This window comes from Musa acuminata, chromosome BXJ2-9 (genome assembly GCF_036884655.1).
Source record: "Musa acuminata AAA Group cultivar baxijiao chromosome BXJ2-9, Cavendish_Baxijiao_AAA, whole genome shotgun sequence".
Taxonomy (NCBI): Eukaryota; Viridiplantae; Streptophyta; class Magnoliopsida; order Zingiberales; family Musaceae; genus Musa; species Musa acuminata.
In genome coordinates, this window is record NC_088346.1 from 33,561,502 (window position 1) to 33,633,590 (window position 72,089).

A 72,089-nucleotide genomic window follows, 5' to 3' on the forward strand; every position below is an offset into this window, starting at 1 on the left:
TATGGAACCAAACAAGACTATTGGAGACATGTACACATGTTTTACGGATATCATCAACAATCTAAAAACTCTTAGTAAAAGTTTTTCAAATCTTAAACTTGTAAATAAAGTTTTATGATCACTTTCTAAAAATTGGGATTCGAAAGTAATGGCAATACAAGAATCAAAGAACTTGAACCACTTTGTTCTCGAAGAACTTATCGAGTTGTTAACGACATATGAGATAACTTGAAATACTCATGAAGAGCTTGAGAATAACCTTCCAAAGAACAGGAAGGATTTGGCACTTAGAACAATTGAAGACCACTCGAGTGAAAGCTCAAGTGATGATGACTTTAAACTCTTGACTATAAAGCTTAAAAAATTCTTAAAATAAGAATTAAAGAACAAAAATAAGCTACAAAAGAAGAAGAAAACACTCAAGGTGGCTTAGGACGAATCGAGTACATCCGAAGATGAAAAAAAACTAACAAAGGTGAAGTGGCAAACTACGCCTTAACGACTTTCGACGACAAGGTAATCAAAATCTCCTTAGTTTATTTTGAAATAACTTGATGTTTATCATGAGTTGTTTTTAAATTAGTTAGTAGTAAAATAAAATAAAAAGGCAAAAAATATCATGCTCCTCGTTCTAGTGTTTTTGAAAAATAAAAAAAAATGATCATGACAATTGCATCTCTTTATGATAAAGGAACAAAATATTATATTTAAATTTAATGCTTGTACACCTAATAAGATTAATCCTATGCATGCTTTTAAGAAGCAAAAATGTGTATCTTGATGATTTCCGTATTGCTTTTTTATTTTAATTGAAGATGCTTTATGTTCAATGAAAACATGCTTGATGATTTATTGATGTAATAATATAGTGATGATTTGAAGTAATGATGGTTTGAAATCATGCTTGATGAGCTTATAATTTGAAATTATGTATGATTTATGGCTTATTGATCTTTGTCATAATGAAAGTTGATTTTTCAATTTTAAATGATGATGTATATTTTTGTTTGGCATAAAAGACAAAAGTATGTTTGTATGAAATCAAACCACTTAAATTGAAACAAAAAGAAAAGAATGCATGTTTCTAGAAAATACCTCTAAAGCTTTTCGATTTTTTTTTCCACAAGTGATTCTAAGAGATGAATCTTTTTTATGAATTAAGAAGAGTGATTTTGATGATAAGTAATAATATGACAATTTGAATTTGAACGAGTCTTATCTATAACATGATCTTGAATTCTAGGAATTATAACTTGAAACTCTTTGATATATGAATCATATCTTGACAACTTGAGAATTCTTATGCATGAATCGAGATCATTTATTATTTATTCTCCTACAATTCTTTTGTTGTTTACCAAAGAGAATATCTATCTAGAAATTCAGGACTTAAAACTTCTTTTGAAATTCTTTTACTATTTGATCTCATAAGATTTTCTTTTGATTATTTAAGAGGAATTTGTCAAAATGAATCATGGCTTTTAGCATTCACATGATATTTATCTTTCATGACATGATGTGAAATTCCTTTGTATTTGTGGTTGTAAACCTTATGTTATAAGTAGAGTATGTTGAATCTCGAATTTTAATGATGAAATCAATTAATAGTGTTTATGATTTGACCTGTGTTTTGAGTGACACAGGAAACTTCGATTAGGGAGAGACAATTAAAGCAGGAAGAATCATGTTGGGCCGGAGTAAAATATGTTAGAAGATTGGACGTCAAGCTAGAGGATTGGTCGACGTATCGGCATAAGGCTTCGAGCCATGAGTTAAGGCATTGGACCAAGAAGAGCGAAAACTACGCCAAGGATATCGGAGTTACAGAGGTCAACTGGTCGATTGGGTAATAGGTCGCAAAAGAGAATGATGCGCCAAATATTCGGATGAAGCATCAATGAACCAATGACATGCCGGACAACATTTGATTTGCTTTATAATAATTATCTAAATCAAAGTAGGTTTTAAGTGTACAGAATTAACTACGATAGTGATAAAGGCATAAAGCAAAATGAAGTCTCAAAGTCAAGAATGAGATTTTGTTGGGAGTTTGAGAGTTCGTCGGAAGTCCGGACATTCGTCGGAAGTTCTACCGAAATTGACCGAGAAGTCCAGGAGCTTATCAAAGAAGCTCGTCAGAACATACCAAGAAGATCATCATGAAGTCTAGGAGCTTGCTGGGAGTCCGTTGGAACATTGTTAAGAGATCGTCGAAAGTTAGCCGAAAGATCGCCGGAAGAAACCTAGACTAACCGAACTCAATTTGCTTAGTGTATGCCATAAAATTCATAGTTAGCACATAATTTGGTTAAAATTGGCCCAACTCAATTAGGGGTCAATTGGGCCAAAGTTTGGGCTATATTGGGCCAAGTGAAAAGGCCCAAACAATGACCAAATAGGTGGAACCATCGTGGCACAGTCTCCGAGACTGTGTCAAGTGGTGGTACCGCTAGTCTGAGCAGTAGTACCGCCCAGACACAGTATCCGAGAGACTATCAAGCGATGGTACCACCAGATAGGGCGGTGGTATCGCCTAGTGGTAGGGTGTCAAGCGGTGGTACCGCTAGATTGGGCGGTGATACCGCCCAGTGTTAGTGCTGCAGGCGATGGTACCATCCAGCATAGGTAGTGGTACCGCCGAGACCTGGGATGAGATAATTTTATGCTCCAAGTTTGAATTCACTTGAGGCCTATAAGTACCCTTCTTATCCTTGGTTAATATACACAAGCACAAAGAGCTTAAAAGTGGAAAAACGCTATAACAATTACTTGAGAGATCCCTCCTCTAGTTCTAAGTTTAGAATTCTGGTTAGAGAGGAGTGAGTGCTTGTAAAAGATTGACTCCTAAACCTGTGAAAATGAGAAGAGGGGTGTAAAAGGGTAGTTGATCTTCACCCATTGAAAGAAGATTGTTAGTGGATGCCAGTGGCCTCGACGGAAGAGGAATCAGTGGAGTGGATGTAGGTCACAACGATCGAACCACTATAAAACTGTTTACATTTATATTTGAGCAATTTACCTTTATTGCAAACTACTTTACTTGCCTACTGCTTTCACTACATATATGAATGAGATTTCAAGTTATCTTTCTTAGATCGGTTTTTATCGTACGTTGAAATTTTGAACCGACGTATTTTATCCGCTGCGCTAATTCACCCCCCCTCTTATTACTGACTCGTTCCTAACAGTTGGTATCAGAGCCACGTTATTTCTCGCTTGGTTTAACACTCAAGAGAAATGACTCTTTTCAGCTTTCAAGAGGGCTTTTCTATCGTTTGTCCTCTCATGTTCAATGGGACGGACTACACTTATTAAAAAACTCGGATGAGAGTTTTCTTGCTTTCGTTGAATCTCGATTTATGGAATATAGTCGAATTTGGTTTTCAAAAGTCTTCTACTCTAATGGACAAATGGAATGATTTGGAGAAGAAAATGTTTTCTTTAAATGCTAGAGCTATGAATGCTTTATTTTGCACCTTAGACAAAAATGAATTCAATCGGGTTTCTATTTACGAAACGGCTTTTGACATTTGGCATACACTCGAAATCACACAAAGGCACTAGTAGAGTTAAAGACTCTAAAATAAATATTTTAATGTATGATTTTGAATTATTTTTATATGGAACCAAGCGAGACTATTGGAGACATGTACACCCGTTTTACGGATGTCATCAATAGTTTAAAAGCTCTTGGTAAAAGTTTTTTGAATCTTGAACTTGTGAATAAAGTTTTACGATCACTTTCTAAAAATTGGGATTTGAAAGTAACGGCAATACAAGAATCAAAGAACTTGAACCACTTTCCGATTGAAGAACTTATCAGGTCTTTAATGACCTATAAAATGAGTTGTATGGCATATGATAAACATGATGAACATGAGAACCATCTTCCAAAGAACAGGAAGGATTTGGCACTTCGAACAATTGAATACCACTTGAGTAATGACTCAAGTGATGATGATGATGACCTTGAACTCCTCACATTAAAGCTTAAAAAATTCTTAAAATAAAAATCAAAAAACAAAAATAAACTTAAAAAGAAGAAGCTGTAACATCCCCCATTTTTGAAAATTTAGTAAAATATTTGTTTGTAAAAATAAGGATTATTTAATAATTATTTTATATTAAATAATATTATATTAAAGTTTATGGCTAAGGACCTAAGAGTAAATATTAAAATATTGATATGATTTATAGAATATTCAGAATTGAGTAAATAAAAATAAAATAAAATAAAAATTAGTGGACATGTGTCACTAGCTAGCCTAATGGTGCCACCTAAGTTTGCTCTAAGGATGACACCTAGCACTTTTCATGCATGCTTGCCACCTTGAAACTTTGCAACTCTTGTGTTAACAAAAAGTAATTAAGTAAGAGATTAAAGGAGAAACTAAATGTAACTTTCAGATGCTGCATCCAACGTGAGTTTAAGAAGAGAAGAGAAGGGAAGAAGAAGAAGAAGAGGAATTGAAGAAGAAGATTTGATTGAGGTTTTGCATCAACTCCCCCTATTTGGGAATCAAATTTGTTTAAGGCAAGTGTTCTAATCTCTTCCTACAGAATTCCTAATCTTTGTTTTCCTTTTAATTCTTCATAATGCAAAAGATTTCAGCTTAGTACCAAACCGTTCTTTCCTTTTGATACAAATCCATGAATCTGAAATTTTTCGGTAATCTGACCTCTACTCAATGTTTCGGTCATAACATTTTGTAATAAACTCTGATTTAGACAAAACCTATTCCATTTGAAAGTAGACTCAAATATCTTTATTTTGACACTAAGATTGAATGATTCGGAGTTTAAATGACTACTAAGACTTCTGTTTCAATTAACCCTACAGATTCTGCAAAATAGAGACTGAAATTTCTGACCTCTTGTTGCTTAACTACTTATAACTTTCTGCTGTGAATTCAGATTCATACAAAGTATGATTTATTCGAAGATAGACTCAAAATTATTTCTTTATACACCTGATTTGAAATTTTTGGAGTATAATTGCTAACTAAAACATCTACTTTCATCGACCCAATGGATTCAGTAAAACAGAGCAAATATTTTCAGACCTTTGGCTACGAAATTATCTGTAACTCCCTGTTGTAAATTCCAATTCTTGTCAAACTTAATTTGCCTAAAATTAGATTGATAAAGCTTTCTAATGACACATATTTTGCATAAATTGGAGCATAATTGGTTATCGAAATAGTTCATACAATGTCCCTATCAAATTCTGCCAGAATCGAGCTTTGGTCGATTTCGGCTCTTCTTGTTTCTTCTCTTTGGAAATCGATTTCGGCAAACACTCTTTAGTTAAGCTTTACATTATTACCTTAAATTCCTGTATACTTTTGTCATTTATTTATTTGTCTGCAGCTATCATCTAAAGTTCATGTTTTCAGCGTAATGATTCGGCACATGCATCCCATTGTTCCGCATTTGCTTTCGATATGTGCCTCTTCCAGTTTCATTTCTTTGGACATTGAATTCATCTAACTTTCTTATTTCAATTGAGCCATATGTGATTTCTTGAAATCCTTGTATACTCCTGCTTTTGTTTCCTTTTAAATCTGAATACATTTGTGAAAGATTATGTTTGTATCGTATTGACTCGAAAGGCATATGTACATTTCGTTGTTCCGCATGTGCTTCTGATATGTGTCAATGTTATTGTTCATACTACCCTTTTGTACTCTGGTGTATTGTGGGATATTGTGAACCTTTGCCAGAAATGGTAAAGGGAGTTATGCTTAGAGCCCGCGATTGCTCTGCCGGCCCCATTGACTTCACTCAGACGTGGGTGGATGGAGCTCCCAGACGTGGGAGACTTATGCTTGGTGGTCATCCAGAAATGGATGAATCACATTATGTATGTGGTCCCACAGCGCCATCTATGTTTATTGATATGATATCCAAAGCTTTGTTTATGAGTTCATATTATGCTTTGGATAAAAATGGAATGCATGCTACATCAAAATGACATACAAGCTTGTGTTTATTACTCGGTTCACTTGTTATACCTTGAAGTGTTTCGTATGTCATTGTTATGCTCTCAAACACTCTTATGCCTTTGATATGTACCTAAATGCTTCATGTGCCATTTGATACATGCCTAAATGTTTCTTTTGCCAATGAAATGCTCCAATTTCCTTTCTCCTATTGTTATGTCTAATGCCTGTTTTTGAACGAGGTCAACCTTTGTGATTTTATATCAAATGAGATGACTTCAAATGAAGACTTGTATTTCTACTTTTGTATCTTGATACTAAGCTTGCTTGAACTTCTCCTATCGCCATGGATATGTTAGACGCTTGCTGAGCTCTTTATGCTCACCCCGTTGCTATATAAAATTTTCAGGGTAGCTTGTTACGCACTAAAAAGCTAAAATTGGGTTAAAGCAATGAAAGGCTAGAAGATTTTTGAGCTAATCTTTGTTGGATGATGGTTTTTGTTGTATAGTAAACTTTACTTCTGATGTAATGTTAAGGATCTATTGATACTTATGTGTTGTAAAATGTCAAAGGACCGCTCATGTGTATGGAATGATAAGTTTAATATGTGTAAGGATAAGAACTCATGGTAAATAATTATCTTTTTGTGATTGTATATACTTCTATGATTATGGATTTGTGGTGTGGTTGATGTTTAGTTGAGTTGTCTTTGGATTTTGTAAATCTCTGAGTGAAGTGGATTATAATTATGTAATGTACAGGTTTATGAATTGTGAATAGAGATTTTTGAATGATTCTTAGTATCCTCAAATTGTTAGATTGGATCCTGGATTGAATTGATTGATGAATTATAATATTATTGATTTTTAGACAGGGTCACACTTTCTGAATGTGATAATTCAGGGGGGGCGTGACAGAAGCTGCCAAAGAACAAGAAAGCACTCAATGTGACTTGGGACGAAACGAGTACATCCAAAGACAAGGAGCAAACCGATGAAGACGAAGTGGCGAACTAAGCTTTGGTGACTCTCGACAATGAGGTAAACAACTCAAACGAAACTTCTTTACTTTATTTTGAAATTACATGATGCTATTTCACGAGTTGTTTTTAAATTAGTTTTAAAAAAATTATATGTAAATTGTTAATAAAATAATAAAATATAAAAAAAAATTAGGATCATGCTAGTAATTTTGAAATTGATAATGATAATTGCATGTTATATGAAAATATAACAAAATATTAAATATAAATCTAATGCTTGTACACCTAATAAAATTAATCTTATGTATGTTTTTAAGAAGCAATAGTGTGTATCATGTTGATTTCCGTATTGCTTTTTAATTTTGATTAAAGATGTCTTATGTTTAATGAAATCATGCTTAATGAGTTTATATTTCGAAATTATGTATGATGACTTTTGTGATTTATAGCTTATTGATCTTTGTCGTAATGAAAGTTACTTTTTCGATTTTAAACAAGATGAATGGTTTTCATATGAAAAACTTGAGCATACTTATATAAAATCAATCACATAAAATGAAACACATAAAAAAAAAATATATTATCATTAGAATTAAAATGATAAATCAAATCTCTTGTTTAAAAGAAGCCTTATGTTTAATGTGATTGGTCATGATGATTTTGATGATAAAATTTATGTTTCGGTTTTAATCAATGATGAATGGATTTGGCATAAAAGAAAATGGCATCAATCACTTAAATTGAAACAACTAAAAAGATGAAAGTATTTTTCTTTAAAAAAAAATTTTCTCTGTCTTATCGATTTTTCACTAAGAGATTGATGAAGTTATTTATGCCATTTTGAATCTCTTGAAAGTAATTTTGATAATTTGTTGATTTGACAAATTGAATGAGTTGAAAATGAATGATGATATTTCTCTTGATTATAACTTGTAATATTTTTTATATGAATTATCATCTAGATTTCTTGATATTTGATACATGATATTTTTCTATCTTGTTTTGAACTCCCATGTTTCTTTTTGCTAATTACTAAAAAGGAGAATTATTTAGATGAATCATTCACAATTGATCTTTCTTGATCTTTCATCTTTCATGTCATGATTTTCATATGACACCTTTGTATTTATGTGATGCTTAGAGCATTGATATAAGAAAGAAATGAATTACACCATTATAAAATTCTCCTCTTCTTCTTTCTTGTTTAAAATAAAAAAGGGGAGAAAGAAAATCACTAGCATCTCAAGAGATTGATAAATCTATTTATGTCAATTTGAATCTCTTGATAATGATTTTAATGATTAGATGATTTGAATCTAAATGAGATTTTTCAATAACCTTCTCTTGATTTCTTAACTTGAGATTTTCTTGTATTCTCGTATTCTTGCATTTTGAGAAAATTTTCTATATGAATCATGTCTTTTGTTATTCAAAGAATCTTTGATATTATATCTTTCATGTCATGATTTATTTATGATACTCCCTTATATTCATAAATTGTATACCTCATCACATTTGATTTAAATTTATCTTTGTCATGATGTGAAAATTGATGTAAAGGAAAAAGAATTATAAAATTATATTCTTTCCTTCTTTTTGACAATGACAAAAGGGGAGAAAGAACTCACTAGCTTGCATGTTCTAAAATGATGTAAAATTTGCTAGCTTGCTTGATGTAAAACTAGCTATCTTGCTAGCTTGCTATCTTGCATTCTTTTTCAAAAACTTACTAGCCTTCATGCTTCAAAGAGAAGTAACACTTGCCAAATTGCTAGCTTGCATATTATAAAATGATGTAAAATTTTGCTAGCTTGCGCTTTGCAAAGGACGCAAAAAACTTGCAAAATTTATAATCTTGCACATCTTTAAAATTAATGATGATTTGGTGATAATGCATGTTGTAAAGTGATAAAAAATTTGCTAGCTTGTATGTTGTACTTGCATATCTCAAAAACTAGCTAGATGCACTTCTCCTTTTTGTTCATGACAAAGGGGGAGAAATTATGATGGCAATCATACATGGAATGATATATTGAAATTTTGATTATGCATTATTTTATGATGAGTGTTGCAAATGTTCATATGGTATATTGATAGGGGGAGTTAAGATTAACTCCGTCATCAATTGGTTGTCATCATCAAAAAAGAGGAGATTGTTGAATCTCATATTTTGATGATGAAACCAATTGATGGTGTTTATAATTTGATCTACATTTTAAGTGACGTAAGAAGCTTCGATCAGGGAGAGACAATTAAAGCAGGAAGAATCATGTTGTGCCGGAGTAGAACATGTCAAAAGATTGGACGTCGAGTCGGAGGATTGGTCGATGTATCGACATAAGGCTTCGAGTCATGAGTTTGGGCATCAAGCTAAGAAGAGCAAAAATTGCGCCAAGGATATCGGAGTTGTGGAGGTCAACTGGCCGATTGGGCAATAGGTCGCAAGAAAGAACGATGCGCCGAAGATTCGGATGAAGCGCCGATGAACTAATGACATGTCGGACAACATTTGATTTGCTTTATAATAATCGTCTAGATCAAAGTAGGTTTTAAGTGTATAGGATTAACTACGATAGCGATAAAGGCATAAAGCAAAATGAAGGCCCGAAGTCAAGAATAAGATTTCGTTGAGAGTTTGTGAGTTCGTCAGAAGTCCGGACGTTCATCGGAAGTTCTGCCAGAATTGACCGAGAAGTCCAGGAGCTTGCCAAAGAAGCTCGTCGGAACTCACCAAGAAGATCATCGTGAAGTCTAGGAGCTTGCTGGGAGTTCGCTGGAACATTACCGAGAGATCGTCGGAAGTTCGCTGGAAGATCGTCGAAAGCTCGCCGAAAGAAACCTAGACTAACCGGACTTGATTTGCTTAGTGTATGCCTTAAAATTCGTAGTTAACACATAATTGAGTTGGAATTGGGCCAACTCAATTAGGATCCAATTTGGCCCAAGTTTGGGCTGTGTTGGGCTAAGTGAAAAGGCCCAAATAATGACCAAACCGTCGTGGCACAATCTACGAAACTATGTTAGGCGATGGTACCGCCCAGACACTGTTGAGAGATTGTCAAGCAGTGGTACCACCCAGTGGCAGGGTGTCAAGCAGTGATACTACCAGACTAAGCGATGGTACCGTCAGACTGGGCGGTGGTACCACCCAGTGTCAGTGCTACAGGCGGTGGTACCGCCTAGCAAAGCAGTGGTACTGCCAAGACCCGGGAAACCCAGGATGAGACCTTTATAGGCTCTAAGTTTGAATCCACTTGAGACCTATAAATACCCCTCTCATCCCTGGTTAACATACACAAGCACAAAGAGCTTAAAAGTGTGAAAACACTGTAACAATTACTTGAGAGATCTCTCCTCTAGATCTAAGTTTAGAATTCTGTTTATGGAGAAATGAGTGCTTGTAAAAGATTAACTCCTAAACCTGTGAAAATAAGAAGAGTGGTGTAAAAGGGTAGTTAATTTTCACCCGTTGAAAAATCGTTAGTGGATGTCGGTGGCCTCGGCGGAAGAGCAATCGGTGGAGTAGATGTAAGTCACAACGACCGAACCACTATAAAATGGTTTGCATTTATATTTGAGCAATTTACCTTTACTACAAACTACTTTACTTGTCTACTGCTTTCACTACATATACGAACGAGATTTCAAGTTATCTTTCTAAGATCGGATTTTATCGTACGAAGAAATTTTGAACCGACATGTTTTATCCGTTGCACTAATTCACCCCCCCTCTTAGTGTCAACTCATTCCTAACAAAGTATTGGTGTAAAAAGGAGTACCATTGTATTCTTCCACTCTACTTCTTCCTTGTTTACAATGACAAAGGGGAGAAAGAAAATTGCTAGCATATCAAGAGAACCAAAATTGCTAGTTTGAATTTAGGCAAACTGTTAAATCTTCCAAATACATAAACTCTTCTTATACATTTTTCGGATCATGATCTTAATTTCTTGATTTTTATGACTTAAGTATTCTTTTTAAATTAAGATCGTTTCCTCTATCATTCCTTCTATTTACAAAAGAAAAAAATTTGTCAAAAATGATACATCATCTTTTTGGTATTATCTTTTATTTTTTATGATTGAAACATTTATGTAAATCTATCCTTGTTATTTATCTTTGTCATAATTTAAAAATTGATATAAAGTGAAAATAATTACAACGTTGTATTCTTCCCTTCTTTTTGATAATGACAAAGGGGGAGAAAAACTTACTAAGAAGTAAGAAGTGCTATCTTGCAAATCTCAAGAGAAGCAATATTTTCTAAGTTACACATTTCAAGAAGATGCAAAAATAGGCTATCTTACACGTCTCAAAAGACGTAAAATTTTGTTAACTTTCATATGTGTAAAATTTGCTGACTTGCATGCTCTAAAATGATATAAAATTTGCTAGCTTGCATGTTCTAATATGATGTAAAATTCGTCGAAAGTTCTGCCGGAATTGACCGAGAAGTCTAGGAGCTTGCCGGGAGTCCGTTGGAACATTACCGAGAGATCGTCGGAAGTTTGCCAGAAGATCGCCGAAAGCTCGTTGGAAGAAACCTAAACTTACCAGACTTATTTAGCTTAGTGTATGCCTTAAAATTCGTAGTTAGCATATAATTGGGTTGGAATTGGGCCAACTAAATTAAGGGGCCAATTGAGCCCAAGTTTGGGTTGTGCTGGGCCAAGTGAAAAGGCTCAAACAATGACCCAACAGGTGGAACCGTCATGGCACAGTCTTCGAGATTATGTCAGGCGATGGTACTGCTAGTCTAGGCGGTGGTACCACCCAGGCACAGTCTTCTACGCGATGGTACCACCAGACTGAGTGATGGTATCGCCCAATATTAGGCTGCAAGAGATGGTATCGCCCAATGTCAGGCTGCAGGCAATGGTACCGCTCGTACCCCGAAATCTCGGGGATTTGAATTTTGGATTCAAATTTTGAAGTCATTTGGGGTCTATAAATACTCCAGCTATTCCTACATAGAGTAGCAAGAAAGTTGAGCAAAACTCTATGATTCTAAAGTTGTAAACCTTATTAAAAAGTTAAGTTCCCTCCTCCTAAAACTTAGAGAGAGTTCTAAGGGAGGTGTGTGAGGAATACCTTGTAAAAGAAGGTTGTAAAATGTTATCTCATAAACTTGTGAAAAGGAGAAGAGGGATATAAAAGGATAGTTGAACTTCGCCCATTGAAAGAAAATCGTTAGTGGATGCCGATGGCCTCGACGGAAGGAGAATCGGTGGTGGAGTGAATGTAGGTCACAATGACCGAACCACTATAAAAATCTGGTTTACATTTTTGTTATACAATTTACCTTTACTGCTTACTTGCTTTACTTCCATTACACTCTTCCGTATGCTTTCAAGTTAAACTCATATTTCCAAAAATCAGTTTTTATTGTACGAAGATTTTCAAACCAACATATTTTTATCGCTGCACTAATTCAACCTCCCCCCCTCCCCCTCTTAGTGCCAACATGATCCTAACAATCACAATATATACAACAGATAATATATACAACATGATCCTTTTGCTTGAGAAGATGTTATCACCCACCCTCTTTACAATCCTGATGATTACATATCACCTCTTTTGCTTGTTCTCTCCTTTTGCTTGAGAAGATGTTATCACCCACCCTCTGTCCCTCCCAATATATTAAAGATGTCCTCCGCAACAAATGAACACAAGTTTCATCGTTTATGCTCAGATGTCAGTCCTACATTTGCTAAGTATTCATGTTCCATCAAGTGCATTCCGTGGTGAAAGAATAACAACTTTCAAGCTTTAACACTTTCAAGCTAAAAAATTACTCGCTATCAGTACTTACTTTTGCCCAATTGAAGAGAGAGCATGTCAATTCTAAATAGTTTACTCAATCCTAAGCTACTTCAAAGCGAGATCAGAAAAGGACGTAGAGGAGTAGATGGCTGCAAAGTTGTCAATTCAGTCGTACTTGTCGACAGAGTTCATATGAAACTCATGGTTATAGTTTAAATGGACCTTTGAGAGTAAGGATATCAGCTAGGATGCATAGTGAGAACCAAATGATGAAAAATGCTGGCAAATAAATGTACATACAAAGTTGTGTTTTGTAATACAACTCTGACTGCTAACCAGAGGTGTATCAAACAATTGGTATTGTGCATGTATGTAGTCTCAATAGCATGAAGCTCAACAATAATTTGTAACAATGTGACATTTCACAATGGTTTGCTAATAGCAAGCTATTCAGAATAATATTGAAAACAGGAGTAAATCATGTACCAAACAAAAATGAAAAATTGCTGGATACAAGAAGCAATGACTGCATTTTGGAAGAGGACTGCTTTTCATAATTCTGAACTGCAACCTTCATCCTGACTTACTCAACAAGTAGCGAGACCAACAATTAAAATGAAAGAAACCTAAAGAGAACTACTATAACAACCATGGAACATTTGAAGAACATCACCAATTCCATCTACCATGGAATAAAGAGAAAGCATGAAAGCAAATGGATATTACTAGAAAACACACATTGTAGGCTAAGAACAATGCAAAAGGAAGTAGTTGTTTACTACCAGGGACAACTTTGGAAAAGGTGACAGATGATTTAAAAGACTAAGTGTAACTTCCATCACATCCTTCTCACCTCAACTTCTTTAACAAGGAAAAAAATCATTGAACCCACAAAGAAAGCAGCAGACAGATCAGCCAGAAACAGTTGTATTCAGAATGGACTATATGCCACTATACCACAGTTGCTGACACCATCCCAAGCCACTGTCCCTCTAATGCATAACTCTATAAATCCTATGATTTTAATGAATAATTATAATGCACAATTCCATGAATCAATGACTATGGCAACGGACCTAACGCAGGGATCCCATGATTTTAATAAAATTGCTCAGTTGAACTGTAGCCAGACTTTGTAAGTTGCATAAAAGAAAATCAAAAGGAAAAAAGGGCTATCACTGTTGAAGAGGTTTAAAAAATCATTAATTTTCCTCAACTGGCGTACATAAAGATGCACATAACTACCACCGTAGAACTACAGTCAACTATTGTCGCTAGACAAATTCAGTACAAGCTTGTAACTTTTTATCAGATATTTCACATGCTTAAACTCGACTACCCTGATCATCAAAATAAAAAATTGCCTGGTAGCAGTTGCTCAAGCATGGCAGGCTGGTCGGTGTAATAACTGGTCATAAATTGCTGCCATACATATGGACCAAACAAATAATTCTAGCACACATGCTCACGTAGTCCAACACACTAGCACATACAAGCAGGCTTAAAGGCAGCAAACCATGATCATAAGTTCAGATGTTAAATTATCCCAGAAGTTCTTTTTCATAGTGGAACAAAAATATAGAAAAAACAAAAACATCAGAAATCTAAGATAACTTGAAGAGAATAAATGAATGATATCCAAAAGCAATATAAATCCAGAAAAAATATGAAGTCAAAACCAATTGATTTTACATCTTGAATCACGGGTTTGTAAAATCATAGCTTCTCATTTAAGCTATGTTTTCTTCAAATCTAAGTAAGGCCTTCTGTCCTTTTCTGAAACCACCAACCTTGATGCTCATTCATTTTTCTGCATATGATCCTGCTTATTTGTCCTATTGGTCCCTTCACATCCCTCCAATCATAATCTCCATCTACTACATTCAAATTGATTAACCAACGGTCAGATAGTACATGTTTATAAGTTGCAATTAGTAACAAACAATGACAGATGTGGTCAAATACAGGCAACATTTTTAAAGATAAACTAATAGCTTGAGGATATTTATCATTTCAGTTCTGGGGTTGCAATCTTTTTTTTTATTTGCCCATGCAACATGACTTTGACAGAAACTTAAAAGTCCACGGAACCACAGAAAAATTGCTGTGACCAAGATAAATGAATCATACCATTTTGTCTGCAGGAACAAACAAGCACTAGGAAATGCATGTTTATGGAGCAATAGAACACCCATCCCTGGGAAACTAGAGCAACAAACAACAAGAGAGAATATACCTCCTCCGCTTTGTAATCTTATCTTAGTGTGAACAAGATACCTCCTCCACTTTGCAATCTATCTTAGTTTAAACTATGCAACAACAATGAACGAAAGTCAAATTACCTGAACAGAGAGGTTATATATAAAGTCATCTGTGCATGTTCCCAGCGCCTTCTAATAACCTTTTACAGTTTTGACAGCAATCATTATGTCATTATCAACACATTTGTCAAAGGAACTCTACTCAACATAACAAAAAAAAAACTAGCTTTTGCACAATGTCAAACACTAAATTGCAGCATTGTATCAGCAAAATTTGGCTGTTGGTAACATTTACTAAGCATGAATTGTCAAGAAGCTACAATCTTAAAGGACTAACAGATTTCCACATCCTCAAATCTAAGAGCAATAAGCTAAAAAGGACTAACGGATTTCCCCATCCTCTCCAAGTTCTCCATCTTCAAGTTCCTCGTAACCACCATTTCTCCGAGATCCATCTCTATCTCTCTTATGCCTCTTGTGCCGATTTTCAGCATCAGAATCAGAAGCATAAGCATGCTGCAAAATTACCAAGTTAGCCTTTCCAATGTTATTAAATTTACATGTGCAACATTACTTTTCAGTAAATAAAGCATGATAAAAATGTATACATATTACATCTTTTGGCACCTTTCTAGATTTCTTGCGATCACCACTATGTCTCCTGGACTTCTTAGACTCCTCTTTCTCATCCTTATCGGAGCTTAAGTCATCTGCTGTGCTATGATGACGTTTCCGGTGTTTCCTTTCTTTATCCTTGTCTCGCTTCCTGTCCTTCGAAACATGGCCATCGATCAGATCAACATTATCACTCTCAGTTTCATCCTTTCTTACTCGATCCTTCCCCTTTTCTTTTTCACGTTCTCTCTCTTTTTCCTTTCTCTCTTTCTCCTTCCTTTTCTCTTTATCTTCTCTTTCTTTCTCTTTTTTTGCCTGTAATGCAATCATAAGTGATCAAGATCAATATTTCAGATAAGGAAAAGTAATTCACAAGTTCCTGAAACATAAACATTCCAAGTACTAGCCATCAACAGCTGTTCAGAATTCACAACTGACAAGATAGCACAAGTGGAACTTATTGATGAATATGAACAGATGTAGAGAAAAGTTTTAGGGCATTGCATAAACTAAGTTTCATGTTTGACCTGTTAATGCATATAACAAACTAAAGAAAACTGGAACAAAATTAACCCTATTTGTTTTAACCTTGGCAAACTTTGACATCAATGGTAAAAGATACTGCAATTGTGGCATCAGATTTGTCATGCTCAATCCGTTTTGTTTTCTTGTTTCATGGAATGATAGCAACCATAACTAAAATATATTGTTTGTTCCAAACATGGAAATGAAAAGGTAATACTAATTCAATTACAAAATAAATAAACTACAGTTACATTTTGGTCCTAATGATATCTAATCAACAAAGCATTAAATGTCGGATACCAGCAGCATGACATCCAACATAATGGTCTTAAGCAATAACGTGAATATAGATTAATGTGGCAGTTGATCATATGACAAATAAATGTCCGCTATTACAAGATACATTGACAAAAGGTGAGCATGCTAAATGCCCATAGCAGAGAGAACTCAAAAACCACTTAATTTGAGCTATAATAAAGTATAATAAAATTATTTAATACCCAACAATTCCATCATGCACATAATAACACAATATATATCAGTTGTCTTGAAAATGAAATTGATCATTGATTAGGTAAATAAGCTGTAACCAACAGTTCAGAAAAAACATTGAACATATATTAATCACAAGATAACTTGCTACCTTTTCTTCTTCCCTCTTGCGTTCTTTTTCTTTCAATTTCTCTTGCAAATGAGCAACATAGCCCTCAAAAATCTCTTTTCCGAAAGTGTCATCATCAATCGACCTTAAAACAAAAGTCACCAGATATTCATAATAACAGATACTTAACAATTAGATATAACACATGAACAAAGAGGATAGTCTGAATACCTATACTCTTGGCTGTCTTCAAAGAGTAGTTTGCACTCCTCCCACTTTGATGATGCAGTTATTTCCTTCAATAAAACAAGAAACTAAATTTGGACATGGTGTCAAAGTAAAACATCAACACGTTGATAGACACATGAAACACTTAAAATCTGTCCTGAACTTGGTGACTAGTACCTTAATCGAGTACAACAAATCAGAGAAATTATCTGCAAGACGTTGGCGCTTTTTAGCCTCTTTTTCTTCCTTCTCACGAAGCCTTTCCAGTAACTCATCAAACACAAGCTACAAACATTGAAAAGCCTCACATCAAGTCCATACCATAAGGCATCCAAAGTTGCTGATATTCAAGATGCACTCGTGCACCAAGGTATCTTTAAAACTAGGACAAGGTACCTTAGAAAAATATAAATGTAGAAAGATGTAATCACCAGTCACTAATATTGAGGAACCCAGAAAAGAAAAAAAAATGGCTCGTTGAGTTCAAAGGCTGGAGTGTTATGTCAATTGTAAAATGCATTAATACAAATGCATGAGAAAGAAGAGGAAGAAATCAGCAGAAATAGTAAACAACAATCATAGTGGAAAATAGGAGTAACAAAAAAAAGGGAACAAAGACAATGAGGACAATGAATTGATATGTCAAAGCCGACTTGATCAGTTTCTTTTCCTTTCTGATAAAGAAACATCATCTTTATTGCCAGGCCTTTCTCCTTTTCCCAAAGAGAACTTTGGTCTTTTTCTATAAATACTCCTACTATGATGCCTTGCATCACATGGAAACCAGAGCTAGCAATAAAGATCCAGGCCATCTACAAATGCCTTTTAAACACTAAGCAACTTGAAAAAACTCACCGCACAAGCCTCTTACCATGGATTTTAAACATGAGCAACTCGAAAAAGCCTAGAGTGCATGTGGACAATGTAAGTTCAATGAGGTTTATGCACCAAAAATGAGACTACGGCTCAAAACTGGTGCACCTTAATTTGTCCCAAGCATGCCTTTTATATAACAATGAAGACAGAAAAACAGAACAAAAAGGAGTATACAACCACCCTAGTCACAGTGTGAAACTTTGATGCCAGAAAAAACATACGCTGGATTTGAGAACAGCGAATAGGCTATTAGCAGATCTTACATAATGAATAGGATCACCAGATAAAAAAGAAATTTTCATAAGATAGTTTGTAAGAACAATATAAGAAATGTATTTTATTAAGGTAGTTTAAAAATAATATCCATGGGTTAAATAAAAAATGAGGTACTTGTCAAACTTCAGATCACTTGAGCCCTAGATATGATTGATACAAATGTGTACAATAAAGAGCACACCTCAGTCGAACATTCAGACATGTCCAAAGCAAGAGCAAAATATAATGTAATGACTCAAAGAACAAGCTTTTTTCCAGATATTATGCCTGATAAAAAACATAAACATTTACCCAAGAGTTTTGCGAAAGATTATAGAAAAATAAACAATATTCAATATTCCCCTAGACGAGAAGCATATACCAAACATGATTTCAATAGAAATCAATTTACTCATTTGCACAACTAGGACAATCGTAAGCATGTCATACCAGTTAGCAGCCAAATATAAGAACTGATTACCGACATTACTGGCTGAAAACACTTGAAATTGCAATTCCCTTTAGCTTTGCCATCATGCACCACTTTGTGGAAAGCTGAATCAGGCCATCTAAAATTTCTAAAATTTCATAGATTTCCAGACCGAGACATGAAATCATTTGTAGCTCTACGCCACCTCACCTTCAATTGAAGGTAACTCAACTGCTAGTCTAAATCCATATGAAGCAAAGAAGTATCTTTGGCAAGGAGGACATGTTATAAAATGGCATTTTCATTTGCAATCTTCTTTGTTATTTTTAGCATGTTACTGAGGTGAAAGACCATCATAAAGACACCTCATAGAGTTTATGCAATAAACTTTAGAGTACTAAGAAAGCCTTTGACCTAGGACAAGCTTGAGCAAAATATAATGCAATGACTCAAAGAACAAGCTTTTTTCCAGATATTATGCCTGATAAAAAACATAAACATTTACCCAAGAGTTTTGCGAAAGATTATAGAAAAATAAACAATATTCAATATTCCCCTAGACGAGAAGCATACCAAACATGATTTCAATAGAAATCAATTTACTCATTTGCACAACTAGGACAATCGTAAGCATGTCATACCAGTTAGCAGCCAAATATAAGAACTGATTACCGACATTACTGGCTGAAAACACTTGAAATTGCAATTCCTTTTAGCTTTGCCATCATGCACCACTTTGTGGAAAACTGAATCAGGCCATCTAAAATTTCTAAAATTTCATAGATTTCCAGACCGAGACATGAAATCATTTGTAGCTCTACGCCACCTCACCTTCAATTGAAGGTAACTCAACTGCTAGTCTAAATCCATATGAAGCAAAGAAGTATCTTTAGCAAGGAGGACATGTTATAAAATGGCATTTTCATTTGCAATCTTCTTTGTTATTTTTAGCATGTTACTGAGGTGAAAGACCATCATAAAGACACCTCATAGAGTTTATGCAATAAACTTTAGAGTACTAAGAAAGCCTTTGACCTAGGACTAACAAATAGTCCACAAATAAAGAAAGGGCATGCCTACAATTAAGAATAAGAATATGTATATGTTATATTTATGCTTTTCTCCTCCTGTCTAAGTAGGAACCTAAGGATAAAAACAAGGTTCTGCTACAGAATAATAAATTAACATCCTATCATATGAATAGGGCTTTCCCGTAGTCAGAAGGTAGCAGGAACCTGTTGGTGCTGAAGGATCTACAGTATAAGAACAATGCTTTGTTGAATAAATATTAACTCGTTAGCTACAGAAGTACATGTGACCCAAAAGAAGGTAGTATGATGTTTGTTGATAACAAAATACATCTTTGACAACTAACCACTCAGAAAATATGAGATAGTAAAAACACAACAGAGGAGAAGTTACCTTCAAGTTTATCTCAGATATTCCTTTCAGGCTATCAATACCTGCAACAGAAGCTTTGAAGTCCTCAAATGTCCATGATGAAGCCAAACTAATCTGGAAGAAGGTATTCATAATGTTAGGGGCCTGAACTGGATCAGAACATTCTGAATTTAAATACCAATAGATTACTTTTCCAATCTTCATGGCATCTTTAATTTGAGTCTTGTCTTCATGGTACTGCAATATAAAATAAGAGAGAGATAAGTTCAACATCAATAGGTTCTTAAGAATTAAAACGTTAACAACATTGGCATTGCCGAATAATGTCATCACAATTTAATAATTGTACCTAGCACTAAGCCTATTGCTTTTATTAGTACTGGAGTCCCTTTTTTGTTTATAAATGCACACCACGGCTGGCCTTTTTAACTTTTTCTCTTTTTTTTCTACTACCTACACCTCCTCCTCCTTTCCGTCTCTTTCTCCTCCTCCAGCTCCACCTCATCCTCCTCCAGACAGTTGTACACAATGATACCAGTACTATGATGATCCATTCATTGAGCAATATTGCTACCAGTCCATGATTGCATTAACAATCATGGAGATACAGTATGGGGCAAACGTTATTATCAATTTGTTCAGTTTTCTGTTTGGATATATTATCTAATAACACATAGGCTTTGATTGCCAAACATTAACTGACAAACATTGTTTTCCTCAAACATTCAGGTTATTTCTTTTGTTGTTTTACCAATCCCCGAACTAGACTGTTGCACAATGTTTACCTACTGATGTGTAAAGCTCTTCAACAACAGCAAAAATCCAGAATATGATTTTATTACAAAAATTATGGCAATCTTTTATAACATAAATCGTGTGCCTTCAAAGATAAAATCTAATTTTATTGCAACATCTCAAATAGATAATTAGCAAAAAATAGGCTTACATAGTAGGTAAAATAAGGAAGAAAAGAAATACCTGCTTCTGAAGTTCCTCAGCAACATCTTCAAAGAGATCTTTGGGTGTTGAACCTGATGCGTTTGATGCTACTGCTAAGTAAGGTGGCAAATCTTTGACCTGCAAGGAGCAGTTGCAATGTAAACAAGAAGATACGAGGATAAATATGTTTCCAATGAAATCTTATATAGCAAAAGTGACAAAAATCACCAAGTACCTGGATGCAATAATCACGCCAGTGAGTTTTAGCTGTAAGAATTCCTTCAGCAACATGTTCCTCCATCAACTTACGGAACTCATCACGATTTTTACGCTCTGCACGTCGTAATTGTTCCTGAAAGCCCAAAAAAAAAGATATTAGTATATTGCAAGTCAATACAAAATTTACAATTATATTAGGATTCTGATGCACCTTTTGTATCTTCCTCTGTTCCTCCTCTTCTTTCTCTAAATCATGAATATATTCCTGTAATACAATGAGTGAGCAATAGAGCCTCTCATCATCAACAAAAATGAACAAATAACCTGGAAAATCTCCAATCGGTCAATCTTTTCAAGTCGAGAACATCTTTCATCATCCTCCAGACGATCTTGGACTTTTCTCCATTGACTGTTTGCCTGAAGTAGAGAAAGAATACAGAAGTCAACAAAACATCACAAACTTAACTATCTCATCATGGCCAAAAACAGTTGAGTAATGCCTTGCCTTGATGAAGTCACAGGATTCAAGAAAAGCTCTATATTCCAAAATGTATTTTTTATGATCCTCAGCAGCCTTTGCTCGTTCCTGCACCAAGATCCATATGACAGCAATTAATTGGAAGGCCCACAAATAAGTTGTACGAATAAGAAACATAAAGCTAGTAAGTGTGAGAATAATGCAGTCATCAGAAAAGCCATGAAAAGATGATTCTAAACTTTTAAAACAGGGCAGTATCATAAATTTCACATTATACAATGTAGTTTGATGAAATGTAGCATACCACGGCACAGAATCACATTGTACTATTCTACTAAATCATCCTGTCCCAACTTATTTCTACAGCAACAATGAGTGCAGAAGCAACAAGGCACAACTGAATGCTCATCAACAATAAATATGTTTCTTTAATAAATTAATATTCTCATTAAGAGTGCCAATGCATTAGCATAATGATTGGACCATTATCATGCATGCCCATAGAAAACATAACACCAGGTCCTAGTGTCTCTTTGTAAAACAGGGAGGCACATGCACAATGCAAAGAATTTTGAATTTTATAACTGTCATACTGAATTGGGCTATGATATGCAAAAATATATTTTGCATAAGTGTAGCATGGGCTTTTTGAGGTGGGAATAAACAAGTAGTTTTAGCAAAAGAGAAATAGTGACAAGAAAGAGGAAAAAGGTATTTTTGAATCTAAAGAATGCTCATATCTTATCTTCAAATTACAAAATCAGTGCTTCCACCTGGTAAAATAAGGTAACTGGTCACTATATGAACCGCAGGATAGCAATCCCACATTTGCATTTGGTAATAACACCTTCCTATGGGAGGGGGAGAGATAGAGAGAGAGAGAGAGTCACATGCACCAAACTAAATGCCAAAAATTTTAGTTAAATGTCATGGTCCTTTGAAGTACACAATTATGGGAGCACTTTCAGGCACCAAACTGACAGTTCAGGAACTAAAGATCAAGGTGAATGACAATAAGAGAAAGGAAAGGCAGTGCATAACTTATAGCCTTTGATTCTGGAAGTATGTTATATATTTCAGGTGATGAAAAATGAGAATAGGAGTCAAAAGGTTGCCAAAAATAATCTTCAACTAATTGAACTCCCTGCAAATGTGTCAGTTATTGATCTCAAACACATGCATGATTGATTTCAGTCATTTTTATTTATTACTTATAATCCAACATTACACTTTCTTAAGTTAAAGACAGACAATATCAATTGCCCAAGCAGAAGTACTATAACATTAACTATTCAAAATGTAAGTTTGACACAGCATTCACTCAACCTGGAGGTTTAATAAAATTATAAAGCTGCATAATTTCATAAGAAAAATCACTACTGCATGAACATAAGATTCTGCTAATTAAAATTTCTTCATATTTCAACCTTCTTCTGCAGCTCCACTAAATAACTTTCAAAAAGATCCTCGCGCTCTCTTGGCCGTTCAACAGCACTGAATCGTTCATCATCCTCGAACATGGTTATAGCTTTACTGCAAAACAGAATTGTCATTTTAAGTATTAACTATGAACAAAATCCACAGAAAACATATCACAAGCTTTACTGAAACAAAAAACTAGATTCTGCATACGAAAACCCGGTAACCTAAAAACCACTCGATTCCACTAACATCATATTAATAGTCAAGAGCAAACCTCCATCTAGTTGTCGATGTGAGTTCCTTGCATTCCTGCATAATAAACCAAATTATATCATTAAAAGCATGTTATTTGTGGACCATGTATAGAAAAAAAATTGAAACTTACTTCTAACATTCTAGTAAAGTCTTCCCGTGCTTTCTTCTGTTTAATACGTCTCTCCTCAGCTTCTTGTTTTTTCCTTTGGCCCAGGTACTAAGACAAGAGAGAACTTTGATGAGCACTTAAACAAATTATTAAATGACATGGTTTAAGCACGTACTAGGGAAACTAAAAACCAAGCTAGCATTTTTACAGTACATCTGAAATTTTTCTCATGAGCTCACCTCATTAAAAGCCTGTTTTCTTTCTCCAAGTGTTTTCAAGGCACCATACCTTTTATCATTGATGATAACCCTCATTGTCTAAGAAATTTCAAGCAAGAAAATCACACAGAAAGCAGCATTAACAGACTCCAAGAAGTAAAGCTTCTGCATATCCTTTTCCCTAAAAGAAGAGGAACAGAAATTCAAGAAAAAAAGAAACATACCTGCTCCCAAGTCCAATCAGACTCAACATTGGAAGATTCCAGTAAAGACTTAAAAGCATTTTTTGCCTCCTAAAAACAAACATGATTCACAAACTTCAATAAAACAAAGAAATTATCAACATTATGGACCACATTATATTACCAGCTTATTAGCATAAACCAATGGTTCTTCATCAACCGTTTTCTCTTCTACTGCAGTAACACTAATTTTCCCAGCAACCGGCATAGCCTTTTTGACTTCCTAAAGCATCAACATAGACACATCACAGTTTATCCAATTTTTTTTAAACAAAGTGCTTAAGTGAATAACACACATTTTAGAACTATCTTCCAAAAAATACAGGCAACAGAAAACAATCCAGGGTGGGATACTTTTTGACGATATCAAGTTCTCAACTATAGAAATCAACACCCATCCAGGGTAAGATGGCAACTCACCCAAAGAGCCTAAAGCAGGTACTTTTGGAACTCATAAATCAAACAAGTCCACAAAATAGACTAAAGTGGTCAAAAATTGTTATGGTTGACTTTAAATTGTGTGGGTTGTTACAAACTCATCTTCCAGAAGTAGATGAATCACGACTGCCTGGCTCAATACGTAGAAAGAACAGCAAATCATGGTTATCAAAAAAAAAAAAAAAAACCCAGCAATAGACCTACCATATAGATCAAATATCGCCAATATACCAAGGCAGTATCCTAGCTAACAATGTTAAAAGTCACCATCATTTTTAGAATCAGTAGATAGATAAGTGAATTCTCATATTATTGTTCAAAAACTAACATGTCTCAGTACATCAAACTTTGAAGTAGCGGAATTATAATATTCTAGAAAATTCAATAATAATTAAATATAATAAGTTGTATAAGCAACTTGGCTCGGAAAAAAAAGAATGTATGAACTTATCTTGAATCAATCAACTTATACTGAATATCTGGCACTCGTATTTTACCATACTATAACTTGAATATATGCTTCAATAATACGGATACTTTTGATTGTATATGTTATATACTGAATTTCTAGGACTCATATTTTATACTTGGTTATATGCTTCCATAAGACTGATACTTATGATTGTAGATGTGCATACATAGTGATCCAGGCAAGTTAAGAATTCTCTCTCATTTCCACCACCCTCATCATCCTGATCTGCCCCATGGACCTGAGCACAACATCCACTCATTTGTGGGTGGCAACTTTCTATTTATATTAAGCCATGGGTAATACAGAGGTGATTTTTTAAATTATTTAATAACAAAAATTGTTTATATAAAAGTATACATATATTTCCATCTTTATCCATCTAGTTTCCATTTGCTAATCCAGTGATTTAAAAAGCATTAGACGTCAAAAGGCGCCAAGGTCCAAAAATGCTTGAGGCGCTAGGCGCTCGCCCGAGCGAAGCGAGGCACTAAAATATAAAAATATATAATATAATTAATAAATATAATTATTTAAAATTTTAAATTAAAATATGTTATTAAATTAAGAAAATCTATTAACAGTATTGAAAATTAATAATTTCAAATAAACCTAACAATATTAACAGTATACAGTATACTGTTAACAGTATACTATATACTGTTAACAGAAGGAGAAGAAGGAAGTGTAAGGGGGTGCTGAGCCTGCTGACTGAGAAAAGAGGAAGCGACAGCGGCAGCGAAGTGTAAGGAGGCAGCGGCAGCGGCGAGCGGCGACAGCGGTAGCAAAAGCGACGAGTAGTAGGAGCGGGAGCGGGAGCGGCGAGCAGCGGGAGGCGCGAGCGGCGACAGCGGCAGCGGCAGCGTTTGCGAGTAGCGACAACGGCGAGCAGCGGGAGGCGCGAGCGGCAACAGCGGCAGCGTTTGCGAGCAGCGATAGCGGCGAGCGGCAGCATTTGCGAGCAGCGACAACGGCGAGCAACGGGATCGGGATCGGGAGCGGCAGCGTCGTGGGTTAGGGTTCGGTTGTCACTTATAGCAGTTTTAGTTGGTTCGATTGAACCAACTAACCATCGGAGACCGAACCAAGACCGAACCAGAGCTAAAATCCTGGTTCGGTCGCCTTGGTTAACCCAGGCGCTCACCCGAAGCGCCCAGCGCCTTGGCTCGGGCGAGCGCCCAGGCGACGCCTGTTTGAAGCGCGCTGCCTGGGAGATTAGCGAGGCGCTCGGGCCTCGCCTCGCCTCCCCCGAGCGCCTAGGCGAGCGCCCGAGCGCCTTTTTAAATCGATGTGCTAACCTAAAAGTAGATATCACGAAATATTCCTGAGTGCTGGAGAATAGGTCTTCATTGCAATGATTACTTGTCAAAGTTTCCTAAATACAAGATTTAGCAGCGCAATAATTAAAATGGCCTGGTGCACTAATATAAGATATTATTATTTAGCCCCATAAAGAAAAGTTCTTAAATACAGATGTTTAACAAAGCAGAGCCATGAAGGGATTAATAGATATATAAGATTTTCTTTTTACCAGTCTTCAGATAGATAAGAATATAAGGAATAAAGTAAGCAGATAAATACAGAACCCACCACACAATCTCTCGGTAATAAATAACTTACATGTAATTTAAATCTTGACATTTCAATCCAAATCTTGTACTTAGTGTCAAGGCATACAATCTCGAATAATACCGCCTAGTATGGGTAATACATACCGGTCCATCAACTGATCGGTACACGGACCGCCCGTTACCGGACGGAACGGTATATATATATATATATATATATATATATATATATATATATATATATATATATATATATATATATATATAAGGCGACGTCGCATCGCCTTTTATAAGAATATTTATATATATAATCTTATATATATACACACGATGCGACGTCGCTCCGCGTGGGAGAAGGAAAAGGCGACGCGACGTCGTCTTTTATAAAAAAATATTATATATGCGACGTCGCCCCGCGTGGGAGATGGAAAAGGCAACGTCGGCGAGGCGATGTCGCCTTTTATAAAAAATATATATATAAATATATATAATCTTTATATATATATATATATATATAAACGAGGTGACGTCATCGAGCCTAGGAAAAGATAGAGGCGCCGACGTCACCGATATATATATATATATATATATATATATATATATATATATATATACCGAGCGGTATACCGAACGATATACCGCTCTGTATACAATGTCGTACCGTACCGACCGAACGTCGAAACTCCGATACGATACGATATTTCAATCCTTGCTTAGTTCATTAGACAGAAACTTACTTAGAGCCTGATCTTACAATCATGCACTTGATCTTTAATAGGACCTAACTATAAAGTCATGTACCATGATGAGAAACACGCTCAGGTCTACAACTGATTTGAATGCGCTCTTCATGGGAACCACCATCCATGACAGCATCACTAGCCCACCAAGGCCATGCAGACATTCAAGTATCAAAAAGCAAAAGAAGTTTGGTAGAGAAAACACATTAAAACCCAAGAATTAAAATTTTGACATAGAAGTGGTACCATACAATGTAATGTGTGTCGGTATGGTTCAATAACGGCCGATACAAGCGGAAAGAGAAAAGGCACAAAGGAACAGCAACACAGAGTGGAGAAATGGCAGCAATGGGGAGGTGAACATGAGGAAGAGGAGACAACCTCATAAAAAGAGAGACAAGGACAAAGGGGCAAGGCCAAGGTGGCCACAAAGGCGAAGTTTGAGACGAAGGCAAAAGAGGAGAGAGAGAAAAAAAAGTGAGAGACAGACAGACAGAAAGACAAACAGGTAAGCTTCAAATAAGAAACAAAAAAGTATCTGTTGTTGCTGAGACCATCTAGTACAACTCAGGACAAATAATCTTACTGGCAGCACAGTAAAACCAGAACAGTAAGCTTACCAGGCAGCAAGCATTGTTCCGAACTGAACCAGTAGATAATGTTCTAGTGGTTGAGTACAGTCAAAATTTAAATGCATACTATGATCTCTAAATTTTTATAACTAAAACTATATAAAAACAGTTTTATCTCTAGTTTTTTCATGAAGCACTTATCCAAAATCCATTGCTGATCTTTATTTTCTCAATCAGTCAAGGTTGAAAGCATTAATGGTTTACTAATTTTTTATTTATTTAACATATTAGTCATATGCTTACAAGGGCAAGATTGTGTTCATTAACCCCTTCTAGGCCTTGCATTGGCAGGAGCCTCTCATACACTATGTAATCCTTTCTTTACATGTCAAATCAGTTAAACAATATTACTGCAATAAACTAATGAAAACTTGATAATAACTTAATCAAAGATATTGACATCATACCTCCAGATCGTTAGCAGAAGTTCCATCAGGCACACTTGAAATATTTGTCAGGGATGAGTTGTCATGATTACTCCTGGAAGACATATTATGAGACACAAAGTAGGCTACATTTTCAACAAAAAGAAGGAACAATAAGGAAAAACATATTCTAAAAAGCCACATGTCCAAACCTTATTACAGTGGTTGTAGCATCAACAGCAACAGAAGGAAAACCAGTACTTGAAGAAGCAGAAGCAGATACAGGAGTTACCAAAGTGTGAAGATTTGGCACACCAACAGTGGGTTCTGTTCCTGAAGAAGAACTAGAATTGGTACCGGCAGATATTCCAACAGCAATAGATGTTGGTTTCAAAACTGTCACAGTTGATTGGATACCAGAAATAGCTGGCATCTGCATTTGGTTAGAAAACATCGGTTGTACAGCAGGAGACAGAGCATTTGTGGAAGAAGGCATTTCAACAGAAAGAACAGTTGATAAGACAGACGTAGCAGCTGTCCCTGTTTCTTTTGGTGCTGAATGAATTGCAGCCTTCTCGGCATGTTCCCGGGCTAGCTAAAATTGGAACAGAAACATTATCACAACTAAAACTAAATCAGTAAGGAAAGAGAATGTAAGAAACAAATAAGAAAGCAAAAACCTTGAGCTCATCAGGTATCGTCCATTTAGATTGCTTTGTGACCTTGTTATAGTAGTATCTACAACATACGAGAAGCAAGAAAATTTGCAGTTCTTTATTAAGGCATATAAAGAGTTACAAAATTAGCAGATATAAAAAAACCACTAAAACATGACACAATTACACACTTCCGACTATCTGCAGTGGTGAATTCCTTCCAATCAGTCGATGCGTCTGCCCTCTGCCACAGATGAACATGTTCAGTAACTTCCAACAACTAGTGCAACACTTCCAATAAGCCAAAAAGTGAAAGGTAAAATCTCAACAAAAAAATATTGTACTATAAACATAATTACGGAATAGACCATGAACATAGATCAAATAAAGTTACAAATGCCATAATCTATGGGTATTGGTGTGATGTTGTAACATACAAATATCAGGTCAAGCAATTATCTTAGCAACACAATGTTTCATTTTTCACTGAGAATGACTCTACATACTCAGTAATCAGGACCGTTAAGCTCAACCAACTTAATCAGAAAGCAAATTCACCAGAAGAACAATGAAGAGAATTATTGATAATGACTGCAGGATGTGAAACACAAGCCTATAAGATGAACTAACCCTCACTAAGGACACTCATCTTATTCAAAATAAGAACAGAAACAAGGAAAAAATATCAACCTGCAGAAAGTAGAATAAGATACAATCTTATAGATAGAAAGATAGAAGTTACTCCATTGCAGAAAAAAGTGAATGGTCATGTTTATAAGTTGAATCTGCTGTTCGACAAATAGAAGACAGTTAAAGAAGTATAATGAAAAGAAATCACAGGATAACATTAGATATAATCACGAATTCAAAGAAAAATCATATATGAAGTACATTTAAAATTCATAAAGTGACAAAACATTATTTCAAGAATACACTTTGCAGATAGCATTAGAAATGAAAATGAGTTTTATAAATAGGCGAAAGAATTGATAGATACATCTAAAAAATGAACATACAGACCAAAAACTAAGAAAAAAGAAAGGATGAGAGTGCCAGAAAAATTGAAATAAGTTAACTACAAAGAACACTGAAAACTAAAACAAAGGATGTTTTTAAATAGTCATGTCCAAACCCTGGAATATGGTCTGAACAAGTGGTCCATTGCTCAAGCATGGTCACTTCAAGAAAATCTCAATTTAATATTAGTAAGAAAATCTAAAGGAATATAAAGTAACAGGCACTCGATAATTATGAGAATAACTAAACAAGATGAGAAACCGAGTAAAGCTTGGACACAGATAAACTAAGCAGTTAAAGCAAAATTATTTAACCAGATGAATGAACACAATTATTCAGCATATCTGTGCTAGTTTCAATAATATATAAACTATAAATACAGAAAATGCATTCCACCAAGCTTATGGAAGTCCTTTTTTTGTGATATCTCAATTTAATGCACTTGTGCCTCAATAATGCATAAATTATAAAAAAATTAGTTTTAATTAAGATGTATTTGCTGCAAACAAACAAATAAGAGTTCTCGCGTTGTACAAGAATAGGCATGGCAAAGCTGGTACATACTAGTATTTTCAAAAGGCGCTCGAGCGCTCGCATAGGTGCTCGAGCGAGTAGAGGCGAGGACCGAGCGCCTCACAAAACCCCCAAGCATAGTGATTCAATGAAGCACTACTTGGGCACTTGCCTGAGCCTAGGTGCCATGCGCCTCGGGCAAGCGCCTAAGCCAAATTTTGTCAAGTTCAAACTTTGGTTCGATTGGACTTATAAGTTGGTTCAATCGGACCAACTAACATAGTTACCCTAACACCGTCCAACCCCCTCGCCCAACCCAGTAAAAGAAAACAATGGTGAAATGAAACCCTACATATGTCGCCTTTGTTCGCTCTGCTAACTGTCGTCGACAACCTTGTCTAGTCTCGTTCACCGCTGCAACTCAGCTATCGTCGCTGCAACTCGTCCGTCATTGCAGCTCATCCACCACTGTAGCTCGTCTAAACCCTAAACCTCTTTCACCACTATAGCTCTGTCTGATGATGTAGTAGCACCGTCTGCCACCAATGGCGAACTCTTCCATTGCCTTCATTCGTCGCCTTCACGCACTCCGTCCAACACTGCAGCTCCGTCTACCATCGTCGACGACAACGTCTGCTTCCATCATCCACCATTGTAGCTTCGTCTGTTCGCAGCTGCATTTTCGTTCTTCGCCCTCTACTTCCCCCACCTTCCCGTTAGTTAAACTGCTTCGTCCATTCCCCCACCTTCCTGTTAATTAAACTGCAAACAAACGTGCAGCAACTCGTTTGGAGCAGTTTAAATATATTTGTTGTATCTAGGGCAATATGCACTTTGATTTATACATGAAACTCCGTTAGCTTTTACTTGATGATGTCTTAGAGCAGCAAACACTTCCTGGTTAACAAGATGCGTTTGGAGCAATTTAATTCTAACATAGGTCTTCATAACCATGTTTAGTACATTCTTATTTAGCTACATATTATTTTAATTATAATATTTGAGAGTACCTCGTTTCGCTCGGACGAGCACCTAGCACCTTGAGCGTTTTGGAACCTTGGTGCTTTTTGGTGCCTAGCAATTTTAAAATCACTAGTACACACTCATGGAATTCACTGTACCAATGAGACACAATAACATGGAGGATATGCTATTGTGAAAATTATCATGCATGTGACACCACATCATGCCTTGTGAAAATTAACAAGGTGTGCAGTTACAACCAACCTGATAAATGCTATACTTATTCAGATGCTATCTGATAAATCAGAAATAATGTCAAGGAGCTATTGGATAATTTGTTTCATGAGTTTCGGTCCAATGTTCAGTGAATTGTGTTGTTCGGACATCATGATCTGTCCTATAAATGAACTATCACAAGGCAACAATCAATCTTATATGGCATCTCAGAGCAACCACCTTCATTTCAACTCCTATGATCGGCATCCTGATAAAAGCAAAATGTGTTATCAAACAGAACTTCTCAAACTCTTCTACAGTATATAAAACCATTGATAGATCAGCTGTCACGTGTGACAAATATGTGCTAGCATAGCATGCCATGGTATTTTACAGACAAGTGGAAATATCCACTGTATTATACTATGCACCAACAAGCTCAAAACTGTTATGGAAAATAAAGGAAGAAAGGTTAATAAGGCCCACACAGAATCTTGTTAGTAGAAACATGCAGCCCTATGTATCACACATATCAAGATGCTGCAATCCGTCTTTTTGTAATGGTTGTTTGGTTTAAGTGTGTCATGTTGCCCAGGTCCAGCCAGCCATGTCGTAGAACAATGTTGAACAACAGGACTCCATAAGCATGATACACTTATTTTGTGCTAGTTTCCAATTGACATGGCAAAAATCAAGATCCAAAGTGCTGAGCCCATGCCTAGTGGACATTGGTGCTGACTCCTTTCATTAAAATGCAGACATCACGAGCAGGGCATGTACACAGAGACCGATGCAAACAGATTATACTATCTGCCTCCAAAAACTTTACCGCCCGAGTCGGTATGGCATGGGCCATACGGACCGGTCCAACTAACGACCGAGACATGGATCACCCGAGTCCCTATCGGCACGCCCCTACATACTATGTGTTGGTACACCAATACAAACCGATATATAATGACCCGACAAATCTCCAAACAGGGTCCAATACCCAAAATAGTGAACCATGTTTTTGCCAATTAAATTAGCTGCCTATAAAAAGTTTAATCCTTCTCGATAGCAACAAAAAAGCAAAAATGAAAGACAATTGAAACCAGGGTTCTCAATTTCGATGAGTACCGCCCGATACGGGCAATACGTACCAGTCTGAGAAGATACATGTACACAGACCGTCCTCTACCAGATAGTACCAGTGTTTTGACCAGTACCAAAGCGTGCCAACTGGTACCAAGGCATACCGACTAGTACCAAAGCATACCGATTGGTACCATGACGTACCAATCGGTATCGCCTCAGATTTCGACCGTTACCAAGGTATACCGATCGATACGCCCTGACATGATAGGTGAAGGTATTTTTAAGGTATTATGATGTACCATAGGTACGCCCTAGCGTACCGACAGTATATACCGGTCTGCTCAGTATGCCGATACGGACCAGTATTCAAAACCCTGGTTGAAACTAAAAATTCTGTATAACTGCACAAGTTATTGGGTATTCTGAAGCACAAGGTCAAGAGGACAAAGGCGGTTTCATGCATTCAAACAAATAAGACAAACTCAGAATAGAAGAGAAAAAGGCTCCATTTATTATAAGTGATGAATTAATCAGACATCAGAATAAACTTCATAAATATTCAGAATAAGAAATTATGCTAATAAAAAGATGGCATAATAACAAGTGCTAGGAATGTAAAGATTGCAAACCAACAAGAGAAAAGAGCAGAAGAATAATGCCATTAGCCAACTGTGTCTATAGAATTCTATAAATAGCAGTTAAGAGTTAAAACCTAGTAATTTGGCTTGAGAGATATATCATATGATGAGAAAAGTAAAAAAATTCTAATAAAAAGGAAAGGTAGTTTCTTGGATAATGTAGCAAAGAAACACAAAGAATAATCAAACATTTCTTGCATAGCCACAAATACTAAGTAGCAAAAAAATTCATGACAAATAAAAGGTAATAAAGGGATTAAAAAGACATTTAAGCAGTGAGTAGTCGACTAGTTGTGTAATGATCAACTACAATTGGGCAAGCAGGCATTATGATCTCAAGAAATGAAAACTGAAAAGCATACAAGGACAATACTAAATATTAGCTTCAGCAAACTATTCTCACATTCACCAACAAGAATATAGCTGGTTACAATATTTATGCAAGTTACAGACAAATGTGTAAGATCAGATATTTTGAAAAACAGATAATGCAGAAAACATTCACACATAAACCATACCTCCTTTGTGAGAATTTATATCATGTACCTGTTAGCAAACTTAGAACTAATTAAGTAAAAAAACCAGCATGAGCACATTGAATTTTCCACCATCATATACCACAGTATGGAAAGAAATCAATTCATTATTCATTTGAAATGGGGAGGCATTAAGTTATCCTTCAAAAAGTAAAAAATCAAAAATAACTAATTAAGATGTACCGCAGGAAAGAAAAAGATTTGACCATTTTGTGCTTTACAAACATTGAGCAAAAATAACCTCAAGAATAGATTTTTTTCACCCATTGGATAGCTACAATTACCATCAAATTCTGTTAAAATAATTAGGCAGTTGATAGTTAGGACAAATGTTGTTTGCACACCTTAAAAGACAAAGTCTTGCATCATACTAAGTATATATTGGCACTATCAAGTTTCAGCATGTAAGTTGCAGCATCCGATTGAGAAAAAAGGATTAATTAGATAAGGACATGTGCTATCAGGATCCATGTGTGATATTCTAACTAAACTAGTCAGTGTCACATTTAACAGTTGAGAGAATCTTGCTTAGGGTCACAAAATACCTATCAGATATTGTCCACTTATTAATACTAAATAATCTTACAACTAGTGGGAATTGTTCACCATGTTGTGAAATTTTCTAGAAATAAATAAAACATACAAGCTAGAATACTAAATTCCATATATGATTTGAAGTGCAAACATAAACATTCAATATGCATACAGAAATATTATGGATCTTGAAAGTTTGAACTGTCTAAAATGGCATCGTTTTAGCATGCAAGCAGGAGCATATGCTAATATATCAAAGTGGAAAATGAAACTGCAAATTTGTTTGACTACTGCAGTACAAGAAATATCTAAAGGTACTTCTACAATAAGTAGTGATCTCAGTAGGTTAAAAGCTGTGCAGATACAACCTACCAAAGCCTACATTGGCTGAAATGAAAAGAAAAGAAGCACCACCAAACTTTCATGTTAACAGCTTAAGAGTGGTAAAATGCATCTGGTCTTGGTAGTTTGTGTCTACTGGAGATTAGACCCACCACAAACAGTGAAAACTGCCCCTTAATAAAATAAAGATAAATAGCAACAATTGCCTGCCTTGAGAACAGTGAAACCTCGCCTTCATAATGACCATATAGGGCAGTCGTTTTTAGCTCCAGACGTGCCAAAAGACATCTACAAACCAGTAGAAGAACATGCAAAGAAACAGAGGATACAAATAAAACATTTTTTATCATCATGGTAGCTACAACTGTCAGGATTCATGAAAGGAACCATAATTTAAATCAATCAATGGCATTATCAAATGAAGTTCTATTGCAAGAAATAAGAATATACATGTTTAATCAAGTGATTCACCTCAATAGGCGTCATTAACTCAAGTGGCTTCTCCCAGACAGATTGCCTAGTCTTCTTATTATAATAATATCTAAAGCAGAAAATATTTTGATGAATTAGAACAAAAAAATTGTACCAAAACCATATGAATGAAGTAATAAATATGAGATAAAGTGAAACTACTGACATAATTAATTTTAGTTGAATGTTAGCATGGAATATCAATGATATTAATTGAACAGTAGAAATCAATTGGTATTGATTAAATAGCAATTAATAAAAAAGCATACAGTTTTTTTTAGCCAGAGAAGACAGTGAGCAAATTGTGTAATCGTTCAGCACAGACCTTCTACCATCTGCAGATGTGTGCTCTTGCCAATCAGAAGCCTGTTCAGTAGAGCTAGGTTGTGTAGTTTGTGCCTACATTCAAAGAGGAAAAAATGTTAAGAGAGAATAACTAATATTTACTGGAATAAATATAAGAGTAGGCAATTCCTCCCAGAGAAACTAAATAGCAGAAAAGTTTCGCACAGGTGCAGTGACAGAAGAAGCTGATGGTTGCTGTGCAATCTGGATCACAGGTGTAACATGGGGTATACTCTGAGTCCCAGGTGTAGACCAGGGTTGTGTTACTGAAGGGGCAGGAGTTTGCATCTGTGATGCCACCTGATACTGGGGAGGAGCATTCATACTATTTGGTGCCTGGCCATAAGATGTTGCAAACTGCAACAATCCAGCATCGAAATATCAAACAACACATCAATAAAAGCAACCAAAAAACCTGGGGAAAAAACTTAAATATATGGCTTGCAGATATTACCGTATAAGACGAAGAAAGGGGCATTCCTACACCAGGCAAATTTGGTAAATTGCTTGGCACCTGAGCATTCTGCTGAGGTGGCAGTGATCCGGATGAGATAGGTCGACTTGCTTGAACATATGGCAATGGAATCGCTTGTGATGAAGGCGGCACTTGACCTGGTTGGCCTGAAATTGGGGGCAAATGCTGTGTTGATTGAGGAAAATGAGGCATTTGAGATTGACCAGCAGGCATGGCAACATTTGGTCCAGGCATTCCTTGAGCAACGGGCCGGAATTGCTGAGAGGCTGCTGGTACAAACTGATGTGTTTGCGGAGTTGGAACCATTGTTCTAAACTGCAATATAAACATAATAATATCCTTTCAGGAAAACAAATGGAGGAACTCAAACAAATCAAGAAAGCCAAATGCAAACAATGAACTGTATATACCTGCATAGGCATAGGGGGAACAAAATTTTGAGGTGGGCCAGCAGACCCAACTACTGCAGGCCTAAGCGGCTTTAAAATGGAAGGCAACACATTATTTTCATGACATGAAAACAATAACAAACAGAAAATAAATTGAAACAGAACAACTCAAGATTGACTACTTTTATGTGACCTTCCACCAGTCAAGTATAGAAGGAAATTGAGTACAAATTCAACAAGGGAGCAAAGACATTTGAAAATTATGTGCTACCTGTGCCCCAGAGGACTGTGGAATATTGGCCATTCTCCACAGATATTTGAGTGAACAATGAAAAACAGCTGTAAACAAAAATCAACCACAAAAATGAATTTCCAGGTTGGAATGAATATAAAAGATAAAAAAAATAGTACACGAACAGAAGAATTGGACGAAAAAAAACATCAATCGTTACCATAAAAAAACTTGAGCCTCACAATCAATTTAGTGACTTACATATGACATGTATGGACAAAATCTCATGATGTTAATCTGAATACAGCAATTATCAAACATTAACTGACACTAGTGAATGGCAACAGCAGCAACTTCAAACGGCACCGACATTTTGAGAAGATGACAGTGGCGAGAAGGCTCGCAAGACATCAAACGCCAACGACAATGACAACAGTGCCGTGTCAAGATGCCAACGGCAAGAAGAGAGCTCACGAAGTAGCGATAGCAGCGTTGCGAGAAGAGGGCTTGTGTTCGTGAGCCCTAGTCGCTATTTTAGGTATTTTTCTTTTTTAGATAGTGAGTTGGATGGGGCCTATCGTTGTTTCAGTTTTTTTTCTGAGTTAGATTGGACCGCCAGAAACAGGGGTGGTCCGCGACTCCGCGTACCAATCCACGCCAAAAACAATAGGTACCACACATTTCATGTTGTTTCGGGTAGCACGATAGTCCTTGGGCAGAAACATCAAAATGCACAATGGTATCCCAAGAAATTTAAACTTGTTGCCTTGTCTAGAAAAAGAAAGTATACAACTTATGAGATTCAAGCACAGATACATTTAATCATTTTTTTCATATCAGCGACATGTCAAACATAAATAATTTCTAGTTCCTTGTATATTATCCATAGTCATCAAAATCAGACGAACACAGTGGTTAGACTGAAAAAACTGGGAATCAAACCATTGCCCAATCCGATTCACTCATTGAATCAGTTATGTTAAAAAGCTAGAATGAACAGATTGACATTATTTATTTTTGGATAACCCACGTGATCTGATCGGCTTTTGGATAACTCGCTGATCCAATTGGTTTTTGGATACCCGCATGAACCTATGGGTTTTCGAATAACCCGCATGAACCGATTGGGTTAAAAAAAGATCTTTTTATTACTTGCTTAAGAGGATATCTATGTCAATTTTGAAATTAAGATTAATGTGACAAAGAAGATGATTCTTGTGCAATCGTTTCTCTCTTTCAACCACATATCATCCTTCGATCACCTCTCTCCTCCGCCTCCACATTTTCCTCCAACTATCGTTATCTCTCCACCCCTTCTCTCATGTATCCCCTCTTCACCTCTTCTCCCTTTAGTCATCAAAATGCACATGAGTAGTAATCGGCATTTTGATTGTTAAAAAGCTATCCATTTTTATCTTAAAAAATCTCAGATGCATATGTTATTTAAGTCATGATAACTATGTTGGATAAACCATTTCTTCTATATCGTTGAACATTATATTCTGAGTTGGATTACAGTAATTATTTTTTAGATTTTGTCATGTGTTATTAAATATAGATAAAAGTTTATATTTATAATGTTGGTTGATGTTATCATGTTTATCATATTCTATTGCATTGAAGTTGTGTTCTCATTTATCTAAAATTGTACCTTTTTTATTAATTTCATATTTTAGATTTTTAATATATATAATTTTAAATTATTTATATAGTTTATAATAATTTAAATTAAATATGCAGTTCGACCATTTAACCCACCGATCGAATGATTCAAGGACCTAAAACCTGGTTGGATCGCTTTCCGATTCCTTTTTGATAACTACGATAGTAACCCCCTCATTTTTCTCCGTTGTCTCCTTCCAACCAATCACCAAAAGAACTTTCTTGCTAGCTAAATTTATATTCAGGTAATCATAGTCTAAAAAGGGATGTTTGGTTGATAAAAAGTCATTGGTTCTTTAGTTTTACTTAAGAAGCAACGAAAAGAAAATTTGACAAAACTCCAATTGCTCATTGTTCAGATGATCTTACTAAATCTATTTTAATTCACGTATTTAAATATCAACTATTCTGTAGAACCTAGCATGCCAAAGAAATACTAAGACAACAAAGAGAGGTGTAACCCTTAATGCATATCTACTTTGTAGCTTGTATTGCTTGATCCTAGACAACATCGGTAGAAAAAAGAACTTGGTAAGTGCTTATACAGTGTATTAAGTACCATGCCAACACATTATTAGTAATATTTGGCAAAGAAAATTTTAGTCCTTGATTGTCCTTGGCCCTTGTCTTCTTTAAATTTATTCAAATATTGTCATGATAAACATAATGCTACTGCAATTTAGAAACCAGCACCATATCCTTCTACTTCATAGATTTAATTATTTTCCATTTTACTGCATAAAATATACCTAAAAGCAAATTTATCATAATCCTTATAGAAATTACCTTGAGATCTGTTTGTTCGAAATGTTATGCTTGTAAAACTTAATTGTCAAAAAGTGACAGACAAGACATGAAGAGAGATCATAGCTATACATGTAACAAACCAAAAAAAGGCCAGGAATCCATATAGAGAATTTCTATAGCAAGGTAGGTCGAGATGAAGGTCACTAATTGCTAATCAATTAACCACTGGATTGCTGTAAAGAATACTTGTGGTTACTAGTAAACCAACACTTGTGGTTACTAGCAGACCAAATATTAATTCCCCCAATTTAAAGATGCTGCAATCTCACGCTCCTAGGATGAAAATTTAGTAGGACTTCATTCCCACTTTTTTCTTTTTTTGCTGGTATCCAATCTGGTTATGATAACATTGTCCATTTTCCTTATAATTGGACTGCCTTACCTGTAAATTGTATGTTATTAAAGATTTTGTTTGTATTGCTCGAAGCTCCTCAAGAAATGTAGAGTTAAAACAAAGTATCCCGACCATACATTCATTGTCGAAAAAATGTCAAGATGGTCTAGCGCATAACAATATACTCATTGCCCAGAAAACCTACAAGATAATCTGTCTTAAAATGGTTATGAAAACAAGCATCCCATATATTCCCATAAGTTGATCAAACATGTCCAGGTTGCTGAAAAAAGTACAGAAATTTAAAACTTGTGTTTTGTTCTGCAATGTACGATAGTTTATAACTTGCATAAGAAATGTAAACAAAAGGCAGAGAGTAATAAAAGGAATAACAACTGACGAGCAAAGAGAGAAGAGGCTGTTTACACTCCATAACAGGCCATCGTCTAAGGGGATCAAAATCAACGAGGGAGATAAGATAAATCAATGAGGGCAGGGCGAAAATAATCAAAAAAGAAAGAAAGTGGGGTAACAAAGAGATATACTCCTCCTTAATCTATTAAGAAAAGAACAGGGGAAAAAGGAATAAAAAAGAAATAAGGGAAATAAAGAACAGAAAGGCCCTCGTTGATCTATCAAAAAGGAAGAATGCAACCCCTCTTTGATCCGTGATGCAACAAAGAGAGAGGGTAGAGGGACAGCAAGCTGCCGTCGAAGGAAGCAAGAGCGAACCCTAGGGTTATCCTTTTCCGATCGTCGTTAAATTACCATCCACAAGACGACGTAGGGTTTCCGGAATCACGACAACTAGACGGAAAAGCAACGAGGATCAAAAAATACATCCGTATTTGAGGAATCAAAGGTGAGGTTTTCGGGATCACGAAAATTAGAATATAGGGGTTTGGGGATCCAGCAATTACCCGTCCTTGGGAAATCGAAAGCTCGATGGGCGAGAGGAAGAAGGGTTTCTCCTGGCCTATCCCCTCGCTCTTCAACACGAGACTACGAAGGGCGTAGGCGGACGCGAAGGCGAAGACGGACGCGAAGGCGGAGGCGGTGAAGACGGGGTTTTGCGCTACAACGGGAGTATGCCCACAGGCGAACCGCTTAGGTTTGGGCACACCGGGCAAAGAGCGGCACCATATATGTGGCCGACCGCGAAGACCCTGCAATTGTGATCGGACGGCCCAAATTTGATCTTTGGCCGCCTGGTACATTAGGATTGGATATTCTTGTGAGAGAAAAGCCCAACGACGAAGATGTTGATGGGCTTCCAGAAATATATATATATATATATATATATATATATATATATATATATATATAATGATATAAGTAGTCTATGATAATTTTATTAAAAATTCTAAAAAAATTAAAATTGTGAGATAGCTCAATAGTTTGAATGTAATGATTTTTCTTTTTGGCACAGATTGAATGTAATGTCCCTCTTTTGTGCACTTCTTTCTTAAAATCTCCTAGGTTTCTGTAAAAATAAAAAATAAAAAAGAAGACAATAAGATGAATATATATATATATATGGCATCCTTCTTGCCTCATCTTAACATAATGATGTGGTCATAATACGATAATAATGCTTTTACAATATATTATTCTTTTGCTTTGAATTATGTGATATTTGTCCTCAAATTTAATACATTCTCAACATTCAATATGAGTATAACAGCATATTTTATTAAACATTTTGTGTCAAATCTATATAATTGAGTGAAAATGACATAAAATTAATAAATTTTATAATTTTATTTAGATTTTATTTTGAATTTGGAGGTAATGTATTCAAATTTAATGTATTTTCATCGTCATATTGTAGTTGAATATTACACCTTCAATATAAGTATAGGAACAAATTACGTTCTTTTTTAGCTCATATTTACACAATGAAGTGACCATAACACGATAATGAAGATTATAATTTATAGTATTTTTATTTTATTTTTGAAAAATCATATTCATATTTGGTACATTTTTAGCATGATAATATACCTGAACATATATAATGATGTTCAATATGATTATAAATGACATATTTTGTTACCAATTTTAACTCAGATTTACACGATATTATGAATGTCATAAAATGATATCTTTTTACTTTAATTTAAATTTTAAATATTTATATCATGGAGGAAAGGCACATTTTCATTGTCATACCTATCTGTCAAGAACAGTCGTCATACGCTTGCAACAACTCTATTCAACGAACCGTTCGTCATTTTGTGTTTACTTGTACAGTTGCATGACAATATGTTTTGGTTTAGTTTTATATCTTTTTGCTTGTAAAAATGTAAGTTCGAACAAGTAACAGCGTTACAATACGACCGCTCATCGAACCGAGCAAAACAGCCTAAAACAACTCAATTTTTACATGCCATGGGCGGTTTTCTGTAGTCCGCTACTACACGCAAAACGTCAGCCATCTCAGCACCCTGGAACCACCCGAGGGACACCATAGGGGATGAGACTTCTGTATAGTGTCGAGCATTGAACAATTTTTCGCAAGTTCGCATGTTACCTTGACGGGAACTTATTGTCGCACCCGACATCTAGTGAGCAGCTGTTTGTGGACTTGCAGTTGTTCGTTCAACATTCTAAAGTCCTTGTTTTCTCTCCCTCTTTTCTCTTATGCATGTAAGGTGCTTGCTGAATTACTTGTAAAGCTTTCCTTTTCGTGAGACTTCGAGATTTGTCCATCACTCGTTCTTTGAACTAATCAACTTTCTCTTTTACAGGTCCTTCGGAACCTGAGTGAGGTCGCAACTTAGCTAACTTTTACGGACGTATATCGCAAGGGTGTTTCGCGACTTAGGCAATCCAAGCTAAGTTCACGTCTTGGCTACAATATGGTGCATCACGGCTTAACAATTCTAGCTAAGTCCGTGACATATCGTTGATATAATAATATTTAATACTAGTATAATAATAAATTATATTTATTCTTATTATTTTATATTCACATAATAGATTGATCATAATATATTGTTACATTCATCATAGGCTCTTCGCATTACTCGTATTCTCTCACCCTCTGCTCATATCTTCAATAGTTAAAAAGAGAACGAAAGAGGTCTATCAAAAATCAATCATTGGGAATTCACGCATAGACAACCCTCGTTGGTTGAGGACCATGCCCCCCTCACTCCCTCACCCTTCATCGGGAATTCACACATAGACAACCCTCGTTGGTTGAGGACCATAGCCCCCTCCTGCCAACGTCTCGCTAAACCTTATTAGCACATCTCATCATCATTAAGAGTTTTTTTTAAATAATATATTCTTAGAACCTGGAGTAAACCTCATTATCGTCGTTTAAAGTAATGATAAAATTGTGATATATTCACGTAAACGACTGCATGCGTACGCCTTGTGTGTTGGCTTTGCTATAGATTACCTCGATAAAAAACTTGTCCGAGGCAATGTTTTATAATATTTTCTTAATAACTTCGCATGGTAAACGATGAAGGTGGAACCTTTCTTCTGATTGCCCTTTTAAGAATGCCATAGTTCTTTTATCACAATTGCTATGACTCATCTCTTCTGCCTAAGCAAAACAAAAGTGTGAAGACTTGGATATTCCTATAGTCATTCTCTTCTTCATTTGCATAAGGAGAGAAACCATGGGAGTATGCGTTGAAAAAGATAACAATGAAAATAATTAACAATACTATAGAAACCAACTATAAATAACAAACACAATATCAAGAATACTATAAGAAATATATTTAGGCTTGAAACATATATAAATATTTATAAAAAAAAAGACATTTGTACAAGATTGTTATAAGTTTGATGTAAATAATTTTAATAGATATGATAAGCCTTTAGAATATCTATATTAAACAAACAATAAAGAATATTCAAAGAGGAATTAGAGAGTATTCAATTCAATCACTTGAAAAGTTATTTTTGAAGTTAAGAAATTAAACAAATTAAAAAAAATTATAATTTACTCTCAAATACCTATTTATAGATATTTTCATAAAAAACATAACTTTTGATAAATAACTACTAAAATAACTCAAAAGAAATTACCTTTTCAAATGTCCAATAACTATAAAAGAAGTTACCCTTTTTTTAACATTTGAATAATTTATAATAGTTATTCAAATAAAAAAAAATTTCAAGTGATTAAATAGTATTTTATGAATAAAGTAATATATCATTCAATTTGAATATGATCTTGGTGTAAGCATTATAAAGTGAAATCAAAATCCCAAATAGCATAAGGGCCTTGAATTTGTTATTTGTAGTCCCAAATAGCATAAGGGCCTTGAATTTGTTATTTGTAGTGATAACTTCGGTGACACCACATACATAAATATAATATCCTAATATTCCTTATAAATTCTCGCTGAGCATTAATATGGCCTTGGGCTCATTCAAGTTCATAAACTTTTATGAGAAAAAACTCCAACTCTTAATCGAAACGGCACCACTTTTAAATTCATATTGGTGAAGTTTTTATAATACCTTTTTCACTTTTTGATATACTCATCCTAACTTAACTAAACTTCATTAAGAATATAATTAACTCAACCTTTATTCGGTGACAACCAGTACTTTAACATTTTTAGATGGGACTAGTAAAATATTTCAAAATGCTAAACCACTTCACATGTCAATGACTTATTCTTACCCTTTGAATTCTTCATTACTCATTTCATAATATTGAGTAGGATTATTATCATTGGTGGATCTTTTATTCAATGAGTTTTAGCCCTATCTATTTTGATATTAATCTTATAACTCCTCGTGTAAGAGGTTTAATAAACAGGTCAACCAAATTCTCGCTTATTTTTATAAATATGAGTGAAATAATCTCACTCTTAATTAATTTTCTCACATAATTATGTCTAAGACTTATATGTCTTGACTTTCCATTATATATTTCATCGTACACATGAGCTAAAATGACTTGACTATTACAAAGTATAAAAATTAAATTCACACTCTTATAAATCAATATAATTTCTAATAGAAAGTCCTTCAATCATTCAACCTCTTTTTCTGCTTCTACTAAAGCAACAAATTTTGATTCAATAATTGAGTGAGTTATACATATTTATTTCTTACTCTTCCAAAATATAGCACCACCTTCTAAGATGAACACCCAATCAACGATGGATTTGTTATCTCCTAAACTCAATATCCAACTTCTATCATTATTGTTAGGATCGTAAAGACACTATTAATGGATTTGTTATCTCTTAATCAGTGCTTTCGAAATAAAATTTTAATTTAAAATTTTTAATCGAAATATATATATATATATATATATATATATATATATATATATATAAAATACATTTAACTTAGAATATGAGTAAGAGTAATAAGCAACTAAATTAGTTAGTAATAGCAAGAAAAAGTATAAAGAGAAATGTAAATCAGATTTATAGCAGTTTGGTTATTCCGACATATGTCCACTCCCGATTCCTCTTCCCCTAAGATCATCGGCTTTTATTATATATCTTCTTTTCAATGGACAAATATCAACTACACTTATTACAACTCTTTCTCCTTTTCACATAAATAGGAGAAAATCTTTATGCATCTCTTTTATAAGAAAACATTATACATACTTTAGAATGATTTCTAAAGTTAAGAAGAGAGAGACATAATACTTTTCAAGAAAGTTTACGCACTTCAAATTACAAGACTTTTATATTTTGATCAAATAAGCAAGATATTTATAGATTCCAAATAACTTTAAAAATAAAACTAAAAATTTAAATTTGATTTTCAAAGTATCGACAATACTACCGCTTTTGCGTCGGGCGATAATAGCAATCAAAAGAATGACTTATATAAAAATAGAGGTAGAGTCAAACCAAACAAAAAAACGAGTTGCGAGCTCTAACAAAGTTAAGTTGACAAAGTGATATGTCATGTTATTTACATGTCTGTTATGAAAAGTAAACGTCGACACGTTACGGATTCACGTCAATCGTAAGATGCAATTTTTGTCTCCCAAGTGATTCTACTGGTCTTATTGAGTCAATTCACGACCTTTGTCAACAAATTTAACCGATATGTACTTTAATCCATCCTGTTTTGCAATTGGTATATATCTAAGATATATCTTTTCTTTTGGTCTATTTGGATTATATATATATATATATATATATATATATATATATATATATATATATATATATAGTTTAAACTATGAATTTTTTCTAGCATGGATTATACTATTTTGATCCATTAATATTAACAAACGAGATCGAGTAAATCATGGAACTAAAGGAAAATGTAATTTTTAATCTCACATCACTACCGCAGAGCTCTCTCCCTCTAACATTTTCATATATATTTATTAAATCATATAGCGGTATTTTTCAATATAGTGGAAGAGAATTTGACTTTTCTCTCTTTTCTTTTAAAATTCAAATTTTATATATCGATAGTTCTCGGAAAGACTTATAACTAAAGGTCATTTTCTTATTTGACAATTGGTTATCTATCTAACTCAACATTTATTATTTCCTATCATTTATCTATTTCACATGTCAACATTAAATCTTATTAATGTTATATCAAAATGTGAGGTTTTTTTATTTATTTATGAAAATTATGATATAATCTATTTATATAAATATAAATAATACACACTATTAGGCATATTTAAATGACTATTTATATTAATTTACATTTAGCACATTGTAATTTCCTGATGCTAAAATGTTATTGGAAATGTAGGGATTTCAACTTGCATATGTATAGGTATTAACACTATTTTAATATATATGAATTTTATTTAATATATAATAATTTATAGGATTTTCATTATGATTATTAGTAAATGCATATTTATATTTTATTAACATATTTATTAATTAATATTTGATTGTGTTTGCAGTTATGTATATGCACGATTTATATCAAACATGAAATAAATTACATGTTTATTCTTATTATGAAAGTTACCATAAAAAATGACACGATTATATGATTTGTCATAATAACCTTAATAAATACACTATTGCCTTGATATAATCGAGTACGATAGGTTATCATATAATATATCGTATAATAGTAGAAATTCAACGTCTGATATCTTATAGTAATGAGATCGAATATGGCATCAATATTAAAGAAGGTTATTGTCACATTAAACCCAATGTACAAATGGCCTTAATAAGGGTTATAATATAGGATTTTTTTGAAGGAGATTCAAATAATAATAAGTTGATTAATTGACCAAGGTGCATAATAAAAAATAAAACACATATTTGGTCAAGGGATATTATTTTATTACTCTTAATAGATATATCAGAAGAGTGTTAAGTTTGAAAGATATTCAAAATAGTATTTTTCACGATATGTGACTCTAATTATATGAGACTCTTTTTATTTAAAAGAATTCGTAAACGATCATGACTAAAGATTTTAATTTTTTTTAAATACTTTCATTAACAAACAAGTTATACTTTACTAGGAATGTGAAATATATGAAGTTGTATTTTACATAATGTGTGAGTTAATTAAGGTTTGAATCAAACGAACATAATTTGATTTGCTTCGTTTTCTTTGTATAAATATTTACTTGGAAATATAACTCACTATCCCACGGTAGATGCACCATTAACTTTTTATTTCATTATTTTTCTTTTTTCATTCACTTATTTGCTCATTTGTTATAATAAAAAAATTAAGGATTTTATGAAAAAATATTTGAATCTAAAGGGGAAACTTAATTTACCTTCAAGAGACTTTTTAGTCCTACGTGAACAAAGAAAATTCTTCTTCTATTTTGTTCGTTCGTATATATTCAAAATCAAGTGATTATGTTCTAATTTTGGATTTGATAATAAAATTAATTATAAATGGTTTGATCTAATCTATATGTTGAGAAAAGTTTACAGGATTAATTACGATAGTAATAAGACATAAAGCAGGTGTTGTATCGGAGTCCAGATTGAGATCTCATTGGAAGTTCAAGAGTTCATCGGAAGTCCGAACGTTCGTCGTAAGTCCGAACGTTCGTCGGAAGTTTTGTCGGAACCAACCGATGAGTCCAGGAGCTTGCCAAATAAGCTCGTCAGAACTCGCCAAAAGATCATTATAAAGTCTGGGAGCTTGCCGGGAGTCCGTTAGAACATTGCCGAGAATTCGTCGGAAGATCACTGAAAGCTTGCCAGTGTTAGGCTGGCACCCCACAAATTCAGCCCATAGTGGGCTTGGGCAGCCTACAGCTCACCCCCTCTTAACCTAACCCTAATTAACATTAGGGGGGTGTGGTGGCTGCATTTTGGAGACAGAAAAAGGCATAAATAGGGCAGCAACGTGGGAGGAAGAAAACAGTAACGGGATTCCAAAGAAAATGAGGAAAACAAGGCAGAAAAGAAAGAGAAAGAAAGGGAAGAAGACAAGGACAATGCAGAGAGGCTGTTCTCAATCATCTAGCAGTGTTCTCATCTCAGGTTAGATAAAATCTACAGTAGACTCTTGCTGTGATTACTTGGGGAGGTTTTAGATATTGTTAGTAGTGACGTGATCCTTGTATCCCAGTTATTCTCTTGTAATTGTTGCTAGGGTTTAGGGCAAGAGATTGAGATTTGTATATTCATTATTCTCATAGTGGATTATCTCTAGTTTGCCCCATGATTTTTACCCTTCACATTGAAGGGGTTTTCCATGTATATCTTGGTGTTCTATTTGATTGTGGTTTCATTTAATTCCGCTGCGTATTATGGTCTTCTAGTATTTGTTCATATACAAAGGTTATTCATGTTTATATCCCCATCAACTAGTATCAGAGCAGGGTTTTGATGATTTAAATTTTGTATTTGAACATGGAGGCCAATAATGTTTCTCGCATGATTAGTTTAAATGGAAACAATTGGATAATATGGAAACCAAGAATGAAAGATCTCTTGTATTGTAAAGATTTGTATGGACCTTTGTAGGGGGATAGTGCAAAACCCATAACTGTGACAGATGATGAGTGGAAGAGGTTGGATCGAAAAATAATTGGATTTATTCGATAGTGGCTTGATGATAGTGTCTTTCACTATGTTTCTACTGAAATTTCTGCATATTCTCTTTAGAAAAAAATTAGAAAGTTTCTATGAAAGAAAAACAGTTGGCAACAAAGCTTTTTTGATCAGAAAACTTGTGAACCTAAAATATAGAGAGGGTGCTTCTATTGCTGAACATTTGAATGAAATGCAAAGTATTACTAACCAGTTATCCTCTATGAAAATGTCTCTTGATGATGAGTTGTAGGCATTGTTACTTCTCAGTTCATTACTAGAAAGTTGGGAGACATTGGTGGTTTCCCTTAGTAATTCTACGTCAGATGGTGTTGTCACTATGAGTCAAGTAACAAGCAGTTTGTTGAATGAGGAGTTGAGAAGAAAGAGTTCAGCAATATCTCAGAATGATTCACAAGTACTTATCTCAGAGAACAGAGGAAGGTCAAAGTCTAGAAGCAGTTCACGTATGGGTAGAAGCAAGTCAAGATCAAGTAAAGATATTGTTTGCTATAATTGTGGTGAGAAAAGATATTACAAGAATCAATGTAAGCAACCTAAGAAGAACAAGAAAAAGGGAAAAGAAGTGAAGTCTATAGAGTCAAAAGATAATATCACAACTACAATGCAGGGTGGTGATTATTTGATTTTATCTCCTTCTGATGATATTTTTTCTTGTGTGTATCAAGATCTTGAGTGGGTGATTGACATAGGTGCTTCTTATCATGCTACACCACGGAGGGAGTTTTTTGCTACATATAGGTCTGGAAATTTTGGTGTTGTTAAGATGTGCAACTATGACACAACATATATCATAGGCATAAGTGATATCCATTTAAAGACCAACCTTGGTTGCAAGTTGGTGCTTAAGGATGTGAGGCATGTGGTTGACTTGAGGCTGAATTTAATTTTAGTTGGAAGGCTAGATGATGAAGACTATGATAACAGATTTCACAAAGGGCAATGAAAGCTCAATAAGGGTTCTCTTGTTATAGCTAATGGAAAGAAATGTCATACTTTGTATAGGTTGTAGACTAAAGCTTATGGTGAGTAGTTAAATGCTACAGAAAAGACTTCAGCATGGAGTTGTGGCATAGACGACTGAGACACATGAGCGAGAAGGGGCTGCAAGCTCTTTCCAAGAGAGAGGTATTACCAGACCTCAGAGGTATACATCTGAACCCTTGTATTGATTGTTTGGCAAGTAAATAACATAAAGTTTCATTTGCTAGTCCTGCTTTGTCTAGAAAAATGCATGCCTTAGACCATGTTTATACAGATGTATGTGATCCTTTGAGGACAAAGACTCATGATGGATCTGTTGATGTTCTTAGTATAAGTGGTGCACTTTATTTTGTCACTTTTATAGATGATTTTTTCAGGAAAGTTTAGGCCTATGCTTTGAAGACTAAAGATCAGGTGATTAATGTCTTCAAATAATTTCATGCCAAGGTTAAAAGGGAGACAGAAAGGAAATTGAAATGCATAAGATCAGATAATGGTGGTGAGTATACAGGATTGTTTAATGACTATTGTAGGTCACATGAGATCCAACATGAGATGACAGTTCCTGATACACCTCAGCATAATGTAATTGCAGAGAGGATGAACCGCACCATCATGGAAAAGATCAGATGTATGCTTTCACAAGCTAAGCTACCCAAAAGGTTTTGGGATGAAGCTTTGAGGACTGCAGTTGATGTGATCAACTTATCACCATGTACAGCCCTAGATGGTGATGTTGTAGAGTGTGTATGACTAAGGAAAGATGTTTCCCACAAGCATTTGAGAGTGTTTGGTTGTCGTGCATTTGCACATGTTCCAGAAAATGAGAGGTCTAAGCTGAATGGTAAGTCTAAACAATGTATTTTTCTTGGCTACTCACATGATCATTTTGGTTACAGGCTTTGGGATCCAGAAAAGCAGAAGGTGTTTAGAAGCAGAGATGTAGTCTTCTTTGAGGATCAAACTTTTAAAGATTTGAAGAAGAAGGCACCAGCCAATACTTCTGTAGAAGGATTAGCAGATTGTGACCCAATTACTCCTCTATTATATCAGGGTGATGGGGGAGATGTGTAGGAAGATAGTGTAGAGCCTGATGTTGATCTACTTGTAGGACATGTTGAGCAAGAAGAAGTTGGAGAGCAACTTCCCGCAGAACCTCAGTTGAGAAGATCTTCTAGACAACGTCAACCTTCCAGAAGATACTCTACATATGAGTATGTGATGCTTACTGATGCAGGTGAACCAGAGAGTTACCAGGAAGCAGTTGAAAATGAGCAGAAAGAGAAGTGGTTAGTTACTATGTAGGAAGAGATGGATGCTCTTCAGAAGAACCATATTTATGATTTGGTGCTACTACTAAATGGAATGAAGGCCTTGAAGAACAAGTATGTTTTCAGATTGAAGACTCAAGAATATTGTTCTCAACCAAAGTACAAAGCTAGATTGGTTGTGAAAGACTTTGGTTAAAAGAAAGGTATTGACTTTGAAGAGATTTTTTCTCCTGTTGTTAAAATGTCTTCTATTCGTGTTGCTCTTGGTATTGCTGCTCGCCAGGACTTGGAGGTTGAGTAGTTAGATGTGAAGACAGCTTTTCTTCATAGGGATTTGGAGGAGAAAATTTATGTGGAGCAACTAGAAGGCTTCAAAGTTAAAAGTAAATAGAACTTTATCTACAAATTGAAGAAGAGCTTGTATGGGCTAAAGCAAGCTCCAAGACAGTAGTACAGAAAGTTTAATTCATTTATGATAGAAAATGGATACAAAAGAACGACTTCAGATCATTGTGTGTACATCAAATGGTTTGGTGAGGATTTTATTATTCTCTTACTTTATGTTGATGACATGCTTATTCTTGGAAAAGATATGTCTAAATTTGATAGATTGAAGAATGAGCTAAGTGAGTCTTTTGCAATGAAGGACATGGGGCCAACAAATCAAATACTAGGTATGCAAATTTCCCGTGACAGGAAAAATAAGAAGATTTGGTTGTCACAGGAGAAATACATCGAGAAGGTATTAGAAAGATTCAGTATGAGCAATGCAAAACCAGTTGGTTCTCCTCTTACAGGTCACTTCAAGTTGTGCTCAGAACAGAGTCCGTCAAGTGATGAGGAGAAGGAGAAAATGCAAAAGGTTCCTTATGCTTCAGCAGTTGAGAGTTTAATGTATGCAATGGTATGTACGAGGCAAGACATCGCATATGCAGTTGGTGTTACTAGCAGATTTCTGGCAAATCCAGGCAAAGAGCACTGGGCAGTAGTGAAGTGGATTTTTAGATATCTCAGAGGGAGTTCTAAGGTTTGTTTAAGCTTTGGAGGTGGACCACATATGTTGACAGGTTACACAGATGCAGATATGACAAGAGATATAGATACGAGAAAGTCTACTTCAGGTTATGTACTTACTTTTGCAGGGGGAGCTGTGTCATGGCAATCCAGGTTGCAAAGGTGTATTGCTCTCTCCACCATAGAAGTATAATATAATACTGCTACAGAGGTATGCAAAGAAATGTAATGGATGAAAGAATTCTTACAAGAATTGGGGCTGAAACAGGAAAATTATGTGGTGCATTGTGACAGCCAAAGTGTCATCCATTTGTGTAAGAACCCAATGTTTCATTCCAAGTCAAAGCATATAGATGTCAGATACCACTGGATTCGAAATGTATTTGAAGAGAAGCAGTTACAGCTTCAGAAAATTCATACAGATGACAACGGAGCAGACATGTTGACATAAACTTTACCAAAAGAAAGATATGAGATATGTCGACAGTTGGTCGGCATGACTTCACATTGAGGAGTCATCAGATAGCCTCTCTTATGGGCTGAAGGGGGAGATTGTTGGGCTGGCAGCCCACAAATTCAGCCTATAGTGGCCTTGGGCAGCCCACAGCTCACCCCCTCTTAACCTAATCCTAATTAACATTAGGGGGGTGTGGTGGCTGCGTTTTGGAGGCAGAAAAAGGTATAAATAGGGCAGCAACGTGGGAGGAAGAAAACAACCACGAGATTCCAAAGAAAAGGAGGAAAACAAGGCAGAAAAGGAAGAAAAAGAAAGGGAAGAAGACAAGGACAACGTAGAGAGACTGTTCTCAATCATCTAGTAGTGTTCTCATCTCAAGTTAGATAAAATCTATAGTAGACTCTTGCTGTGATTACTTGGGGAGGTTTTAGATATTGTTGGCAGTGACGTGATCCTTGTATCCCAGTTATTCTCTTGTAATTGTTGCTAGGGTTTAGGGCACGAGATTAAGATTTGTATATTCATTATTCTCATAGTGGATTATCTCTAGTTTGCCCCATGGTTTTTACCCTTCATATTGAAGGGGTTTTCCACGTATATCTTGGTATTCTATTTGATTGTGGTTCTATTTAATTCCGCTGCGTATTATGGTCTTCTAGTATTTGTTCATATACAAAGGTTATTTCTGTTTATATCCCCATCAACTGAAAGAGAATTGACGTACCGGAACAAGAGTGCTTCGATTATGTCTTAGTTATTGTAGTTAGACAGTAGATTAAGTTAGAATTGAGAAGTAATCCCACTAACTTAATTAGGGGCCAACTTGGCCCTTAACAAGACTGAATTGGGTCGGATTGAACAGCCCATTCAGCCCCTGAAACATGGCCGGCAATGGCACTGCTTGGGAGACCCACTCTCCCAGGTGGTCTGGACAATGGTACCACCCAGTGTCAAACCGTAGGTGGTAGTACCACCCAGTAATGACGGTGGTACCGTTAGTATATCAAAATCCGGGGATGTGACACTTTTTGACTCCAATTTTGAAGCCATTGAGACCTATAAAAATCTCACCCTTTTCTGCATGAAAGGACATGAAAGTATTGGCATAATCTTGAGTCTTTGAAGTGTTAAAGAGTTGTAAAAGCACTAGAGTTTTCCTTCTCCCTTTCCAAGTGTTAAATCATTCAAGAGAAGTGTGAGACTTGTAAGGTTTATCTCCTAAGCCCGTGAAAAGAAGAAAGCGTTATAAAAGGTGGTTGGTCTTTGTCTATTGAAGGAAGATGCTGGTGATCTCGACGGAGGAGGAATCCGAAATTGGATGTAGGTCACAACGACCGAACCACTCTAAATTCTGATTTACTTTTCATTTATGCAATTTATTACTGAAAACCTCAATCTTCTCTTTACACTTTTATTTCTCCGAAACCGATTGAATCGAAACAAATATTTTTCGGAATCAAGTTTAATCGTAAAAATTTTGGAAAAAATTCTTCTTTAAAATTACCCTAGTGCACTCTCATCCTAAGAGGAAGAAATTCTTCTTTAAAATTAAAATTTTTATTTATCTATGGTGCTTGGATCGTTTTCAAGCGGAATATATTTTTTTTTATTTTTAATATTGTTAATCGTTTTTATTAAATTTAGATTTTTGTTATTGTTCTAACACAATTGTTCAAACGCAATTAAGTGAACATCAAATCACAATTTATATTCCTAGTTTGTTGTGAAAGGGAAAATAACTTTCTTATCACAAGCAGCCGAACTCTATATTAAGATTAGATCGACTAATTCTCAATCCTCCTTATAAAAGGTGTTTAATGCGAAGGCAATATAGCCAAAATTTACGTGTCTCCTTGTGGGTAACATTCGAACACGAGAGACAGGATATAATTCCACCTGTCTTTACCCCTTTGTGTCTAATCCACATGACTGTTTAGGCATCGACATAGCCGCGGGATCGTCCCGGGACGCGGGTACGGCTCCGACGACGACGAGTCTCCTGTCAATTTGGGCCAAGCGGGAAGGAGAATCATGCCCCCGGGTGTGGGACCCAAGTTTCACGGATATGCTTTAAGTGCATCGTACATATAACGCCAATAACAGGACAGGTAGATGTGACGGGTAGACGATTCACTGGTTGCAAAAGATTTCCTGGACCCTTCTCCTCGTCCGCCGTGACGCGACGTGGCGCGTCCGCTACCAAGCAATACCTTTATCATCTTACCTCTGACCCACGCGGTGGGGCCCAGCCATACGGCGACACCACCTGATCCAATGCCTGAGACGGGTAGGCGACGACGGGGTTGGAGTAGGCATTCTTCGGATCCCCTCCCCGCTACGCGGCCCGGGGCGAGCGGGACTCGATGTCCCACGTTGAGGAGACGTGGCATGCTCGAGAGACTGCCACGTCCGCGATTTTTTTGCGGGTCACTTTTCCACCGGCCTTTATGGACGCTTTTTCGGCCCCACCTCCTTCACTCGTGCTTCGAGCCCGGGGCCGGCTACGGTACGCACCGGGGCGCACGTTAGCCGGGGCCCGTGCCTGGGACGCCAGGTTATAGATCTTATTGGGACACGGATCATCGCTATGAGAGCGAGAGAGAGGAGGAAGAGGAGGGGGAGATTTGAAGGGCTTATGTGAACATCGATCGGCGCCTTCTCTTGGGCATCTCTTGTTGCCACTCTTGCTACGTCATCGGCTTTGCTTTACTTGGATTTTCGTCTTGGTGGTTTACAGTTCTTATTTGGTGAAGGGATGGGGCGATAGTCAAGGGAGGTAGAGGGTTTGATGGTGGTCGCGAGGATGGGGGGAGAGAGGGGTGAGGAGAAGGGAGAGCAGCGGTGGAGAGGCCGTAAGGAAGGGGGTAGCGGCGGTGATGGTGATGCCGGAGGCCACCAGTTCTTGGACCGGAGCAGGGTAAGGATACTGCTGTGCGAAAACGATCCCAAGAGCTCGCAGGAGGTTCTTCAGCTCCTCCTCAAGTGCTCCTACCAAGGTATTGTCCTCCTTTTCAGCTCATACGGACGCATAGGCTGCATCAGGTTTAATCAAAGCCTTTATTTGGTGGTCGTTAAGAATCAGAAAGGACACATCTTTCTGCAAATGAATCCTTTGTTCAAAGGAAAAAGAAGGGGGAAATCGCTGGGGAAAATATATTCAGCCTTTTTCTTCAATTGGTGACTCTTACACTAGTAATCAATTAATTTGCGAGGAATCATTTGCATCATTGCTCTCTTAAAATAATTATTTCAAAAAGCAGGAAACCATATCTCTATATCTACGAAATACATGGAATCTTTTTCGCGTTTTGGTGCAAATCCCCTGATTTTTTTCTTATTTTGTTTTGGTGGTAGTGTGAGCCAAGATTTTTATTTTTCTTGTTCACGTGGTGGCCGATTAGCTGGGTCTGTATTGTACTCTTTCCTTACTTGCAGTAATGTTTCTGATTAAATAAATGGTGGGATTTTTGTTTGATATGGTGGTATTTCTGAAATCCGAAAGAATAGATGGTACCTTTTGATTCACAAGCTTTAGTAAAAACATCCAGCTGATTAAACTTGTCATGTTTCAGTAACCTCCGTGAGGTCTGCCAGACAGGTGATTGATGTGCTTAATGCCCAAGGACCAGAAATTGATATCATTCTTGCGGAGATCGAGCTTCCAATGACCAAAGGACTAAAGATGCTTAAGTATATCATGAGGAACAAAGATTTGAGGCACATTCCTATCATAAGTGAGCTTATTTAGCTAGGAGCTATTGCCTTTTCGCCTCCTGTTGGAAGTCAATTAAAAATCCTTGTTGCTTACTTCCCATTTCTTCCCCAGTAATGTCTGCTCAAGATGAGGTGTCAGTTGTCGTGAAGTGTTTGCGACTTGGGGCAGCTGATTATCTTATGAAGCCATTGCGAACAAATGAGTTGTTGAACCTTTGGACCCACATGTGGAGAAGAAGATGCATGGTACTGCTTGACATGAGTTTCCTTGATTTTTTGTCCTACTTCTGATGTGTGAAATATGTAATTACTTCAAATGTTAGAAGTGGAATTTATTTGTATTTTGTTCACCAGCTTGGCCTGATGGAGAAGGATGTCTTGAGCCATAATTTTGAGATACAATTTTCAGATCCTAGTGATGCCAACATGAATAGTACAACTCTTATCTCAGATGACACAGATGATAAACCCAGTACAGTTCCAAATTCAAAATCGAACAAGTCAAATTATCCAGAATGCGAGGTAAGATCATTCTAGATCTTGTTACTTTTTAGTTGAGGTGTATTTGTCGAATAACGCAGACTCCATTGATATTCTTTAAGATTTCACTTCATAGTCTGTCACATATTGCTTGGGTTAGGGTTATTTAATTTTCACGAACCTAGATTCTTGCAGAAAGAGCATTACTTGTCATAATTTTCATTCTGTAAATCAAACAATATATGCTATGTGGATTGACATTAACTGATATCATATTGTCCAGTCCCATGTCTCTCCTGCGGTGCATGCTTGCAGTAATCCTTTACATGGTGTACAACATATTCCAAGGGATTGCGATCATTCAGGTAACTACTACTGCCTTTCTGTATGTGTCTTTAGTTTTAAGAGGCTGTCTTTGTATAGGTATCTTTTTCTCCAATTGTCATTGAGAAACTAACTGTTTTACTAATATCTTCAGGGGGAGTAATTTCACTACCAAAGAAGACTGAATTAAAGGTCGGTGAATCTTCTGCCTTTCTGACATTTGTTAAATCCAGTATGGCAAGCAGAACTCCTCGTATTGGTGTTGACATGAATTCTACTCCATCAAAACCCTCAAATTTTGAAGAAAGCTCTATTGCAGTCAGGCATGTAGAGAGACATACTACTGGAAATGGCATCATAACCAGTGGGCACATAACAACACCAGAGTATCCCACATTATGTCTATCTTCCATTGAGCAGCCACCAACGAGGAATGAACTTCAGCCAGATGTTTCTGGAGTTCCACTTGTCTTCTCTTTACCATTTTATTATCCAGGTGCGATGGATCAGAACATTATACCTACACCTGGACATTTGTTTCAGTGTAGCTTAAATGATTTGCAAGAGCACTCTTCACCAGCCTTGCTACCTCACTTTGTTCCTCATATTCCTCTGATGCCATCATTCCCATGTCAGACATTTGGCATAAATTTGCAATCAAGTCACATTGCTGCATCAGCTGTCTCTTCATCAATGACTAGCTTTCCTATGCTTGAAGTTAAATCTGGTCGAATAGAAAAAAGGGCAGCGGCACTCATCAAGTTCAGGCAGAAAAGAAAGGATCGATGTTTTGATAAGAAAATTAGGTATATAAATCGAAAACACCTTGCAGAGAAACGACCAAGAGTTCGAGGGCAGTTTGTGAAGCAAGTGACCAATGTGGATCTAAACCAAAATGTGCTTGGTGGCAGTGATGGTGATCTCAGGGATGATGAAGATGATGAACCTACATTGAAGGAACTAGAACTTATTTGTTCTCCGGAACAGAATGCTCCTGACTGTTAAATCAAAGCTGGCAATTACATCATAGACTGCTGATGCTTAAAATGCAGATGGAAGATGTAATGGTCCCAGGATTTTCTACACTCGGTATTGGCAATACTTTCCATTCAGGCTGCATATTGTTAATGAATTGTGTTGTTGCTGCTAATATGTTCAAGAATTTTTTCACAAAAGATATGTTCAAGCTGCTATAACTTTTCTTCTCTGGAGCAGAATGCTCCTGACTGTTAAATCAAAGCTGGCAATTACATCGTAGACTTCTGATGCTTAAAATGCAGATGGAAGATGTAATGGTCCCGGGATTTTCCACACTCGGTATTGGCAATACTTCCCATTCAGGCTGCATATTGTTAATGAATTGTGTTGTTGCTGCTAATATGTTCAAGCTGGCAATTTGTGAGGATGATAACATGAGGCGGCAAAGACATTTAGGTGGTATTGTTGATTAACCTTATTCATATAATGTTTTTTTTCTTTTGCATACATACGCTTAATATAGGTGACTTATTTATCAGAGTCACAATCTACTATTTTCAAATATTTTGATCTCCTTAACTTTATTGTGCATTCTTGAACATTGTGATGCCCGTATGAATAAAACCTTTATAGGAAGCTGCAGATACAATCATTTAAACTCCTGGTAGATTATACTGCACTGTGTTTAGTCTTTAGCAACAAATTTCTAGGAAATCCATGCATCAAAATTTAATAGGGAACTGCATTGCACTCTTTTGAATATCAGGCTCACATCATATACAACATCTATGATGAATAACCAGCGATATTGTTGGGTGCAAAACTGTAGCCTTTCCATTTATTTGCATCACTTCCATCGAGTTTGTAATTAATCCTTCTATTATATTTGAGTCCGTTTGACTAAAATTAGTTTATCTATATGTTGGAATGCTAGAACTGAACAATAAATTCACTGATTTTATTGGATTCTTGTGTAACCAAGTAATGCAGTTGGGCCACCCAATTGAAGGTCATACACAACACAAACATAGTCCAAAGAAGGCCTTAGTTCAATGTGTTCAAAGGTGTGTTGAGGCCAAGGTTTCAAATCTTAACCATACCGAGTAGTACAAATTGGTGATTATCAGTGTCCAACCATTATGACACAGCTCTATACTAGGACAATGCTTGTCCCCTCAAATTTTTATTTTTTAATTCATTGATATTGGATGGTATAGGACAATATACTGCACAACCATACAAATCCAGTAAGTTTTTGGACCAAATTTAAAACCTTGGCTGAAGCTAATGGTCATTTATTTTTGGTTCAGGTCAGGCTTATTTCAATTCTTTGATTTGATAGCGTCCAGTTTAACTGAGTCTGTGTGGGTTCAGATCTGGTTTGGGTGTTAAAATGCACTGATATGTAATTATAGCATGAACAATAAGGCTCCAGTATCTTGATCAACATAGATCAAGATACTATTTCCCTCCTCATAACATGGATTTGAATTTCAGTCTATGCAGTGTCTGCCAGCCATATCATCCGGACGGGTGTGATCACGCCAACATTCTATGGTTAAACATAGGGGCCCTTGTCTGTCAGTGGGCTTATATCTTTAGCTATTAATTGACCACTTGACAAGATTATTTTGTCTTCTTTACATCAAGCAAGAAACTGTGAATGCTTTTACCATACTCTGTGAAATAAGAGATGTTGTGGTGTTTTGTTAATTGTTAAAGGAGTAGAAAGGAGAGAGTTCGTGGCTCAGTGAGTTTGTTTGTAGAAACTGATGGTTTTAACTTATGTGGCGACTTTTGCATGTACCAGTATAAATTGTTGTAGTAGAAATCTTTCAGTCTATGTATGGGTTATCTTTGAGCCATTCATAAGTGGGAGAGGCTATTAAAGCTTGCTTACTCGTGCAATTTGATCTCTTGGGAGGGATCAAATTATTATAGTTTGCCTCTGGTAGCTACTAAATGGAATGGCAATTTGTTTGCAGCTACTTTTTCTTTTTTCCTTCACCACTAGTCTCTTTTACTTTTTCTCTTCTAACATTCCTCGTTTGACTTTTAGTCCTGGTTAATTGAGTGGTTGTCATTATTCTGGAACAGATTGTTGGTCTCCATGCAATGACCCCTTAATTCAGTTTTAGGTAATTGTCTAAATTGCAAAGCATCATCAGTATATGGGCTGTCATAACACATGGAGAGCGACACTCAAAAGTACCATACTATGTCATTCACCAAGTTTGCTACTTAATAAGAAGATTTCACTAGAAATTATTAATTAAAAAAATATATTTTTAATTAAACTATGGATATTATCAAGATCTAAAGACCTGACTCTAAATGGTTAGGATATCAGAGCTTATCGTTGTATTCAAAAGTGCATTTGGACAATTTCTATTGTTTAAAACTCTACACTACTATCGATAGCAAATGTGTGTCAGATTCTGTTTGAATTGATCGACAGCGTTCCTAAGATGAACAATGTTGATCTTATTATTCTGGAGTGTAATTTAATTGTGAGTTGAATTTATGAATCCTGATAGTATCACTTCAATAGTAGTGTAGTGTTTACTTCATTTTATCTGACTTGATATAGAATTTATTAGCACATTTATCTACTGTTTTAAAATGTTACTTCCTTTTTTTTTTTTTTTAAAATTTAAATCACAGCAAAAAGGTGTTATAAAAATAACGATTTCCGTTGCCGGGACTCGAACCCGGGTCTCTCGGGTGAGAGCCGAGTATCCTAACCAACTAGACTACAACGGAAGGCGGCAATCGTGCGTCGTATTATTTATATATTGTGTTTTTGTTTATTTAGTGTACTAATTTCTATTTAGAAATAAAAAACAAGCTCCGTATAAAACAACAATAGCCAATGAACCAGTTAGATGAATAAGAATAGTATCATAGGGTGTTATTTTCCCTTCGGTCACTCTAAAGTAACACTTTGATTATTAATTAATAAAGGAGGCTAACATATGTTATTGCTTAACATTATATCGATTTAAACACGTTATTGATATGTCGTGCAAAAGATTCATATGATTAATACATAATGGTGACTGCACTAACCATAATTCTTGTTGTTGTTGGTTTAGTCGATTCTTCACATTCCCCCAATATAATTATTGCATGAATTCAACATTATCTTCTCTTACTGTTTAAAACAAAATAATTTATGTAAGATGTTAGGCATCTCTCTATCTAATAATTTATTCAAACCTTTCAACTTTTTGAAATATTTTAATTATCAGAGGAGTTTTTATTGGGCATGCCCCCAATAATATCATCTTACAGAAAATCCAATCGGGCATCATCGTATTTTAATAGTAAGGCTATGATGAATTGGGATCTTAGAACTAAATTAACTTCAAATCTTCTCAGATACATCGAACAATCAAAGTCTATCATGATAGCAACCAACAATCAAAATCTATCGTCATAATGGCATCATCATTCGCTAGTCAAAAAACCAACACATACTAGTTGGTGATGATGATGCCTGATTCCTCTTCAACTGTATCCCACAGACAATAAAAACTTCTGGAAGGGGTTATTCATACAACATCCATGCAAATATACCTCACCACCTCAGTCCTATTAAACCTATTGATGTATCCATCACCCATCCCAGTAAATAAAATGGAGTGATGCAAAATATGGTCCACACAATGTGTGACACTTGTGAAAGTTTTGGGAGATGTTGCTCCCAATTAGGTTCAAATCTATCATACACCACACATAGGGTTCTTTTTGTCGAATCATGTGAAGTAATGTGTCACTTGGGGAGTGATTGGAATTGGACCACTCGACTCGATTATTTTGATGGCTCCACCAAAACCATCGAACATGTCATGGCTTATGCATGGCCACGGTGGGGATAGATGGCAACCATAGTGGTATCATAATAACATCATTTGGTCTGTAGCATGAGAGACCAAGTCTACCATATGACTACCGATTGCATCTTGTGGACCTTTTTTTCTTGGTGTCTTGACTTTTATAATTTTTTGGGGGTAGAATTTTATTGTTTCCATCAAATGGAATCAATATCCAATTTTGAAGTTAAGCAATTGATAATTCTCGGTAGTAAATAGTAAAATGAAAAATTTAAGATTCTGCCACAATTTAGATCCCTACTTGGAAGTTTTTAAGGAAAACAAAAAGAAATCCAAAATTACAAACCATTCTACCTTATGGAGCCTAAATATTATAAACAATTATTTAATGACTCCATTTATTCTTCATTCTGAAAATTATATTTATGGGGCTAAAGAAATCTCCGACTGTTTGATAGTGCCACACTCAAATTAAAGATGCATTGCTTTTGTGGACCATGTTGGGACAAAAAATCAAAAGAAAGCACTTAAGGGGGGAATTGTTGCAGGCCTTTAATCTTTAATTATACCATTGGGTAGAACAATTCTACGTGGGAATGGTTCGCAGGAAAGATGCTGTCACTCACTCACTCCTATGGCAATAAAATGTGGAGATCCCTTTCATCCGACATTATCTCTTTCGTCTCTTCTATGAAGTTGCTTGTCTTGGCAAAAGTGACAACAAGGCATGAAAGCTCCTCGGGAGACGGTGGCAATGCATCCAAGGAACCATTGGTATCATATGATATGATATGATATGATATGATATGACTCACTAAAAATATCGATAGAGAAGTGTTAAAATTATATATGTATCCCTTTGAAGTTTGTGATTTCATATTTATCCTTCCAATTTAGTGTATATATAATATACATATGTGCAAAACTCAACAGCTTTTATCACTATTGTTAGTTTAAAATAGTTGATCATTAATATAGTGATATTAAGATTTAAACTAACATTGACATCGGTCTTAAAAAAATTGCTGGGAAACGTGATATGCTAAATAATGATTGAAAATAATAAGGCACATTTGAGTTTATCGGTTTAGTAGGCACTTAAAATTTTTAATATGTTCTTTGGTTTAGTAATAACCATGGCTAATAATAGTCATCAATTTGGGTTTATCAAATATTTAAATATTTTGGTATATATATATATATATATTATTTGGAAGGACATCTAGTACTAAATTTAGAGGAAGCAAATATGGTAATTACAATCCTTGGAAGTATAGATATGTGAACCCCACTAAGCTTTGCTAAAAGAAAAGTGGTGGATGTCACTACAAGTGGGTTAAGCTTTTACTAAGCTCTATCTATATCCTCTTCTTTACGTTATCTTCTTTATTTGATATCTCTTCATGCATCATCCGCCTCTATGAGCAAACTTGATGGTATGTATTCAAGAGAGAGTGGAGAAAAGAAAAGGCATGTTGACTACTTTTTACAGGATTCAACTAATTATGAGTTTTTCTTTTTTTTTGTTTGGTGATGTCTTTGTCGATAACCTCATTAAGCATTCTGGTTTCCATCTTCATCCCTATCTTTTTCTTTGTTTCACCTTTCCCTTCAGCATTAAGCACTAAGAATGATGGATAAGACTGTGATATCATGGAAATCTGATGCCAGAATGAGATTTGCTCAATCTGGCTTCTCTTCTTTGTAACTTTTGAACGTTGACTTTCACGTTGCTTGCATAGATCTTTAGAAGCTCTTGAACACGGTAGTGTCTTCTTCTTCTTAGTTAGATTTTAATATATTTAATTGGTTAACTTGTTATTTCCTTTTTGGAAAGATGATGAACATAAAAAAAAGAAAAGAAGAAGATAAATTAAGGATGATAGAAAAGAAGAATAAAGACACTTGAAGACAAAAAAAAAAAAACCTTTTATCAATCACAATAACTCGTAAATGATACCATTTCGATTCTGACCTAATTTGAATTTTAAATATCAAGTATCATTTGTCGATCAAAGTTGATCAAATTCATGCATAATGACTCAAATATATCGTAGTCTTCTTCGAATCATCATGATATTATCTCATCGATTTGTAAATTTATGAATTAATAGACCCCATCTTGTCTATAGATGTAAGTTTGTAGATGGAATGATAATGATAAAAAAATTTTCACATGCCATCATAACGAGAGATACACAGTGTTATCTTTTTTATGGAAGTGAAGAGCACTAGAAAAATAATATATGAAACAAAATCATTCCCCTTGTCCAATATCACTCATCCTTTTTCTTATTTTTCTCCTTTCGTCCCATTCCATTATCGAACAGTATCTTAATATTTTTAGAATTTTTATTAAAAATAATTATGTTTAAATAGAAATAAGGAATTGACGTCGTTCATAGTATGTAAAAATGCATAATAAACATTTGCAATTAATTCTAACAAAAAGCTTTAATATCATTTACCTTCATAATCCTTTCTTGATTTCATTATGATTTGATGGCTTCATTTTTTCTCTCTATAATTTGGGTGTAGAACATGTGGCACAAGAAAAATGAAATATAAGGGAAAAGCTACCTAAAAAGAATAATACGAAAAACACGTAATTTATTCATTTAAACAAAATTTCTTCTAAAAAAATATTATTTTTATATTATTTAGCTTTGCAAAGTTTATGATTACTATTTCTATCTCTTAAATTTGGTATATATGTGTTGAGTTTTGGATTTTAATATGGAGATCAATTGATAAATTTTATAAATTAATATTAAATTAAGTGAGGTAAAGAAAACTTCGACAACCAAAGGATAAATATCGAGCCATAGAGTTGGATATTTTGTTGGAAGATTATCGTGTTGGAAATTGGATATTAATCTTAAGGATTGGTCGATGTGTCGGAGATAGAACTTAGTGCTAAAGATTTGAACATCACGAAAGATCGAATATCACGTAAAAAGATTAGATGTTGTGTTAAAGTCAACTTATTGGAAGATTGAGCGATGTCTAAAAAAACGACAACATGTCCAAAGATTTGATAAAATATCAAAATAATTTATTATTGTTTTAAAATCTTATGCCAAGATAATTTGGTTTGTAATTGAGTTTCAATTAAGTTCTTTTATATTTGGCCAAGATCAAAATAGATTAAATATGAGCTAAATACGTGATAGATTTGGATCTTTATTGGGTTAATATGTTTGGACGATGGTACCACCCAAAGGATTAGTACCGTGGATTGCATAGGTGATGTCATTTCGATATAGTTGGCAATAGTATAACGACAATAATATTATTAGTAACATTAAATTTGGATATTTTTTATGATTTACACTTTTTTTAATTCTTTGAGTTATATAAATACCCCATTATATGCATAAGGTTGAGAGTTATCCATTTTTAAGCTTTTAACTGTTGTAAGTTTCTCTTACAGCTTTGTTTGAGTTTTATCTTTTCAAAATCTAAATTGAGTTACTAAGTTTAGAAAATGTGAGATTCTTAACAGTAATCAAGTATAGAAATTCTTTCCTGAATTTGTTATAAAGTTTTATTCATCTTCATCAATTGAAAATAAGATTTATAGTGAAAGTCGAGGAAAAATAAATTGAGGATAGAGAAGATGGATGACCGAATCATTATAAATCGATATATTTTATTTTTTAGTTAAATTAGTTTTTAATATTTATTTCTTTTCTTAATCAAAATTTTAAATTTATTTTTAAATTTACAATAGTACTGATTCAATATCGTAATAATATGTTACTCTTATCCTTCACGCGTACACAGACATATCAAATATCTATCTAACAACTCGAGTTAATTACTAATAAATATAATATAATAACTAAATAAAAATAAAAATATAAGGTATTTAAAATATTCTTAATATTATACTCCTAATTATAGTCGATGATAGTTTCTAGAATGTATTAGCTAAAGATTATCAACAGTAAGTATTGGAATAATTATTGGATTATCTTAGGATCATCGCCTCTTTAAAGTAAATTCGTCTGTCTCTTTTCTTGAACATTTACGGGACTCTATTTTTTTTTTTTGTTTTGTTTAGTGAGGCGGGCCAATACAATTCAACAAGAAACGACATACACTTCATATTAAAAAGATCATTTAATTCCAACAAAATAAATCTCTCTAAAATGAATACTTTATAAGAATGATTAGGAAAAATATCGAAATAAATTAATTTTTAAAATGAAGATTATTTTTAAAAAAGAAAAGAACTAGTAGTAAAACATGAGCCACTCAAAACTAGTTCTTTTCCACATCGATGTGACAAGACGTGACACGACTCACGTCGCGAAAAGGAACAGACTGCGTTGTAGAGTTTTTGAAATAACATAAAAAATTACCACTATGAATATTAATATAAGGGTAGATTTTTCAAAAAAAAAAAAAATCTCTTTTTATGTCTCCCCAAAAGTGCCTTCTATTTTGAACCCCTTATTACTATTAATAACTTTTTACTATTTATAATCCCTTAAAAATTAATAAAACTATTCATAATCCCTTTAATTTTATTTTTTTTATCATTTTTTATTTTCTTTCCCAAAGTCTTTGCCTACGCACCTAACCTAGAAAATGATGTTTTCTATATAAAAATATTAAATTATTATAATAAATACTAAAATTTATTTCTCATCTCATCCTCTTCTTCGATCTTCAGTTTATCTCATTTCATCATTTATTCTTTTTTATTATTTTACGTCATATCCGATAATTAAGAGGAGGAGAAGGAAGATGAGACAGAGAAAAAAATAAAAAAATAAATTATAGGCAAAAAGTGAAAAGATTTTATTAAAATTAAGTTATAAATTGAGGGCACACATGTCTATTTATAAAAGGATAACTTAAAAATATTCAAAGTTCCTATAGTTGCCTATCCTTTTTTCTTATGGATTGGTCCAATTATAGTATTTTAATACTATATTATAGTATTTTTAATACCATAAATATAGTGTAAAATTATTAAAAAAATATTTTTACAAAATTTATTCGAAACCATTATGTTTTCATACTACATTATAGTATTCTTCTTGAGAACACTTTAACATAATGCATAAATATTGTAACTAAACATCTATAGGAAAAGAAAAAAAAGAAATAGGTATTTGACTATCAAATCAAGGATATTCCAAGCATTAAAAAAAAGTAGTGTTAAAAAATAAGATACTATTTCTCTGTAAAAACCCAAAAAGAGGGATTCCCCCCCCCCCCAAAATTCAACCTTCATGTAACTCCGATCATTGCTTTAACCCTCATAAAAAAAAAAACTCGGCTAAACCACTTTTAATTATGACCAGTATACAATTATCTGACAAATATATATAATATGTAAATTATTCCTAATACTATCATTTTCAAAGGGTATTAAAATAATAATAACTATGATTGTATCATAGCCTAGCTTTTATTCAATTAAGTATTTTGGAACTTAATTATTGAGTGGTTAAGGGGCAATGCCTTATCTTCTTCTATTCTACTCCCCTTTGTAAAGCTTCGTGAGAATAGTGTGAAGGTGACCTTTAAGGATTTTGGTCACATCACAGAATAAATAATTGCTTTTTTCTAGAGTCCATGTTCATGTTCATGTTCATGTTCATGTTCATACATGTGCATGAAAGAATGTTTTAATCTTTCTTTTTCATGTTTTTGTTTTTATTGCAGCAACAAATTTTCCTACCTTTCATGGAAATCAAAAGATAAGGATAAAGATCGGACAACATGACCATCATACATTTTGACTGATACATAAGATGAACTAATTTCTTTTTAGAAGCTAAAGAAGGTGAATAAATAATGGTGTGACAGTGTATGCGCAAAAATATTTTGTCACAGACTCGCACTGATTTCACTAATGATGAGATTTTTATTGCTTTTTAAAGAAATATTGAAGTTAAACAAGGATAATTTAAGTCTCTATTTATGCTATAATCATTGTAAGAGAATGTTCAAAGCAAAAAGAAGAATCCTTTTGTGTTGTATTATTCTGCTCACGTGATAAATGCGGAAGAATTCACCCAAACAATTTCATATTGTTTCAAACTATGACTAATATGATTAGATTAACAATACGTAGATGATTTCATAAGCCATATTAAGATGTTTTTTTTATTTACATTTATGCAGTTTACATCTGCATATTCAGATACTATTTACACATTAGTGCAATGCAAACTTACGGCTCAATTTTCTCCTAGATTAAAAATCATATTATTTTAAAAAAATTATCATTGACGTTTTTATTATCATGTTGATCCGTATACGAGGAATTATTTAGAATAAAATATGATTTTTTTATTTTTTTATTATCTGCACAAAGATTAAGATCAGAAGACGCTTCGATCCCTTTATTATTTAAGTTTGTATCAAAGTATATTTTTTTTAATATGTAGTTAAGGATATATTTTTATACTGATCGATCCCAAGGAAGAGAAAAAAAAATTATTATTAAATTTTTAAGAATATTCTTACAAATATTCTATAGGGAACAATTTGTCATCCATCCGAACTATTCATGGACCACCGTGTTATTTTTTTGGACTCTTATTAAGGATGTTGGACTTTTAGTGCTTTTCATCTTCTGATGGATCTGAAATGATATTAACATGAGGAGTGATGACTAATTAAATTATATATTCTCTCTCACTCTCTCACTCTCTCACTCTCTCACTCAACAATCTTAGCATCAAATTAAGAAACAGCAGTAATATAATTAGATGCAACACGCTAATGATTTGACTAATCATTATCAAGATGTTGTTTCTTGTCAACATTTATGCAGTTTGTATCAGTTCTTTTTGCTAAGAGAATTTCCAACAAATGCAAACGAAGCACTGTAAACACTTTATTAACCTCGTAATCAACCAAAACAAATAAATAAAACATAAGAAACTACAAGTGTCGATTAAATTAACAAGAACAAAAATAAAGTGAAATGTTGGTTGCAATGACCCATGCATGGCACGTGCGCTCCCCTCCCCCAAAAGCAGAGCTTTGGGGCATATGTCCAAGACGCCATATTTAAGCCTCTTATTCCACACAATATTCATACCCAATCAACAAAATCTAAAAATTACCCACTTGCCAACCATTTTTTTTTTTTTTTTTGAATTATCTCATGATGTGCTCATATTCTCTCCAATCCCCACACTCATTTTAGAGAGAGGAACGGTGTGAGGAGTCGTCCACCCAGAGAGAGAGAGAGAGAGAGAGACAGAGAGGGAGAGAAGGGCTTTTTCCTCTCCCTCCCCCTCCTCCTCCTCCTCCTCCTCCTCCTCCTCCGCCTCTTTCTCTCTCTCTTCCTCTCCTTTCTTGCTTCAAAATAAAGTGTGTAACTCTCTCTCTCTCTCTATCTATATATATATACACGTATAGCCAACTCCTTAAAGGTCTCTCCTTTTCCTTTCTCTTCACAGAAAAGTAAGTGGAAGACGCTGCCATGGCCGATTCCGGCGACCAGAAGAGGCATTCCATTGTAAAGCTCGCTCTTTTCGTGGGCTTCGGAGACTCCGCGGCCGCCGCCCGCTCACCCCGTAGCTTTGCCGCCGGCGACGGCGCCGTGGGCCTCGCCATCGTCGCCGCCATGAGCGCGGCCGCCGAGGAGCCGGGCGCGGTCCTGACCCGGTCCGAGCCGATCCCGATCGGCGCCGTGGTGGCGAAGCCCGGGTTGAAGGCCGCCTCCCCGAAGAAGGGGGAGGCGGGGGAGGACGTGGAGCTCTCCGAGAGCTACACTTGCGTGATCTCGCACCTCGGAGGCAACAGGGTGAAGAAAAGGGTCTACTTTGGCGATGGCGACGACGGCATGCTCTTCGAGCCTCCACCGCCTCCGGAGTTAGCGGAGCCGCCGTTCGTGGTGGCTGAGTTCCTGAGGTGCTGCTTCCTCTGCAAGAAGAAACTCGACGGAATGGACGTCTACATGTACAGGTGCCCGTTGATTTCTTCCCTTCCTTCTTCCTGTTTGTTCTGATGCTTATAAATTTTGGGATCGTTGAATCATGTCAGATAGCAAACCTATGATCTTTGGAATTTTTCGTGGATCTTTTTCTTTCTTTGAGGTGGTGGTGGGGACATCGGTGGTTCTGTCATCAGACACATGCTGTTTCTTTAATCAAATTATGCTACTATTTTTTATTTTTGTTTCATTCTTCTTTCTGCTGGTGACTGAAAAACACATAATTTCCACCTGATACAAAAATCCATGGATTTTACATACTTGCATGTAACCCATTCATATACCTAATTCATGCATAAGAACATTTTATGTGGTGACATATATCTGCTTATTACTTGAATGCATTTGTACTTGTATGAAACTTTTTCAGATGTGTTCATATGTAAAGAGTTTGCCCTTCCACAAAATTATCCTTCTTAGAGTCTGAATGTGAACTTTGGACAAATCGAGTATTCATATATCATGGTGTTCCCTTCCTGCCTTTGATCAATTGTTTCCTTCTTTCTTTCATGCTTAATCTTAGCCTTGACCAATAGGGTTCTAATGAAAAACTCTATTGTTTATTTTACTTGTAGTCTGTTTTCTGATTTGAGTTCAATCCTTCTTATGATAGGGTTGTTCAGAGTGATCATAGGGTCCATCTACTATATAATCATTGTTGTGTAACTTTTGCAATATAACCATTATGATGTATCGATGGTAGTTAAGCTTCTTGATAATATTAGAAATTATTGCTTTGAGATTTTATGCTGATTTTGGTAATTTTGAGAGCATTTTTAGTTTTCCAACATTCCAAGTTCTAAAAAAAAAAACATCACAATCAATTCTCCTGACTCTGCACAAAAATATTTTTATCTAAATTTGTAAGCATAAAATCATTAAATAGAGTTGAATGGTATGTAGATGCTTTTCTCCTAACAGTCAGTCAACATGTACAACCAAAAAAGATAGGGATATCTGAAGTTGACAATGATTTCATTCTCTCAAGTTAGTTGACCTAATGAGCTGAATTTTTAATTGAACTTATACTTGTCTGCTACTGAAAGAAACAGTGAGATGGATGAATAGGTAACTACAGTGATTGTGTTTCTGGGATCAATTTGAATTTCTTCTTCAGGGTTTAATATTTCTGTGCAAAATTACAAGTATCGTATATGTTTGTTGACGGGCAGAAGTTTTATTGGCAAATAAGAAAAGCAAGAAGTCTTAGCTGATCTTCGATGCCTGAACTTATAATCTATCTAGCACTTGTCTCAGTCGCCAACTCTCTATGCTAAAACTTTCAGTTCAGATTAGAATGTCAACTACAAGTATGGATGTCTCTGCATGTTCCTTTTCATCAAGCAATCTTTAAATAGAAATTCTAGTTTGAATAATATAAACTTTCTTCTTGTGGAACTTTAAAGTCAAAATGTTCTTGTGCTTGTAGTTGCTACAGAACAATTTGAGCTACCCCTTTTATGAGGGGAGAGAGTGCCAGGAAGTTTAAGAAACTGATTTAAACTACTTGTGCCAAGACATTCTATGATTTACATATTCTTATCCTAAGCTGGAAACAACCTCATTCTCATATGGTAGCAACTCGACTACCTCACAAATATGTGTTACTCTTATTCGTATTGGTCTATATGCTGTTGCGCTATACATCTGAAACTAGTAGAAAGAGTAGAATCGGAGTCCTAAGATTGTAGATTATGCATTGCATAAAACGATGCAATTTGTCCACAATATATTGTTCAAGGTTCTTCAGAAAGTTATAATGAAGATTGTGTGTACTCCATAGCACTATGTAATCATAGATTGTTTCCTTTGGTCAGACATTATTAACTCCTGTGTTCTTATGTCGTTCATCCTAGAGAAGTTTCGTTGGAGATGGATCTTTGTATTAGGTACTCCATATTCCGCTGTCGTTGAACTTAATTTTGGAACATCTATTCAAACCTGTTCTGTTTTTTATCACATTGATCCTCTCTTCGGCACGCAATGATGAAGACTTTGTGCTTGGTACTATATTCCTCAAAGTACATCTCTTGTTAATTTGTTGTATGATTATATCAGTCAAACTTGTGAGCTTTTCTTTGCAATCGAGGAGTCTGTGTGTGAAGTCCTCGTTCACTATTGTTTGGTAAGTCAAAAAAGAGTGTACTAATAGAGCATTCTCCTACCATTTTGTTTTTGTTGCAGAGGAGAGAAGGCCTTCTGCAGTGAAGAGTGCAGATACCAGCAGATGCTACTAGATGAACTCGGCGAGAAGTTTAGCTCTGGAGCACTGAAGAACTGCGAATGCTCTACGGTTCCCTTCCGTGTTACAACTGGTGTTGCAGCTGCTTGATCATACCAAGTAGTAAAACTAAAAGGATACGAAAGATGAATAAGTGGAAGGGTTAAAGGAGTTGATAACAGATACTTCCAGTATAAATACAGTATTCATAGAGGAGTGTATGTACCAAGAATGGAATACATAAGTTCCAACATATATGAAAGAAAACATTAAAGATTTTGGACATGAAGGTGTACACTAGTGTGCTTGCTGTGATCTCTGTTTTACAGTGGAAGAAGACATTTGGAATTCTATTGCTCTAATGATCTTCTGTGAAAGATCACCTCACCATTGCAATCTACCCCTTTGAGATAGCTTGATTCATGGACATCATATGAACAATGTGTGTTACCTACCTTCGTCTCATTTTCTCTCCCAAATTTATGCCAACACATGAATGATTTCCCCACAAAATTTTATGCACACAGCAAATAATTAAATCCCCATTTATTTGAATCTAGAGGATCCTCTCAAACATTAAAATAAAAATACCATTTATTTGCCCAAAAATAATAAAAAAATCAACTAGACTACAGCGG

At 35.2% G+C, this 72,089-nt stretch overlaps 3 protein-coding genes and 1 non-coding gene across 8 annotated transcripts; 2 read left to right on the plus strand and 2 right to left on the minus strand.

The window, feature by feature from the left end:
• Positions 1-15,162: 15,162 nt before the first annotated feature.
• Positions 15,163-40,301, minus strand: LOC135584313 (pre-mRNA-processing protein 40A-like). Of its 3 annotated transcripts, none has more exons than XM_065126236.1 (30): positions 40,107-40,301; positions 36,423-36,490; positions 36,173-36,241; positions 35,742-36,077; positions 35,453-35,644; positions 35,268-35,341; positions 34,943-35,012; positions 28,827-28,879; positions 28,660-28,717; positions 28,397-28,574; positions 28,192-28,312; positions 28,022-28,094; positions 23,892-23,990; positions 23,750-23,818; positions 23,547-23,624; positions 23,329-23,415; positions 23,218-23,252; positions 22,949-23,054; positions 21,549-21,629; positions 21,368-21,460; positions 21,255-21,308; positions 21,060-21,176; positions 20,864-20,962; positions 20,075-20,122; positions 19,907-19,999; positions 17,101-17,208; positions 16,927-16,991; positions 16,738-16,840; positions 15,570-15,884; positions 15,163-15,470 (listed from the first exon to the last, which is right to left on the minus strand). In XM_065126236.1, exons 2-30 carry the CDS (start codon positions 36,453-36,455, stop codon positions 15,336-15,338), a joined length of 3,042 nt encoding a protein of 1,013 aa, XP_064982308.1. In that variant the 5' UTR covers positions 36,456-36,490; positions 40,107-40,301; the 3' UTR covers positions 15,163-15,335. The 3 variants fall into 3 exon arrangements, with proteins under 3 accessions (XP_064982308.1, XP_064982307.1, XP_064982306.1); XM_065126235.1 differs by having other exon boundaries at positions 16,927-17,009; XM_065126234.1 differs by having other exon boundaries at positions 15,582-15,884; positions 28,192-28,574.
• Positions 40,302-54,470: 14,169 nt separating this feature from the next.
• On the plus strand, positions 54,471-57,704 carry LOC103998424 (two-component response regulator-like PRR1). Of its 2 annotated transcripts, none has more exons than XM_009419898.3 (6): positions 54,471-54,925; positions 55,502-55,663; positions 55,756-55,889; positions 55,998-56,165; positions 56,407-56,488; positions 56,602-57,704. In XM_009419898.3, the coding sequence occupies exons 1-6, from the start codon at positions 54,718-54,720 to the stop codon at positions 57,450-57,452; spliced, it is 1,605 nt and encodes a 534-aa protein (XP_009418173.2). In that variant the 5' UTR covers positions 54,471-54,717; the 3' UTR covers positions 57,453-57,704. The 2 variants fall into 2 exon arrangements, with proteins under 2 accessions (XP_009418173.2, XP_064982309.1); XM_065126237.1 differs by having other exon boundaries at positions 54,786-54,925; positions 55,524-55,663.
• A 2,411-nt stretch (positions 57,705-60,115) lies between these two features.
• On the minus strand, positions 60,116-60,188 carry TRNAE-CUC (transfer RNA glutamic acid (anticodon CUC)). The gene has a single exon. It is a non-coding gene; the product is annotated as a tRNA-Glu (tRNA).
• Positions 60,189-68,446: 8,258 nt separating this feature from the next.
• LOC135623360 (FCS-Like Zinc finger 13-like) lies at positions 68,447-71,736 on the plus strand. Of its 2 annotated transcripts, XM_065126239.1 has the most exons (3): positions 68,447-68,605; positions 68,695-69,202; positions 71,415-71,736. In XM_065126239.1, exons 2-3 carry the CDS (start codon positions 68,718-68,720, stop codon positions 71,560-71,562), a joined length of 633 nt encoding a protein of 210 aa, XP_064982311.1. In that variant the 5' UTR covers positions 68,447-68,605; positions 68,695-68,717; the 3' UTR covers positions 71,563-71,736. The 2 variants fall into 2 exon arrangements, with proteins under 2 accessions (XP_064982311.1, XP_064982310.1); XM_065126238.1 differs by having other exon boundaries at positions 68,479-69,202.
• Positions 71,737-72,089: the final 353 nt, after the last annotated feature.

Excerpts from the sequence above, each read along its gene's own strand:
- LOC135584313 (XM_065126234.1), bottom strand. The coding sequence starts at position 36,455 with ATGGCCAATATTCCACAGTCCTCTGGGGCACAG. Across the intron at positions 35,645-35,741 it reads CCCTTTCTTCGTCTTATACG|TTTGCAACATCTTATGGCCA; the intron begins GTAATATCTGCA and ends GGATTGTTGCAG. Across the intron at positions 23,055-23,217 it reads ACATCGACAACTAGATGGAG|TAAAGCTATAACCATGTTCG; the intron begins GTTTGCTCTTGA and ends TCTGTTTTGCAG.
- LOC135623360 (XM_065126239.1), top strand. The coding sequence starts at position 68,718 with ATGGCCGATTCCGGCGACCAGAAGAGGCATTCCATTGTAAAGCTCGCT. Across the intron at positions 69,203-71,414 it reads ATGGACGTCTACATGTACAG|AGGAGAGAAGGCCTTCTGCA; the intron begins GTGCCCGTTGAT and ends TTTTTGTTGCAG.
- LOC103998424 (XM_009419898.3), top strand. The coding sequence starts at position 54,718 with ATGGTGGTCGCGAGGATGGGGGGAGAGAGGGGTGAGGAGAAGGGAGAG. Across the intron at positions 56,166-56,406 it reads CAAATTATCCAGAATGCGAG|TCCCATGTCTCTCCTGCGGT; the intron begins GTAAGATCATTC and ends CATATTGTCCAG. Across the intron at positions 56,489-56,601 it reads AAGGGATTGCGATCATTCAG|GGGGAGTAATTTCACTACCA; the intron begins GTAACTACTACT and ends TAATATCTTCAG.